We start from the raw sequence: 72089 nt of genomic DNA, 5'->3' as shown, positions 1-72089 counted from the left end.
TCAGCGAGGCTCTGGAGATAACCCATTACCCGCTGAGTCAAACGCTCCTGAGCGATAACGTACTGGGCCAGGTTGGCCAGTACCGGATCTCTCTCAATCCGTCCACCGAGAAAAGATGCAACTTCTCCGGGTGCTGCACGACTCAGAAAATAATAATATCCCCGCTCGCTGGCATAGGGCACCGCGAATCGAAGATGAGTGAGCGCCTCGTACGCAGCAGCTTCTATGGCCATATGCGGAGTCGTCATGGATTTCCCCACGAAGGAGACTTCCTTTGGGTCTTGGTTTGGGTAAGCGGGAGGGATGTGCACCACTGCCCAATATTTCGAGGTGGAAGGGGTGATCCTCGATTTGAGCAACTCGTACTGGGGTGGATGGGTGGCACTCATGGTGCTGCAGGTAAAGTCCCACATTAATCTAACAAAACTACCTGGGGTTGCATCTGGGGTTCTCAGATAAATACTGGGGGTCGGCATGACAAAGAAATGGCTGTGATAGTAGTGCACAAGGTGAGAGGTACTTGGCAAGGTCACGAGGTGGCCTTTATATAGCGTTGGGGCTGGGTTACCTACCATGGTGAAGGGTAACTGGTTGTCGATCCTGTTCTTGGGTCAATGCCACAGATATACATATCACATAAATGTGACGCATTACTGTGGGGGCCGACGGGGTTGGTTTTGGTAGCTGTGCCCGAAATTTAAAAATGCAACTGTACGCCAACGTACATATGCATAGCTGCCACTCAAAAAGAACAGGGGCGTACAAGCAGATAGCATTTAATAAGAGCGATACAAGATCACACCATTACAAGCGGAGGTAAACTAAGGCTTGGTACAACTCGAGCTACTTAGTCTACTTCGTTAATGTCTAAGTGGGCTGGCCTGGCGGATGCCGAGGTTTCTCCACGGGTTTCTCTGTCGGGATTTGCTGGTTGAGGTTGAGGGGCTGCAGGGTCGGGATAGTGGTGATGACCATCACGGGGGTTGCTGGCCACAATCCCGTTGGAATGGGTTCCCAAAAGGCGACGAAGCGCTTCTGGGGACACCAAAGTACTCTGGTTGATGGCTGGTGCAGACCTCAAGGGATCGATCGGGTGTCCGAACAGCACGACTGGGTTGTCGGCATCGGGCTCTGCTTCTGTTCTCGCCGGGGCTCGGCGAACCAGTTCTCCACGAGCTGCGATCAGATCGAGGGTGACCTGATCGAACAGTTGCTCTAGTGCGCTTACATAGCGCACCAGATGCAACAGTGCAGGATCTGTCTCGTGATCTCCGTTGGCAACCTGGGGCGGCCTACCATACCCGTCACGACTGGGGTAGTAGTAGAACGAGCGACAGTTAACTCTGGGCGATAAGTGCCGGAGTTGAACTATAGCTTCTCGAGCTGCTAGCTGGATGGCTTGTGGCTCAAAGAAAGTTGTCCTTCCAGTGAACCTGTAGGGGTGTTCTGGCGACAGACCCCTACCATAGATGTGCACAGTGGCCCAGTACTGACGGCTCTCACCGTACATGGGTCCTTGGTACACAACATATTCTGGGGGCTCTTCTAACGCATAGGCACGGCGGGTGAGGTTTGCGAGCACGGTCACAAAACCTCCAAGGTTGGTTGCTGTGGTCTCATTGTGAACAATGGGGCCAGGCATCGTGGCTTGGTTTTGGGAAAGGAGCTGTGCTGTGCTGTGTTGAGGCTAGCGCGCCCTTCTTATAGGAAAAGGGAGCGGAGTCTTCCTTCGCACGCTTGCGAACGAGACGGGTTGGGTGTCGGTCACTGGCGCGTGATCGACGGGCTAGGCTGATAGGTTGGGCACCGTCCGCCGAAAGGCGTCGGGTCACTGTGGGGCTATCTTACGCGGGAAGCTTGGCCGGGGTTAGGCTAAGGTCTGGTGGTTTGGTTAACCTAAGTTTATTGACCTGGCTAAGATAGGATTAGCCAATGGTCAGCCTGGCTCTGATACCAAGTCTTTCACGACCGGATTTTCGGGATATCAATTTCCCAGAAAATGGCCTTTGTGCTCACCAGCCCCAGGATTACTGTTAGCTGATGAGGCACCAACTTGATACAAGTATTCCAAGCAAAGTACAAAATATGTAGTACAAGACCATTGTGGCCTGGAAGTACATCATTTGGTTTCTAGGGGTCGATGGCGGAAGCGATTTGTGGTTCATCTGCGTCTATGGGACTCCATTTCCCACAAGAACAGCTGACCAGGATAACTCCTATCTTCGCGAGGCCGCTATCATCATAGCGTAGGTTCCCGGGCTGTCATCGCAAAGCTCTCCCCACGCAAGAAATCTGGCCAAGACAATAGCCAGGGACAAGCCAGTGAGCACGTCTGAATGTACTCGCAAACATTAAGAACACGGGTATAATATAACAAGGGATATTCATGCTCCGAAATATTCGTGATCATAACGCCTGCCATGAAGTAAACGAAAAATCTGTGATACACGCATGTAGGTAAAAATAGGAGTATGCAATACGGGAGTAGAAATAGAATGCGCCGATCGAGTGTCTGGACTGACTCCTCGAAAGGGTGCAAGTATATTAACAATGCCGCAGTCGGGCGTCTGAGAGACACCACATAAAGGGCTTATAAGGGATAAATAAATAACAAACATGCCACAGTCGGGCGTCTGAGCGACGCCACATAAAGGGCTTATAAGGGATAAATGAATAACAAACATGCCACAGTCGGGCGTCTGAGCGACACCACATAAAGGGCTTATAAGGGATAAATAAATAACAAACATGCCACAGTCGGGCGTCTGAGCGACACCACATAAAGGGCTTATAAGGGATAATCACAGTGAATATCCAGGAGGTAGAACCGTCCCAGGGATACTCACGCATTAAGTAATGTAAATGGTTAGTCCATGATAATAAATAACATAATCCTTATGACACAGGTCATAAACAATGTTCTGGTATATCCGTTGCTCCATCCGAAGACCGTCATTAGATTCTAGTTTAGCCGTCCTCCATCCGAATACCGCTACTATGATCCAGTTAGCCGTGTCTCCAACCGAAAACCGTTACTAGACTCATCTCAGACTGAAGTCCTTACCCAGAAACATGGCTATCCAAAAGGATATATCCTCTGCAGAGGGTGTACTATTTACCCACGAGTAACGGATTTATTTAGTCCATCGGGACTAATTCCGCCTACGGCCTTTTAATTGAAAACACGCCTGACCTGCACACACCAGCTTAACTTACCGGTGTCTGGAATCACCCACGACACCTGCCAAGCAAAACTCTAAGTGGGGAGGCTACAACCTCGACGTAGCATGAGATCAAATTTATATTCGCGCGCTCTAAGGGGTGCCCCCCTCTCGGTCCCAACCGGAAACACCCATGCCCCCTGACCAGATGGCATGCCTACCGGATGCACCCGGTATCTTCCACCATGGCCTCTCTGTACGGTGTGTGCTTTGGTAAGGGGTTGACAACTAACTGAACCATGCCCTACCCGCGGCAGGGACAAGTGGTAGTACAAAATAAGTAGGGGAAGTTACTGAACAAGACTCGAACTACGACCGACTCAGGTGGTCCAAGTATTCTCCGGATGATTATCGTAACCAACAAAGTTTCCAATAACAGATACACTCACCACTCATCAAGCCTCACCATGCCATACCGGACAGACTCGTCTCGACGAGGAACTAGGGACAAGCTCATGTCTACCCAAGACCACGACTTTCCCGGCTTCCTTCCGGTATGCATGAGAAGCTCACGGGGATGATCACTATCACCAGTATGACCATTACTTATCAGCAAAGAATCTCCATGGTGCAATCACGCGAAAGATTTTTACTGTCACATGAAAAATAAATAACGTATCCTCCATGGCAAGTGGTGTTGTAACCGTATCAAAACACCACACGAAAATATTATGCCAGAGTTCAGAATGCTTGCCTTCAAGAGTATGCAAAGGGTGCACTGTTTGGAAGCTTTCCCTTCTCTCCAAAAATCCTATTATGAGAAATATTCAAATAACAAAATACTTCAAACACAGTACAAAAAGTTGCCCCAAATATTTTTTAAATAAATCTTAAAATAAACTAGATGAAATTTGAGAGAGGTAGGAAAAGGAATCAACTCATTTGGAGTTTTATTTTAAAAGTTATAGCCAGTCAAAGATCAGTCAAACTTCTGTCTTTAAATAAAACCAGAAAAGAAAACGTTTCGGGAGAAATACGCTTTCGCAGCAGAGGAGACATACTCGGGACTTATGCGCCTTCACTTAACCAGAGAGGACGGCGCGCGGGTCACTGACAGTGGGTCCAGAGGGCCCACTGGTCAGGTTTGACCGTTCTTCCCTCTCCCTCCTCTTCTCTGCCCGACGGGAGCGGGACTCCGGCGATCGCCGTCGACGAACGGCAGCTCCTCGATGGCACCGGAGGGCAGGTATGGACCCGCCAGACCGAGGCGGTCCTCTCGGTGGTTGCTGGGTCGACGGTGATGGGAGGAGTCGCCGGCGGCGAGCTCCGCGGCGGAGGGGGCTACGGGGGTGAAGTGGTTTTTGGGCTCCGGTGGTCTCCGATCGAGGCTGAGGCGTTGGGCAGCTCTGCAAGGACAAGAGGAAGCGAGTGGTGGCGCTGGATGTGCGGGGGAGTGGTTGGTTGCGGGGAATGGCACCGGAAGGCAGCGGCGGCCGAACCGGCCGGAGTTGGGGAAGATGGCCTCTTCCGGTCAATCCACTGCTAGGGAAGCTCTAGGGGGAAGGTCTGAGGTCGCCTGAGGTCTTGAACGAGCTCGGGGATCCCTTAAATAGGCGCTCGGGGTTGGACCGCGGTGGCTGAGGATAAGATCGCCGGCGACAGCGGCGCTGTAGCTGCAGGGCGACGTGGCGGCGACGAGCGCTTGCCGGCGAGCTTCGGGATAAGCTTGAGCTGTTCACAGGGGCAGCTGGCGCGCTGGTGTGGTTTGGGCGGCGCCGACCATGGCAGGAGCTCGCTGCCGACGCCGGCGTGCCGCCAAAAGCTCTGACAGCGGCGCTGTAGGGCGCCAGGGGTGGCGTGGAGAGAGGGCGAGGTTGTGCGCGGTTCAGCAGGCGAGCAGGGGCCAGGGACGGGACGCGTCGAGTGCGGCAGTGCGACGTGGCGGCTCAGTGCGCGCGCGTGCAAAACGTGCGCTCTGGGCGCGCCCAGAGCACGCACGGAACCTGCTCGACGAAATGCCAGGGCGGCCTAGAGCGCGAGGGGGAGACTGGCAATTAACAGGACTGGGGTGGAGATAGCTAGGAGTTTAGTGGACAAGGTTGCTGGGTCATTGGAGCAAGATCATAGTGCAAACTAGGAAACATGCCCAAAACTGACTGTGCACACCAAGTGTTTGACAGAATGCCAAGTGCACTTAGGCAACTCTTGGAGTGGTCAAAGTCTCCAGATCAGGGTCTCTTTAGATGCAGAAGATGATGGTAAGGTCATTTGGGAAAAACCAGAAACTTGTTAGTGCAAGTTTTGCAAAACTCCAGTTTTGGACAGAAGGAAAATGGTCTCATTGTATGCACTTAAAATCCTCCAATGGGTCCATTCTCCTGGACTTAAGGGTTTGGCAGGGAGGGATACAAGCAGGAAAAAGCTCATGGGCACTAGTGCAAAATAAGATAGGGTTGCAGTACAAAATCACTAAGCTGGACCAGAATGAAAAAGAGGTTGATCCACTCAAATGTTTCAAAGAACAACAATGGGTTTTGGTATAAAGATGAATTGTATGCATCTACTGACATCTCCAAACACTTGCAAGAATTTTTAAAGAAATATTTAAATAGGTTGCAGTGCAAAAATGCCTACTGGACCAGATTGGAAAAGTTGGTGTAGAGCTCAAAATCTCCAATGGCCAAAAGATATTTTTGCATAAAAGTGATGTGGAGACATCACATGACATCCCCAAATTTTTGGTGGAAATTTTAAATGCATTTGTCAAATGGTTGTAGTGCAAAACAGGCTTCAAATCCAAAAGAAATCATTTTTAAAAGAATAAAGCTCTGGGGAAACAATCTTGCAATTAAATCCACTGATAAAGAATTGTTTTACAGAGAGAGCATATAAGTCCAATAATACTTTTGGCGAGTTTCCACTTTGAGGTAAAATTCCACAGTATCAAAAGGGTAAAACTTGACAAATGGAAAAGTTCAAATTCCTGGCAAAATTTTAATTAATAAAACAAGGTCAAAATTTTTGGGGTGTCACACTCTTGTATAAGGGTATCAGATAAAATTAATAGATAGGCCCTTCGCAGAGGGAAGTGGAGGTTGTCATGCGCTTTTATGGTTGGATGCACAAAATCTTAATGCAAAAGAACGTCACTTTATATTGCCTCTTGTGATAAACACCTTTATTATGCAGTCCGTCGCTTTTATTTCTTCCCTATCACAAGTTCGTATAAAACTTATTTTCTTTGCACTAATAGATCATACATATTTAGAGAGCAATTTTTATTGCATGCACCGATGACAACTTACTTCAAGTATCTTACTCAATCCATAGGTAGGTATGATGGACTCACAAGGCAAAACTGGGATAAGGAATGTTTGGAAGCACAAGTAGTATCTCTACTTGGTGCAAAGAATTTGGCTAGCATGAGAGGGAAAGGCAAGCTCAACATGTTGGATGATCCAAGACAATATAACGTTTCGGATATAGGAAAACATAACCCATTAAGTTGTCTTCCTTGTCCAACATCAACTTTTTAGCATGTCATATTTTAATGAGTGCTCACAATTACAAAAGATGTCCAAGAGAGTATATTTATATGTGAAATCTCTCTTCCTTCAATATTCTTTCATGAATTGTTCAAGTGACCAATACAATGTTTGCTAACCTTCAATAAATTTACCACCTCTACTTCTTATATGTGAAGTCATTACTCCCCATGGGATAAGCATATGAAACATATATAATTTCAGATTTATGATATTCAATTCATTCGACGATTTACTCATAGGATATACGTGAAGCAAGTGAGTAAATGACAAACTACTCCAAAAAGATATAAGTGAAGAACACTGAGTAGTCAAATAATTAACTAGCCATGGGAGGATTCTTTTTCATTCAAGATTTCAGATCAAATGATTTTATTCAAACAGCAAGTAAAATTGAAAATACACTCCAAGCAAAACACATATCATGTGGTAAATAAAAATATAGCTCCGAGTAAGGTATACCGATAGTTTTGAATACGAAAGAGGGGATGCCTTCCGGGGCATCCCCAAGCGGTGCTTGAGTCTTCCTTGAATATTACCTTGGGGTGCCTTGGGCATCCCCAATCTTAGGGTCTTTCCACTCCTTATTCTCCTTATATCGATATCTCACCCAAAGCTTGAAAACTTCTATCACACAAAACTTAACGGAACTTCGTGAGATAGGTTAGTATGATAAAGAGTAAACCATTCACTTTAGTACCACAAAAGACAAGGTTCATAATTGTTATCACACAATGCCTACTGTACCATACCATTTCTACAATTTATATTGAGAAATATAAGCCATAGAAACGAGAAAACAAGCAAACTATGCAATGAAAACGGAATCTGTCAGAAACAGAACAGTCTGTAATGATATGAACAGAAACCATACTTCTGCTACTCCAACAATTATGAAATAAATTGGTGGACGTGAGGAATGTTTCTATTAATCTTCTGCAAAAAGAATCAACTCAAAATCACTCTTCTGTAAAAAAATGGCAGCTAATCTCGTGAGCGCAAAGTTTCTGTTTTTTACAGCAAGATCACATTAACCTTCAGCCAAGTCTTCCCAAAGGTCTTACTTGGCACATTATTGAAACAAAAGCTATAAAACATGATTACTACAGTAGATTAATCATGTAAACACACAAAAACAGTAAGGGTAAATATTGGGTTGTGTCCCAACAAGCGCTTTTCTTTAGTGCCTTTTAGCTAGGCATGATGATTTCAATGATGCTCACATAAAAGAAAAGAATTGAAACATAAAGAGAGCATCATGAAGAATATTACTAGCACATTTGAACCTAACCCACTTCCTATGCCTAGGGATTTTGTGAGCACATAATTTATAGGAACAAGAATCAACTAGCATAGGAAGGCAAAACAAGTATAACTTCAAAACTTTAGGCACATAGAGAGGAAACTTGATATTATTGCAACTCTTAGAAGCATATATTCCTCCCTCATAATAATTTTCAGTAGCATCATGAATGAATTCAAAAATATAACCATCACATAAAGAATTCTTTTCATGATCTACAAGCATAGAAATTTCTCTACTCTCCACATAAGCAAAATTCTTCTCATTCGGAATAGTGGGAGCAAACTCAACAAAATAACTGTCATGTGAGGCATAATCCAATTGAAAATTAAAATCATGACAAGTTCCATGGTTAACATTATTCTTTATAGCATACGTGTCATCATAATAATCATCATAGATAGCAACTTCGTTCTCATAATCAATTGGAACCTCTTCCGAAATAGTGGAATCATTACTAACTAAAGTTGACACTCTTCCAAATCCACTTTCATAAATATCACACTAAGATTCAAAACCCCCCAAAATAGTGGGATCACTAATTCCTAAAGTTGACACTCTTCCAAACCCAATTTAGATGATAGTATTATTCATACTCCAAAAGATATAAGTGAAGTTCATGGAGCATTCTACAATTGATATAGACTAACCAATATCCAAGCTCAAAATATATAAGTGAAGCACAAAGAGCATTCTATAAGATCATACTCAAAATATATAAGTGAAGCACATGAATCATTCTATAAATTGATGAAGGGACATCTCATACTAGCATGGTTCTTAAAGAAAAAGAAAAACACAAAGGACACAAATCATGTGAACAAAACAAAAACCGAGGTATACTGATAATTGTTGAACAAGAAAGATGGGATGCCAACCGGGGCATCCCCAAGCTTAGATGCTTGAGTATCCTTGAAATATTTTACTTGGGGTGCCTTGGGCATCCCCAAGCTTGAACTCTTGCCTCTCTTTATTCTTCTCACATCGGTAACTCCTCGTTCTTCGAACACGTCATCCACACAAAACTTTAACAAAAACTTTGTGAGATCCGTTAGTATAATAAAGAAAATCACTACCTTTAGGTACTGCTGCAAACTTATTACAAATTAATATTAGAACTATATCTACTGTATTCCAACTTCACCATGGTTCATACCCCCCGATACTACCCATAGATTCATCAAAATAAGCAAACAACACACGAAAAACTGAATCTGTCCAAAACAGGACAGTCTGTAGTAATCTGGATGTTTAGTAAACTTATGTAACTCCAAAAAATTCTAAAAAATATGAAAATCAAAACAATTTGTACAGAAGTAATGTGCAAAAAGTTCCAGACCCATTTGACTTTCCAGTAAAAAATTTAAATTCACGCACTACAGCCAAAGTTTCTGTTTTTGTACTGCACATAGTAAACAAGCAATCTAATCATCCAAAAACCAATGCTTGGCACATTATTTTTATAATACAATGGATATATAAAATGAGATAATTATTTTCAGAGATGCTTCCATGAAGAATTTTACATTGTTTCCATGAGCATGAACACAAGTGCTCAAGGTTCTCCCTCTGGTCCTTGGCCTTCATGGCGATGATGGCCCCTCCGGGATCCTCCTCCATGGCCTCCGGTGATGATGGCCCACTCCGGCAGGGTGCCAGAGAGGGCCTAGATTGATTTCTTGTGGCTACAGAGGCTTGCGGCGGAGGAACTTCCGATCTAGGTTATTTTCTGGAGGTTTCTGTATTTATAGGAGAGAATGGCGTCGAGAACAAGTCAGGGGGCCCCACAGCGAGTCCACGAGGTAGGGGGCGCGCCCCAGGGGGGTGGGGGCGCCCTCCACCCTCGTGATGCCCACAGGACTCCCCTCCGGTAACTCTTCGTTCCAGTATTTTTTATATTTTCCAGAAAAATTCTCCGTTGATTTTCATCGCATTCCGAGAACTTTTATTTCTGCACAAAAACACCACCACGGTAGTTCTGCTAAAAATAGCGTCAGTCTGGGTTAGTTCTAATCAAATCATACCAAAATCATATAAAACTATTGTAAACATGGAATGAATACTTCATAAATTATAGATATGTTGGAGACGTATCAGAGATGTACACTGGCATGCTGTTGAAAGAATTATGCGTATCTAAAAGGTACTATGAACTATGGACTTCACTATACCGGATACCCGTCAGTACTTGAAGGGTATAGTGATGCGAATTGGATCTCCGATGCTGATGAGATGAAGGCCAAAACCAGGTATATGTTTACTCTTGGAGGTGGCGCTGTTTCCTGGAAGTCTTGCAAGCAAACGATCTTGACGAGATCAACAATGGAAGCAGAATTAACGGCATTAGACACATCTGGTGTCGAAGCAGGATGGCTTCGAGATCTTTTGATGGACTTGCCATTGGTTGATAAACTAGTCCCGGCTATCCTTATGAACTGTGACAATCAGACTGTCATCACAAAGGTGAAGAGTTCAAAGGACAACATGAAGTCCAACAAACACATAAGAATGAGATTAAAAGCTGTCAGAAAATTAAGAAACTCCGGAATGATAGCGTTGGAGTATGTCCATACGGCTAAGAATCTGGCAGATCACTTTACAAAAGGGCTATCACGTGTTGTGATAGATAATGCATCGAGGGAGATGGGTATGAGACCCACATGAGTTGCCATGGTGGTAACCCAACCTATGTGATCTGAGATCCCGTGAAGTAGGACCTGGGAAAACAAGCCAGTGGTGAACGGGGGAGAGTAACTATACTAACCCACTCAATTGGAGATGCAATACTCTCGATACTGTATGGTAGGATGACTACTGTCTTAATATGTTCCGAAGCTTATGTAAGCAAGATGCTATCCTACAGAGCGATCTTTGGAGGAACGCACCTATATGAGCCCGACTGCTGGTCACAGTCTATGAGATTTGGGTGATCTCTAGTAAGCTCATGAATAGGCCAGGAGTGTGACTTATATGCTCCACCCGAGGGGTCAGCCTTCGGCAACCTAGTAATAGTAAGACATGTGGTGAAAATTCTTTACGCCAAACGACAAGGCATAGTCCATTGTTCAGTTGTGAAGGAGTGTAGCTGCTTGCTCCAGGTGAAGTTCAACCGTAACAGGTCTTCACTGAAACACTGGTATATCGAAACAGTAATTAGAACAGAGGACACAATGGGCCCTCGAGATCTGGTGGGGGATTGCTGATATTTGGGATGGGCTTTATACCCATATAGCAATTTCTGAAAATCTCTCAGGGCCAATGTGGGTTTATTGGCACTAGGTGGAGGTGGGAAGTTTAGTCCCACCCCGGGAGTGGAAGAGGAGTTGGACCTCTTTATAAGGGATGTTCTTTCACATGCTATTGGAGCTTGAGAATAGAAGAGGCCCTCGCGCACTCCTCCGCCGCCGCCCGCCACGCCTCGTCACGACGCGCCGGGGGTTGCGGTATTGAGCCGAGTCGAGCTCACACCTACGCACTTATTTTTGCCAGTCGCTAACGGAGAGTTCTTTGACAGATGGGCCACAATCTGAGACGTCGGATCGTGGGTTGTTACGGACGTGGGTCGAGCCCACGTCTCTCCACACGGCTGTGCCTATATAAATGTGTGGTGTCCCCTAACCCTAGCCGCCATGATCAGATCATTTCTACTCCACGCGCACGCCCACCGTCGTTCCTCTGCTGCTGCTGCCGCCGGTGACTCCATCCCGTCCGCCGCTTACATGGTCGACGGGAGAGCAGGTCTCCGAAACCCCGCCCCTCCGGTTCCTATACGGGAGAGGGACGAATAGGTTTTTGGGAAGCGACTACGCGGCTGCTCGCTGTTTGTCTACTTCCTCAACGTCTGCACCATCTTCATCATCACCATGTCGTAGTCCGACGCCGACCGTCTTGCTGCCGAGAAAGTTGAAGCCGACAAGAAGGCCACCGAGGACGCCGCTGCTGCCACCACCGCCGCGGCCTCTGCATGGCCTACTGGAGGGTATAACTCGTTTATCCCACTCCTACTGTTTTCTGTTTTAGCCATGCTAACGTTATACGTAGATCTTTCTGCAATTAGCGTAGTATGTGCTTGCTTGACTGAATATCAGTATGCGTTTATTTGTGTCAATGCCATGCTAGTGTTTTACTCGTGGATTAATTTAATCAAAAAGTTGCCTATTTACTTAGCAACTGGGAGGAGACCATTGACCATTAAATGAAGAGATGAAGATGATTGAGAAGACGAAAGGGCAATTGGATCTGGATGGACGATTGATGCTCTGCAGATAGACCCTCCCCCTCCCCCCCCCCCCACCCCCCCCCCCCCCCCCCCACCCGGCGAGTGGACCATGTCTAAGATCAAGTGAGCATTTTCTGTTCCCTCCATGTACTGTTAGGAATCCTTCTAATGCCGGATCTCAACTCATGAAATTTTGACTGCTGGGATAGATGGTTAACATGCAATTGGAAAGGATATTATCGAGATCTTTTCTGTTTTGGTGCTCACCCTATCGCGGATGTTATTGGCAGGAGTACATCAAATCACATGCATCTTCCTTAGAGCATAGCAGACCCCGCATCCCGCCGGCCCGCAAAACGCGTTTGCAGTTCGCGCAAAACCGTTTTTGCGGGCCGGCGCGGACGGCCACATATGCAGACACCTCAAACAGACCCGCATAAAAGTATATTCGCGGAATATGCTTTTTTACGGATCGGCTTCTGCGGGTTCTGGTCGGGCAGCACCGCGACGACCCGCAAAACAGAAAAACTGCAAATCTCGCATTTGACATAGGGTTTCACAAACAAGTTCAAATTCAAACGACATAACACAGTTTCACGCGCAAATAAAAGCCAAGTTCATTACTGCAAACGCAAAAGAGGGCCCTGCAAAAGTTTGCGCCCATGTCCGGCATCATCTTGGTCGATCTTTACTCCGCGCCATCGAGTCCATCTTGAAGTTCATCGCCACCACCGAATCCACCTCATGCACTTGTTCCAACTCCCGCACCAAAATCATCAACATTGCCACCATATGGAGCGGAGAAGTACCCGTGCATACATCAAGAGACACCGTACTCCATGCTTTGATCAAAGCTTGATCTTCCAAGATTGTGTAGTTCTTCAATCTTATGCTTTTCCCAGTTTTTGTTTGCGATTGCTCATACGGTTCCGCTTCGATCTCCTCCAATTCGTCCTCACAACCATGATCATCCACGCCGCCCTCCGTTTCATTGTAGTCGAATGCGGCGAATGGGGCTTGATCAATGTCAACCGTGTTCGTGTCCAACAAGTTCACGAACTCGGTAGTTGCATTGTTTGAACCACCGCTATAGTGAACAATAACAAGTCACGAGCTACCGAGGATAATGACGAAAATGAAAAGAAATCGCCATGACCGAAGATGCATACCTTCCGGCCATTTCGTCGAACACCTCGCTTGCGGGGGGAGCGACACCGTTGAACGGCATAGCTGGAGCACCTCCTTGCGGGGGGATGGGGTGAGAGGATGAAGAAGGTGCCTTCTTTGTAGCCGGAATCTTCCTCCGCTTTACGCCCGCGCCCTTGCCGACCTTCTCCGCCGCCAGCCGGGATCGCGCTGCCGCGTTTGCACCCGGAGCGCGGGCCATCGCGGCGGGAGCAGCCGGATTCCCGCCCTGCACGACCACGTTGCCCTGCCGCTTGCGGGCAGGCACGGAGTTTGCTTGGGCGATGGTGGCGGGGCCAACATGGCCGGCGACGAGATCCGCCCGAGGGGAAGGAGCGTGCGCGACCTCCACGGTGACGGGGGACAGCATGGGGTCGTCCGTCGCGGCGAGGGACGGCCAGGGAGGAAGCACCGGAGCGTGCGGAGGCGGGGCAATGGTGGCGGAGGGTGAGGGGAGCGGGAACGGGCGCGCGGAAATGTCCCTCCCGCCAAATCTCGCTGCGGATAGGGGTTGAGCTCGGGTCGGCCTCCCAGCCCGTGAAGATAGAGGTTGGGGGAGAAGATTTGCCGCACCCCGCAAAAATATTTGCGGGCAGGGGCGGGATGCGGGGTCTAATCGGGCAGGTTTTCCCGCCCCGACCCTCAATTTGGCGGTTATTTTGCGGGCCGGGGCAGGATGCGGGGTCCGCTAGAGTTGCTCTTAAGTGTGGACCGTTTTGGAATCTCATATACCATGGATACTGTGGCTGGACCTGTCTCTCTCACCTACCGTCATTACTGTCCGGACCCCAGGCTCTGTTTGGTCTAGATCTAAATTGGTAGCCTTTAAAGGCGGATCCAAAGTCTGATGGTTTTCTTGCGCCTCGATATCCTACTTGGACAGTGCATGTTTTCTGAGCAGCTAGCAGGTGCATCCCTATGAATCGTCGAGGTTAGTGCTCCAGCTCGTTACCGTTACAGTCTGTATGCCTCCTTTTGATCGAATTTTATCTTGATACACTCAGATCTTGAGAAGTAGATGAAATATGCCCATGTTTATTTAGTAGTATTGATCAAGCCAAATGTACACAGAAGTAGCTACCTTATTTTCAACAGGATCATTACTAGGGGCTATTACATGGCCACATCGATCCGCTGAATCGTGGTGTTTTCTCAGAATTAACAAGGTTCCTGTTGTAGATGACTACTATTCTTTAGTAAATATCGAAGTCAACATGAAGTAGCTGGTTTGAGTTGTTGAGACGTAAATAACTCACATCATAGTATTTGTCTAAAAGGGTCTGCAGTTGTTGTTTCTTTCTTTCTAAAACGGTGTTTGTGTGATCAGAAATGGCTATCTTATACATGATGAACCGGAGAAGAAGCTACAAGATCCAAATGCAGCACCGATGTCTCTTCCTCTAGATTTTTTGAAAGCCATCACATGTGATTTTTCAACTGAATCAGAGCTTGGCAGAGGTGGATATGGAGTGGTTTACAAGGTATGACCATTTTATTTACTCCACTTTTCAAATATTCTTAATGGCAATGAATCAAAGACACATGTATATACAATGAAGAGAGGTTTACCTTACAAACACAGGGAGTTCTTAAGGGTGGGAAAATCATTGCCGTAAAGAAGCTTTTTGAAATACCTCTACTGGACGATATATCATTCCAGGATGAAGTCAGGTATCTTATAGAGATCAGGCACCCAAATTTAGTACAATTTATTGGTTACTGTGATGGATCAAATTGGGAATTGATAAGGCAACCAAGTGGGAGCTTTATCTATATGGAAATACCAAAAAGTGTGCTATGCTTTGAGTATGTATGCAATAAAAGCCTTGACAAGTATATTTCCGGTACGCTTACCAGATGTTATACATAGTTTTATATATTTTATTTTATTCTTTTGTGAAATTTACTCAGAACATGGCTCAAGCTACACACACACACACACACACACACACACACACACACACACACAAGGAAGGCTGTTATATACAGAGAGGAAATAACTGCATATGAGAAAATGCTTTTTAGAAAGTAAAAAGCCATGCGACTCGAAACTAAGTTGAATAGTACCAAAAGTGTAATCACAGAACGGGTAGACAATTTCCTCTGTTCTACCTAAAATCTTGTTATCAATTTATACAGATGAATCTTTGGACCTTGACTGGAATAAGAGATACGATATAATCAAGGGAATTTGCAGTGGTTTGTGTTTCCTTCATGAGGAATGTCATATCCTTCATCTGGACCTTAAACCAGAAAATATATTGATGGACTCTATGATGATGCCGAAAATCACGGATTTTGGTTTGTCGAGGCTCTTTGGTGAGCAGCAAACACGAATTTTCACTGATAATCCAGCAGGAATACAGTAAGCTATGGCTCTTACACCTCTGTGTTTTTCCTTATTCATGTACTTTGCATCTCTTTGTTTACATTTGTAGTGCTTCTTACTTTTTATTATGTTGCAGGGAATATAGCACCAGAATACTTACTTCAAGGTGTAGTCTCAAGCAAGGCAGATATCTTCAGTGTGGGTGTTATATCATGATTCTAGCTCACCGTTGCAAACACTACAGGTACTCAGAAGTTGGAGGAATAAATTCGTCGAAGTATGTGTCAGTAGAAAAATATAACCAGCAAGACTATGCATCAACATAGCCCTAGCATGTGTTGACCCTGCTATGGAGAAAAGACCAAGAGCAAACGGTATAGTCCAAGTGCTTAGCACAGCAGACCAGGTATGGTCGGCATTGTATATGATGTCATAACTTAATTATTATTACACGAATAATTTACACTACAACAGTCCTCGTATATCCTCATCAAATTGCCTTGTGTTCCTTTTCTTTCTTTTTATACGGTGTCCTAGATTCGTGAATAGCAAATCAACTGGAACTTCCAGATTCAGGAATATCAAATCAACAGGAACTTACTCATGTGATTCTTAATTTTATTTGTTGAGAAGTCTCATCAGTTGTGTCTATGCATAGATGGAAGCCCGAGAAGAGTTGCCTTTAGGAATGCAGTGCAAGGACAAATCGCTGGTTCTATACACTACTGTAAGCAAGGAACTCATACCGCACAGTATCAGTGAGGACATTTTCAGCAATGAGACAGATGGTAAAGTGGGGAATGTGAAGAAATTGCAGCAGGGTTTGTCACCAACGGCGCCCTTGTGGGAGTTAAGCACATGCAGTCAGAATCAACAAGAGGCAGCCAAGGAGTCCAGTGAGCCGGAACAAGCAATTTACAGAACCAGTGAGGTGAGCTAAGAATACTAACTTCCAGAGATTTTCGTATTTGATTAGTGGTCAGCCAAATGATCTTTGACTATAGTTGAGTGCCGGATAATTAATAAACATACTGATTGAGTTTGTTTTTCTAAATAATTTTAATGCCACAATATAATTTACATTGTACTAATCCTATTATATGTTGATCAGGCTGACTTATGCTTCTTTTCCTTTTTTTCCACGTATCAAATCATCAAGAAGAAACTTTACCCTGTGACTCTTCATTTTATTTGTTGACATGTCTCATCAGTTGTTTGTACGTACGTGTGTGTAGATGGAGGCCCACAAAGAGTTGCCATCAGATATGCAGTACACAGACAAGTTGCTGGTAGTAAACACTACTGCAAGCAAGGATCTCACACCCCCGAGTGTCACAGAAGACACGTTCGACACCGAGATAGACGGCGAAGTGGTGGATGGCACTGCATCTGAGAATTTTTCACCAAAAACTTTATTGGAGTTGAGCACGTATAGACCAAATTATCAAGAGGAATTGAAGAAATCCAGTGAGCCACAACTAGCTAGTGACACAACAGCTGAGGTGAGCTAGCTAATTAATTAATAGTACTAATTTGGCAAGGTTTCCACTTGATTTTGTGCGCCCTCAGTTATTTATGTACCTAGCAAATTTTGGTATTCATCGATGTATCCTGGTTTGCCTCAAGTGTAGGCCTGTTTAGGGCGGTCTACTCACGTGTTAGTGCGTGTGCGCCCGAGGTGAGGTCTTGTTGTGTGTGTGTGTGTGTGTGCGCGCGCGCGCGCGTGTGTGTGTCGTTGTGGTGTGTCTGTGCGTATGTGGATGTGGTGTGTGCACACATATACAGTTTTCTTGTAATCATAAAAGAAACAGCAACTTATAGTTCAACCAAATTAAGTATGCTACTTGTGAGTAAGAGCAATTCCCTCAAGAATTGAGCATGTATGAATAGGAACTTTATCGGATGCTAACCACACAAGTTCTATTGCAGGTAACTGCAAGCTCGAGCGAACTTCTTGATGCCCACCCACTCGAGCTCAGCTTCCCTGTCAAACCATATGCTGCTAGAGAAAGGTATTAATAATCAAGTCGTTTGTCAGTTCTTCATGCAATGGTGCCCTAGTGGGAACAAACTTTTTTTTGTTAGTGTTGAAAGTACAATTTGAAACGGATTACACAGCAGATACATGGATCTTGAGGTCCTGGAACATATACTGGATGGAAGAGAGAAGCCGACAAATCTATCGTTCACACTTTTGAAGAATATCACAGAAAATTTCTCAGACAATCGAGAAATCGGGAACGGTGGATTCGCAACAGTTTATAAGGTAAATTATTTTAACAGAAATCATGAATATGTCATCTAAAATCACACTTGGTATTGTTATATCAACTTGAGCAGTCATCCAGTTAGCCAAACTGTGTTAATATTTGGCGTTGCCAACTACTCTGAGATACTAGTATTGGTGGCATATCGTATAGTATATTGAAGTCAGTCAATCAGGCATATTCTTCGTGTGGTTAATTACGGAATTTAAATCCTAGGAGAGAAACAGAATGTATCATGTTTAGAGTACTGCATCAATTGGGAAAATTTGTGCGGCCTTAAGTTGGCCATGGGACCTCATCTTTTTCCTATCACGGGCAATTGTATTGGTGCTAGGTTGTGTGTTCCATAGCACCAAACTTTGTGTATTCCTTTATGTCACACCACTTTCAAACTCAGCTAGACATTCTTTAAATGCTTACAAGAAAAGTTAAACAGGGAAAGCTCCCAAATGGGAATGTTGCTGTAAAGAGGATAAGGAACAGCCATTCAATCAATGAGATGTTATTTTATCGAGAAGTTGACAGCCTGTTGAACGTTGAACATAAAAATGTTGTACGGTTTCTTGGCTTCTGTGCTAGCACCGACCAGACAGCCATACGGATTGAAGGATCGAAAGAGCATATTTACGCCGAGGTACGAGAAAGACTGCTCTGTTTTGAGTATATCAGTAATGGGAGCTTACAAAAATATATTACTGGTATGTTGTTGTTGTTGCATACGTTTTGTTTTATTTGTTTCAGTTCCTGTCGACACGTTTTATATACAATGAAGAATTGATGAACTGGAACTGAAGTATTGATGTCTTTTATGCAGATGAATTAAGGGGACTTGAGTGGAATACACGATATGAAATAATTAGAGGCATCTGTGAAGGTTTGCATCATCTGCACAAGGAAAAGCAGATATATCATATGGATTTGAAACCTGATAATATACTACTAGATAATGATATGGTGCCGAAAATCACAGATTTTGGTTTATCGAGACTTGATCAAAAGTCAAAAACCATGAGTGCAGACCGTTATGGATCATTGTAAGCTATGCATCAAAAGAACATGCTTTTTGTGTTAAAAAAAAGAACATGCTTTCTTAGCATATACTCATTTTTTATATGCTATAATGCATTAAAATACTGTCCTCTGCAGAGGATACTGTGCTCCAGAATACCTACATCAAGGAAAGATGTCATTCAAATCAGACATGTACAGTTTGGGTGTCATAATCATAGAATTAGTGACAGGAGAAAAGACAATCCCTAGTAATAACAATAACAATGTAAGATGGTTTTCTCTCACTATATATATAATCTGTTTTTTGAAATACCCTAACTTTCTCCCATACATACTTTTTGAAGTATTGGATGGCATATTAAGATACATCATACATATCTAAAGAAAAATATTAGCCGCATAACACAAGAGAAAGTAAATGTCTTGTCAAGTGATGATATTGAGGTTCCACACCACTCATATCAATGGCTTAGAAATTGATTGTGGTGGCCCAAAATATTTGAATTTCATCCAAGAGGAACCGAGTCATCGTGTCCCTTAATCCCATCCTCCTAGGCTACTCTCACTCGCTCCCTCGCATGTCCAACAATTTTTGCACTTGCACCCATTCTTCTAAAATCCAAATAAAGGAAAAACTTTGCAGCTCTGCATTGAAAGACTATACACAACTATATATGCACCAGCCTATATGGTTTCCATGTTTCAACCACCACTTGAAAAAACTTGAGCTTTTATAAACCAAAAATATGCAGAAGCACAAAGCCACAAACCAATACCCACACCTTCACTACTTGCTAATTTGCAAGCACCTTGTCTAACTTTGTGTAAAGGAGAGGGATGCGTCCAAGCTAGTCTTGTCGTACATGTCATTATCCCATTACTTGAGATTATTGGTTAAACATTTTGGCTTATTTTATATATTTCATCTTTTATGGAATGAAAGAGACTTAGGAGATGGAGGCACAGATGAAAAAAATTAGGGAAGGAAACACCATTGGTTTACCAACAAGTAGCAAAATGCATCGATATTGGGTTACTCTGCCAGGAAATTGACCCATCCCGGCGGCCTTTTATATGGGATATGATAAAAGATATCAGACAAATGGAAGGTGTTAATGGGAAGATCAGCAGTGCGTATGCTAATACATTTGAAGAGGTAAACTCGTATGCTCCATGGACCGTATTAGTTAGTTTTGTATTGCTTTTCCCATTTGTCTTCTTTCTAGCGTGCAATACATATATGCCCTTCTCTTGTTGCAGATAAGCCCTTACTCTGAGGACGATATGCTTGGATCTGAGCCTGTCGAACTACATTTTCATTTTGAGCTTAACAAACAGATGTCATGCTCACTTCAGCTAACCAATGAGACAGACTCTTCCATTGCCTTCAATGTTGAAAACATGAGCCCCCTACCATACTGCACACAGCCGCAGAAAGACATTTTGCCTCCACGATCCAAGTGTAAGGTCGAAATAACTCTGCAGCCGCAGGGCAAGGCACTGAGAGATATGTATCGTGCCAATGAATTTATTGTATGGAGCACCAAAGTGAATGATGACACTGCAATCGAGGATATAACTACAGACATGTTTATTAAAGAGGCAGACAATGTGGTTGATAAGGTGAATTTGGACGTGGTTTTTTACACCTGTGATCAACAAGAAGCAACTGAAAAAACCAGTGAGGTGAGTTGTCTAAGAATACTAACTTGCAAACTTAGACTGTTAGGCATCGCAAATGTCGATCACGTATGAATGGTGGCGCTGCTGCAGTCTGTTAAGCTTCATGCACTAGCCAATGCAGCTAAAAGTCGGAACTTTTGGTTGCGTTGGCTAGTGCATGAAGCTTAACATGATATCAGAGCCCAAGGTCTTAGCTGGGTGGATCAATAGCACGAGTTGCAACGTGCGGAAAATTGACCTAGCTTTGATACCAGGTTAAACTTCATGCACTAGCAAACGCAACCAAAAGTCTGAACTGATGGAAAGGGCTAGGGAATCCACACATACACTTCAACACAGTCAACTGCGAGCGGAGGGCTGCCTCGAGGTGGCGTTACCCATGGAGTTGATGATCTGAAGTGGCTGAGCCGAGCATAGAGCTTGCAGCGGGAGGTCGAGGCGGCGGCGAAATGGGAGGCGATGTGTAGAGCTATCGCGATGGCATGGGTGTGGCACCGTGGCAGGATAGCGGCCCACTATGACATCACGACGGACAAATGTTGCCGCGGGTGCAGTGCAACATCATGCGTCAGAAGGGGGCCGAGGCAGGATTGAGATTGGACGGGACGGTGAATCAAGGGGAATTTAGGTGAATCATGGGATTCATGGAGGGAAAACTTGGAGAGGGAAGGAATGGGTGAGTAGAAAAGAAAAGTGGGTTTTTTTCTTTCCGCGCTTGCAATGACATTGGGATGCCAAAAAAATTGGTGGGAGGGAGGAGTGGATGAAAGGGGAAGCGAAATACGGAACCTTACATGTTTTTTAAGTAGTAAGAAAAATACAATAGCGTGGCATAATAGTTTGATTTTGGGCAAGAAATTATTTTAGAGAAAAGAAAGAAAGATCATAGCGAAAGCTTGTTGTACCAAAGAGAAAGTCATTTCAAATTTTGCTATGCTAAATGAGCAAAGTCAATAACTATACCATGAGGATGTGAGATGATCATGATTAAACATTGCATTGTGGCATTGGAGTAAAGCTGCTTTAGTGACGACGTGAATTGCACTGATGATTCCTTTTGTCTCTTTTGTTTCATGCGTCGACGATGCAGCAGACACTCTCAATCCCATCTTTGATACAGGTATTGGTTTTGGGGTTGTTCTTTTCTTCTCTTTCCCATATCTCCCATCTTGGTGGTTGTTTCTCTAGTGTTGACAGGAATATTCTTTGGTCAGACCTTAGATGATGTAGCTGGGCGAATTTGTTCCATATATGTGAATCAGACAGAGCCACTGTAAGTGCATAGCATAAGATCGGCATTTGAATATTTAAACCTCTTTTTCAAGTGAGTGCACTGGATTCGATTATACTGTGGCTAATACCTTCTTATCATACAGGATTATAACAGGTCTCACTAGTGGGTATGTTCAGATATGGAACTATGACACACAGGCAAGTTACTGTATTGTTTTGGTAGTTAGACAAAGAAAGAACTCATGCCCTCTGCATGGAAAAGATCCACACAGCCCTAGCAGTTACTTCATAAGAACATATACAGTTTCTATTGAATGCCAAATACCAGCAAATACCCCTTTTTGGTGATGGTTGATATAGGATCCGTACCATAATGTTGAGTTTTTGCACACAGCTGAAAAAAATGCCACACTATATATCTCTTTTCTCTTGCTAATATTTCAATTCAAATACTGCGAGTAGATGTAAAAGGTCATCACCAGAAGTTGAATTTTCATTGTCTGATATACCCTTCTTTTGTTTTACATTGGACTAACAAATAGTCATTTATGTTTACTGGCAGAAAGTGGTCGGTTTGATTGAGGTCTCAAAGGAAGGAGGCAAGCTCTATGACTTCTTTGTAACATAATTTTGTCACCATATGTACACATATGCTAATAAGATGATCGTTCTCACTGCAGTATGCTGTGTTAAATATATTGCACGGAAGCGATGGTTTGTGGCTGTTTCATATTATTGTGTTGTCCATGTGTACAAGTATGAAAAGAAAGTGTGAAAGATCATGAGTTTTATAGCTCACAATCGTCCTAGGGCCATGTGTTCACTAGTCATTCATCCAACCCGGCCATATGTGTTGTCTGGATGTCATACGCAAATAAAGCTTTGGGACTGGGACCGGGGCTGGAATTGCATAAAAACATTTCAGGAACACTCAAGTAATGTTTGTTGCATCACATTTAATCCAGAAGACATCAACAGTTTTGCAAGTGCTTCGAATGATTGCACAGTAAAGGTTTTGCTTTCTCTCTCTTATTCCTTTGCTAAGCAAGATTTGAGATAATGAAGATGGAGTACGTTTCATTTCTACTATACCTTGACTGCAAGCTCTTATGACTGGTGTTCAGGTTTGGACTCTAGATTCTCCCAAATCTAAGTACACTTTGTCTGGGCATAAGAGTGGCACGAGTTGCCTCGATTTCTTCACACGTGATGGTCAGCAGTATTTGATCAGTAGCTCTTATGATAAGACTGCCAAGGTCTGCTATTTCGCTGACAAGTTCATAAATACAATATGCATATAACATTTCTAATATATTGCATGCCTTGTTTTTTTTTCTGAAAACAGATATGGGACATGCAGCAGCAGCAGTGCCTTCATACACTTGAAGATGTAGATATGTCTCAACTTACTTCCGTCGTTTCCCATCCCAGTCTTCCAGTTCTAATTATAGGTACAAGGGATGGTGATGTTCATGTGTGGAGCTCCACTAATTTCAGGTAATCACTAGAGTATGTCCTTACGAATCACGCACACACAGCCCTTCAGAACATGACACCTATACGTCACATTGCACATATATGCTGGCTAGCCTCTATATCTATATCTATATCTATACTTATACTTACTTATACTAATTCGTGACTCCCTAGAAATTCCCACGTTAATTAGATTTTGCGAGCCGTTAATCTTTAATTAGATTTTACGAGCTGTTAATCTGATGGGACCAAATTATTACGGTTTAGATCGACTCATAGGAAAAAAACTCAGATCGACTCATAGGAAAAAAACTCAGGTATCCGTATCTCTCCCATGACCCAACTCTCTCAAACCTCCCCATAAAAAAACTCTCTCAATCTCTCACGTCCCATTATGTCTCCAACTAGAAAAAAACTGACTTATCAACCTCCCGTAACCCAATCTCTCACGACTCCTCCTTCCTCCATCTCCCAATGTCTCACGTGTCTCCATCTCAAAAAAATTCTCACGTCTCTCTCCTCTCACGACTCCTTCCTTGCTCTTTGACCCAATATTTCACGTCTCTCCATGTCAAAAAAATAAATTCATGTCTCCTTCCTTCCTCTAGGTCAGCAGAAGGAAAGGAACTCCCGATCTCAGAACTCGAGCCTTCCCCGGCGGCGACCATGATCTCAGATCGAGCCCTACCCGGCGGCGACCGTGATCTCACATCGAGCCCTCCCCGGCAGCCCCGTTTCCCCTTTGTGAGCCACCCCTCCTCTTCTCTCGAAACATCTATATCTATGAACCACTTGTAGTGGTAGTTAGCAGGAGCTGAGACGAGGGGAAGGAAGAGACAGATGAGTCATTCTAAGAATATTCGCCTTCGGCAAGGCCCAATCTTGTTGGAAATATGAGCAATTTACCATATGATTTTATTAACGGAAATACTAGATAAAGCATGACTATAGTAGCAGAGATAAAGCAAGTCACGCGATCTGACAAAGAGAAGGTAGATAACATCTGCAAATATAAACTAGAACCGAACATCTCTAGAGTAGAGAGTAGACCAAGTAGCATATATGAAGTAGAACCTATCATGTGTAGGGCAAGGACTAGAACAAGGAACTGTGGCAGAACCTCTAACAGAAAAAACAATAACACGTACGGGACAACAGCTGCAACAGTAGCACTGGACTTGGGGTCGGTGTCCTCGGTAGCCATGTCGTGGAGGAGGTTGTCGACGTCGGGGAAGTAGTCGTCGGAGTCCGGGGTGTCCGTGACGAATAAGTCAGTAGTTGCACAGAGCGCTCCCCAAAAACCTTATCACCCTTCTCCCGTACAGGACTCAAAGAGGTGCGGTTTCGGAGGCCTACTGTCCCGACATGCGGTGCACGCCGCAAGCCGGGATGAGGAAGATCGTAGCAGCAGCGCAGTGTTCAGGAACCGGTGGCGAGAGGAAGAATGAGTTCTGATACGTCTCTCTGAGAGGAGCGACCTCCCTTTTATAGATGCAAGAGAAGGAGGGGAGAGGCTGCATCGGGAGCTGAAGGGAACGAGGGAGATGAAATGAACAGATAGCAGCCGAAGGGTGCAGCATTCGTATTCAATATCCACTAAAGCAAAAACTTTCCAGCTCCCGAGTGACCTTTCATATACCCGTAGTGCGTGGCAAAAATTTAGACATCGGCTCATTCGCGCGGCGCGGCGCGGCGCGGCGCGGCGCGGCGGACGGCGGAGGAGGAGCGCGCGTGGATGTCCCTCTTGTTCTCATGCTCATACATATGGGGAAAGAACCTCCCTTATAAAGAGGTCCAACTCCCTCTAAACTAGCAATGTGGGACTAAACTTTAGTAGTGTCCCTTGCCTTGCACGAATGGGCTAAGTGGGCCTCTAGGATTTATTAGGAATTTCTGAAATTGTTGTTGGGCTAGGCCCATAAATAGATAAAATTCCAGCAATCCCCCACCAGATCCTAGAGGCACATAGAATTTGCCTTTAGTTCCAAAACACTGTTTTATATACCGGTACTGCAGTGGAAACTGTTAAGTTGAACTTCCACCTAGAACTCTATGCTACACTAGTAAGCAACTTGAACGGTGGACTGGGCCTTGAACTGCAAGTTTTCTGCGAATCTAGCTTCACATAAAGCCTTGGCCGATACCTGGCTACAGTGGGTCTTCCCCGCGGGTGGAGCTTATGCATCATACTCCGAGACCTTTCATGAGTTTACTAGAGAGAACCCTACTCTCATAGATTGCGACGTTTAATAATCAGACTCATATAGGTGTGTTCTTCAAAAGATGTTCTGCAGGACAACATCTCTGCTTAAATGAGCCACTTAGAACACATTAAGATACACATCAACCTGCCATACAGTTTTAGGAGAGTATTGCATCTTCATGGAGTGGTATTGTTAATAGTAAGGATACTCTCCTCTCAGTTGATCAACAGCTTGTCTTCCACATCTAATTCACGGGATCTCCGATCACAAAGAATAGGTTACCACTGTGAACAACTCATATTGTGGGTCTCATACCCATCTCCCTCGATGCATTATCTATCACATTACGTGATAGACCCTTAGTAAAAGGATCTACCAGATTTTTAGACGTTTGGATATAATCCAATGCAATAACTCCAGAGTTTCTCATTTTCCTGACAGACTTTAACCTTCTCTGAACGTGTCTTGATGACTTCATGTTATCCTTTGAGCTGCTCACTTTCGTGATCACAGTTTGATTGTCGCAGTTCATAAGGATACCCGGTACAGCTTTCTCAACAACCGGCAAGTCATTCAAGAGCCTGCGAAGCCAATCTGTCTCGACCGTAGCTGTATCTAGTGTTGTGAGTTCTGCTTCCATTGTTGACCTCGTTAAGATGGTCTGCTTGCAAGACTTCCAAAAAACAGCGCCACCTCCATGAGTGAATACATAACCGCTCGTGGCCTTTATCTCATCAGCATCTGAGATCCAGTTTGAGTCACTATACCCTTCAAGCACCTTTGGGTGCCCAGTGTAGTGAATTCCATAATTCGCAGTGCCTTTCAAATAACGCAAAACTCTCTCTAGAGCTTTCCAATGCACATCTCCTGGTTTTGAGACAAACCGGCTCAGTTTGCTAACAGCAAAAGAGATGTCAGGTCTTGTAGCACTGGCTAAGTACATAAGCGAGCCAATAATCTGAGAATATTTCAATTGATCTCTAGCAATTCTTAGATTCTTTCGAAGTAACACACTCGCATCATATGGTGTTGGAGAGGGCCTGCAGTCACTATAGCCAAAGCGACTCAAGATCTTTTCCACATAGTGAGATTGAAGCAATGTAATCCCACCATCATCGTCTCTCAACAACTTGATGTTCAAAATGACATCAGCCACTCCTAAATCCTTCATCTCAAAACAACGAGATAGGAAATCCTTGACCTCCTTAATAACATTCATATTTGTTCCGAAAATCAGTATGTCAGCAACATACAAGCAAAGAATAACTCCTGCGCCCCCACCATGGCGATAGTACACACATTTATCAGCTTCGTTTACAACGAAGCCTGCAGCGGTTAAAGTTCTTTCAAACTTCTCATGCCACTGTTTGGGTGCTTGCTTGAGTCCATACAAAGACTTCAGCAACTTGCACACTTTTCCTTCCTGACCATCTAGTACAAACCCATCTGGTTGTTCCATATAAATTTCCTCGTCCAACTCTCCATTTAGGAAAGCAGTCTTAACATCCATTTGATGAACGAGAAGACCATGTGAGGCAGCTAGTGAAAGTAGAACTCGAATAGTGGTCAGTTGAGCCACAGGTGAGTAAGTATCAAAGAAGTCTTCACCTTCCTTTTGGGTATAACCCTTAGCCACGAGCCGAGCCTTGTACTTTTCAATAGTACCATCAGGCCTAAGCTTCTTCTTGAATACCCATTTGCATCCTATAGGTTTGCACCCATAAGGACGATCAGTTATCTCCCAAGTTTCATTCGCCAAGATGGAATCCATCTCGCTACGAACCGCTTCCTTCCAGTAGTCAGCATCTTCAGATGCATAGGCCTCTGAAATAGAACTGGGAGTGTCATCTATGAGATACACAAGAAAATCATCACCAAAGGACTTTGCAATCCTCTATCTCTTGCTCCTAGTAGGAACTTCATTGTTCTCCTCCACAGAATTTTCAAAGTGTTCCATCGAAATGGCAGGTTCGGTAATTGTAACTAGTTCCTGATTCGATGAACTAGGTATCTCCTGATTAGACGAGGTAGACATATCCTTCATGGGAAAGATATCTTCAAAGAAAGTCGCATCATTCGACTCCATGATCGTACCGACATGCATGTCAGGTACATCAGATTTTACAACCAAGAATCTATAGCCAATGCTATGAAAAGCATATCCCAGGAAAACACAATCCACAGTCTTTGGTCCAAGCTTCCGCTTCTTTGGAATTGGAACATTGACTTTCGCCAAACAACCCCATATTCATAGATAAGAGAGTTTTAACCTTGTCTTCTCCCATTCCTCGAATGGAGTTATCTCTTTGTTCTTTGTGGGGACTCGGTTGAGGACATGACATGCCGTCAATATCGCCTGCCCCCACCATGCCTTGGAGAGACCCGATGTATCTAACATGGCGTTAACCAAATCAGTTAGAGTACGGTTCTTTCTTTCGGCCACCCCATTTGACTAAGGTGATTAGGGAGGCGTCCTCTCATGGATTATACCATGTTTCGCACAAAAAGCATCAAATTCATTAGAAAAATACTCTCCAGCACGGTCGGACCAAAGCCTCTTGATTTTTCGATCAAGTTAGTTTTCCACTTCAGCTTTATAGATCTTGAAAAAGTTCAAAGCCTCATCCTTAGATTTCAGAAGATACACACAGCAGTATCTAGTGGAGTCGTCAATTAATGTCATGAAATATTTCTTTCCACCTTTTGTCAAAACACCATTCATTTCACATAGATCTGAATGTATGAGACTGACGAGGTTGCTTAGCGTGCACACACACTTGACACTTAGATCCCTTGACAGTGGTGAAACTAGGGATTAAGTTCAACTTAGCTAGTCGCGACATGCAACCAAAGTTAACATGACAAAGACGTGAATGCCACACATTTGATTCACTATAGTTGCAAATATGATTAACAACTTTATTGCAAACGTCTGATAAGGATAAACGAAACAGGCCTCCTGACTCATAGCCTTTACCAACGAAGGTTCCATACTTGGATATTACAAATTTATTCGACTCAAAGACAAGCTTGTAGACATCTCTACACAGAAGAGATCCGCTAACAAGATTTTTATTGACGGAGGGGACATAATGCACGTTCTTCAGCCGCACGATCTTCCCCGAAGTAAACTTCAGATCGACCGTGCCAACACCACGAACAGAAGCACTTGAACCGTTGCCCATCAGCACGGTTGAAGTCCCTGCGGTCTGATAAGACGAAAACATAGAAATATCACCACATACATGCACATTGGCACACGTGTCAATCAACCAATCAGGAGAATGACATACTGAAAGAATAGTGGGAAATATACCATACCCAGCATCCTTTATGTTAGTGTCTCCAATGACAACATTAGCGGTCTTGCCGCCTTTCCCAGGATGACGCTTGTCATAGCGATTAGGGCAACTAGGAGCCCAATGATCAGGATCCCCACACACATGACAAGCACCTTTCTTCTTGTCATTCTTCTTCTTGAAGTTCGTGTGTTGCACAGCCTTGTTCTTCCCATCAAACCTTGCTTTACCATCAAACTTGCCATTGTTCTTGAACTTGTGGGGCTGGAAGTTCTTCTTCTGTACCAGATTGGCACTAGATCCCCCCTCAATACCTCGAGCACGTGTGTCCTTTGCTCTCGCCTTTTCTTCCACATCAAGAGTGCCAATGAGATCCGGAACGGAAAACTCCTACGTCTTATGCTTCAGTAAGGTAGCAAAGTTCCTCCATGAAGGAGGTAGCTTATTGATGATACCTCCGGCAACAAACTTGTCCGGTAGCATACAACTGAAGGGCTCAAGTTCTCTAGCAAATGACTGTATCTCATGAGCTTGCTCAACCACGGAGCGCTCTTCAGTCATCCTGTAATCATAGAATTGCTCCATGATGTACAGCTCAGTGCCAGCATCCGAGACCCCAAACTTGGCCTTGAGTGCATCCCACATATCTTTTCCATTATCAATTGACGCATAAGCATCAACTATGTTCTCACCAAGAACACTCAAGAGAGCAGCCTTAAACAGAGTATCCATTTTCTGAAAAGCTTGTGCATGTTGAGCATCAAGCTCTCCTTCAGGTTTGCCAAGAATGGCGTCATAGCAACTCATGGTTTGAAACCATAAGACTGCTCTCAGGCACCACCTCTTATAGTGGATACCCTCAAACATAGGAGGTCTCATGGAAGCAGCAAAACCACTTGGTGTGAATTGCCTATAATAAGGTTTTTGGATTGTTGAAAATATGAGCAATTTACCATATGATTTTATTAACGGAAATACTAGATAAAGCATGACTAAAGTAGCAGAGATAAAGCAAGTCATGCGATCTGACAAAGAGATGGTAGATAACATTTGCAAATATAAACTAGAACCGAACATCTCTAGAGTAGACAGTAGACCAAGTAGCATATATGAAGTAGAACGTATCATGTGTAGGGCAAGGACTAGAACAAGGAACTGTGGCAGAACCTCTAACAGGAAAAACAAGAACACGTACGGGACAGCAGCTGCAACAGTAGCACTGGACTTGGGGTCGGTGTCCTCGGTAGCCATGTCGTGGAGGAGGTTGTCGACGTCGGGGAAGTAGTCGTCGGAGTCCGGGGTGTCCGTGACGAAGAAGTCAGTAGTCGCGCAGAGCGCTCCCCAAAAACCTTATCACCCTTCTCCCGTACAGGACTCAAAGAGGTGCGGTTTCGGAGGCCTACTTTTCCGACCTGCGGTGCACGCCGCAAACCGGGATGAGGAAGATCGTAGCAGCAGCGCAGTGTTCAGGAACCGGTGGCGAGAGGAAGAATGAGTTCTGGTACGTCTCTCTGAGAGGAGCGACCTCCCTTTTATAGGGGCAAGAGAAGGAGGCGAGAGGCTGCGTCGGGAGCTGAAGGGAACGAGGGAGATGAAACGAACAGATAGCAGCCGAAGGGTGCAGCATTAATATTCAATATCCACTACAACAAAAACTTTCTAGCTCCCGAGTGACCTTGGAGGTCTCATGGAAGCAGCAAAACCACTTGGTGTGAATTGCCTATAATAAGGTTTTTGGATTGTTGAAAATATGAGCAATTTACCATATGATTTTATTAACGGAAATACTAGATAAAGCATGACTAAAGTAGCAGAGATAAAGCAAGTCATGCGATCTGACAAAGAGATGGTAGATAACATTTGCAAATATAAACTAGAACCGAACATCTCTAGAGTAGACAGTAGACCAAGTAGCATATATGAAGTAGAACGTATCATGTGTAGGGCAAGGACTAGAACAAGGAACTGTGGCAGAACCTCTAACAGGAAAAACAAGAACACGTACGGGACAGCAGCTGCAACAGTAGCACTGGACTTGGGGTCGGTGTCCTCGGTAGCCATGTCGTGGAGGAGGTTGTCGACGTCGGGGAAGTAGTCGTCGGAGTCCGGGGTGTCCGTGACGAAGAAGTCAGTAGTCGCGCAGAGCGCTCCCCAAAAACCTTATCACCCTTCTCCCGTACAGGACTCAAAGAGGTGCGGTTTCGGAGGCCTACTTTTCCGACCTGCGGTGCACGCCGCAAACCGGGATGAGGAGGATCGTAGCAGCAGCGCAGTGTTCAGGAACCGGTGGCGAGAGGAAGAATGAGTTCTGGTACGTCTCTCTGAGAGGAGCGACCTCCCTTTTATAGGGGCAAGAGAAGGAGGCGAGAGGCTGCGTCGGGAGCTGAAGGGAACGAGGGAGATGAAACGAACAGATAGCAGCCGAAGGGTGCAGCATTAATATTCAATATCCACTACAACAAAAACTTTCTAGCTCCCGAGTGACCTTTCGTATACCCGCAACCCGCAACGGCTCATTCCCACAACCCGCGGCGCGTCCTGACGAGGCATGGGTGGCGAGGCGGGCGGCGAAGGAGGAGCGCGCGTGGATGTCCTTCTTGTTCTCATGCTCATACATATGGGGAAAGAACCTCCCTTATAAAGAGGTCCAACTCCCTCTAAACTAGCAATGTGGGACTAAACTTTAGTAGTGTCCCTTGCCTTGCACGAATGGGCTAAGTGGGCCTCTAGGATTTATTAGAAATTTCTGAAATTGTTATTGGGCTAGGCCCATAAATAGATAAAATTCCAGCAAATCCCTGCATCCCCTCCGATTCCTCCTCATGGTTAATCTCGCGCAATTCCATCTATAGAGGATCCGTGTGTGTTCCTCAATGTATTTTTTTTACCATTGCATTAACACTGATTTGAATTTGTTTGTCGATGTTGCTGGTTTTGATTTTCAGGGTCTATTGTTTTTACTAGCAAGAGATCATGTGCGGATGGTTATCGCACAGACTGATGCTGCTGCTTTTGATTTACATGTCCTGCTCACAAACAATAGGCATTTGTAGTGCTTTAACAACAAGGGAACCTACAGATTGTTGTCGACATGACGCTAACCAACGAGTACGTAATGGTACTGAGCACTGGAGTTTCAAAGTATTACCTAAACCTATGTGGATACTCTAGGACATGGGCTGCAAAGGCGAGCTGGTGAGAGCTGCTGAATTCAGCAGTTACAAGTTGTTTTCTCACAAGCTGGCGAGCTGGTGAGAGCGAGCTAGTGATATTTTCAGTTTCAGGTCACATCCACCGTATTCCTTATCTAGCCTAACGAAGGTCTCTCTGAACGTACGTGTTGGTTGATTGGTAACTTTATTCTAATGCTTGATGTGTTCTGCAGAAATAAAATCCACATCCATGATGGTCGTGAGGTCCTCAATCTCCTGGCCTCCAACTTGCACCAGCCGCCCTGGATGGAAGATTTGGAGCAGATGAGACCACTGCAAATGATAGCTAATGGTTTCGTATGTAATTTCGTTAAAATTCGTAGGCTCAGGTGAGTTCGATCAGGAGAAAATGTATTGGCTACTCACTCTTATGAGGCGTTCTGATTTCTTTCCAATGATTTGGCCCATGCATATTTACTTGAATCGTTCTGGCTCTCCTCCATCTCATGTTTAAAGCAGGTACGCATGCAAAGGGCTGCAGCTAATCATGTATAATATGGACCAATCTATCTTTGCTTATGTGGAAACAAAATTGATCAACCACAAGACTGAAGGGATTAGACACCATAGATCACCGGCGCTGAGTGTTCCCATCGAATGCCCCGCATGCAACAATGCTTCGGTGCAGTGCAAGTACGAACATGCCAGGAATGCCTCTCAGCGCAGGTACAAATAACACGCCTTCAAAAGAAATCTAATCTAATATTTTGATCTTGGAACGACTGTCTGCTTCTGACCATCATGTATGCCACAAGCCAGCATGCAAAACCATCTGCATCAGGTATATAATGAATGCAAATCTTCTTCAAATCCTTTCAATCCTCATGGTTTTTTCTTAATTAGGCATACCATGTCTGTGGTTGAGACAGAATAACTTAATAAAAGAAACAAGAACATTGCCCTTTGATCATGCAACAGTGGGACGATACCGCGTTGGGCTCTCGGACTATGTGTATGCCTGTAGGTACGTGTTGTTTAATTTAGGGTGCTTGCTTACAAATATATATGACGAAAATATGTGGTCGACTCGGGAAATATCTTAACATCTGATAGAGTAGAGTAGGTACGTGTTGGACCAGCTCCTTATTCTATTAATTAATCCATGAATGTCTCTCATATATAGAAGTCATGAATCCATGATTTTTGTAGGCCAGTATGTTAATATATGTTTTATAGGTAGATATGAATCATTTGTTTTTGTTCTTTTTGGTATTCTTTGCGTCTCTACTAATTTTTGGTTTGCATGGTTGATTATATCGGGCAATACTACTAAAAATATAAATTTATTTTATGGTACTATTTCATAGTAGTAGCATATATCACTTATTAATAATCTCATTAGCTCATGATGGTATATAGTTTTTTCTTTATGAGGGCACAAAAACATGCAAAATGTAAGAGGGCACAAAAACTCATTTTTATCTAAATCATGCAAAATGTAAGAGGGCACCAAAACTCATTTTGTCCCCTAAATTTGGCATATTTACCAAAAACAAGTTTGCTATGTGATACATGAGTCAGCACAGAAAAATCCTGCAGCTCGGACTGATAACATGTTGCAAAAGAAGTGGTAGAAAGAACATCACTATTCACTTAGGTGATGACATGTACGTGTCCATTGATATGGTTGACACCCACCTCACGTAACTTTCGCCTCCTTATTATATTTATGTACAATGAGCTTCTGTAGTTGTCTACAAATGAAGTTGGGATCAACTTATTTCATGCAGGCCTCATTGCCTTTACATTTTTCCAATATTATTGGCGTGTTTGACTTATTTTCTGAAAGATGGCAGCGTTATCACTCAGATCTTTCTCTTTCTCTCCACGATACTTAATGAGGTTACTAGCTTAAATAAAGGATTGGTAGGCATGAGTTGACTAAAAGTGAGACTCTTTCGCGTTATCATTTTGTGCATCGTACTTAGATCAATCTTTTGTAGACACAAGAAAACAATAAAGATGAAATGATACATATATGCATATATTAGTACAACTTTCGAATTGTTATTTGACCACGGCCAGTCCAAGTACTTCTCTTTGAAGATAACAAGTGATATATGGCTGAATTGCTGCTATGTGAGTAAAAATTGATGTGAATTTGTATTCCCTTTAATTCCCCGAGGAGTATATTAGCTGGGATATTCATTTGAATAGGCTTGGGATAAACATTCATCAGTGGTAGCAGTGTGAAAGAATTATATTTGAAAAGAACTACTCCCTTTTAGATGTCGTGGCAATTAAAATGATTTAGTTGACACTATTACGGACGACAGTTAGAAATCCAATAATATAATTGCTGGAGACAACTACATGTGATTTATGTGGGCTTTTACCGTCAATTTGACCAAATAGTATATGATCTAATAAATTTCGGTAAAAATAACTTCGTACCCCATAAATTACTTGCATTTGTAAAAAGACACTTATGTGTGTCCTAAAAGAAAATCTGAATAATTCTGGACATTCCATATATTTTAAGAATAAGATTTTTAGGAAATACGATATGCCAACATTGTTGTATTTTATCAATGAAGTGTTTGTTTTTATATTTAACTATGGTATATTTCCTAACCAACAGGAATTTATGTACGTGATGCAGCTATAATTAATAGACAATATGTAATTAAAAGTTCTTATGGTGTTCATGTCATATCACCCAATAGATATCCTGGTAGAAGTTTTCTTGCCGATGATTGGACTTCACGAATAACTACATGCAAACTCATATAGAGTAGAAGTGTTCACAAACCCATAATCGAGGCAACAAGGTACTCCTTGCTTGCTAACTTTGTATTTAAAACCAATTCAAACATATCAATAAAAGATTTGGAAATTATAAGGTGTTTGATGTATGTTGGAAACTAAACTAGAACCAAAAGCTACAAATTGTTTGAGTCTTTTCTATATGCATTATGAAATAAACTAGCCCGTGCAATGCACGGGTTGGCGACTAGTATGGTAAATTAGTGAGTGCTTCATATTTCCCAGGCTCAAGGCAACACTTAAGCTTGGGACCGGTGAATGGGTTAGTGGTTTCCCATGTATGATGGGGTCAGGAAGGTAACCAAAATTTTCAGTTCTTTATTGATTTTTGTACTACTCCTCCATTGCCTTCTTAGTTGTATTGATTTTGTAATTTCCTGAAATTCCTGACTAGTAAAGCGCGTGCTCTTTTATCTAATCAGGGTTGCAGTTGCACAAAAAAATGGAGTGTCGTTGATAAAATCCCTGATGAAGGAGAACAAGGTGGTAGCGAAACACAATGACGAGAGATCCATATCAGCTACAGATTAGGATTTCCAAAGCCGGTCGAGGACTGCTAGTACATACTTTTGGTATAGCACCTAGGTACATGGTACATAATGTAGCATGTTTACGCTGTTAACTTATATGAGTGCCAACGCCAGCACGATTGTGTATGCCAACACCAGCACAATGAATTCCTTGATGAGGAGTGTTGCTGGAAGCACAACCAGCTAACTCGCTCACAAAGATGAACAAATATTGAAATATATCATTTGGCCACGAGGAAGCAGGTGGCAACACTTGTGTGCTGAAAGTATTATGGCGAAGATTAGTTGTTGTTGCTTGAGAGCTGAAGAGGCATATATAATTGCTGGAAATCGAGCTGCTCGATCTTGCTCGACAGTCCAAAGAATTGGACGTCCTGAGTTAGATGAGATCGCTCGCAAAATCAGATCGGACGACCGAAGATCCTATAACTGCGAGAACCTTAGATTTCCCACAAGCCACAACCCTCTTGGCCTGACAGTCGATCGGAGGTAGGGCTAGCACGATTCAAGGGGTATGCGGCACATAGAATGGCACCATACGAATCATGTTAATCTCTCATTTGACGCAAGTCCTCCCCTAAAACCCCTTCATTGTCTTTGATTGCTTAGGTGCGTGTTTCAAAACCGAGTAAGTTCCGAGGAGCAATCTGCCAAGTGCTCTACACGAGAATGTGACCATATTGCTCTCGGATTGGTGGAATGTGCGAAACAAAGCTAATTCTGAGGGAAAGAAAAGCCAAGCTGAGATGGTGTGTTGAAGGATAAACAACAACCTTCTGGATTTCAAGGCTAGCAAAGACAAGGTCCAGGGTGAAGTATTTTGGGAAGGAATGAGGTACCTCTATCAACTTGGCGCACGTACGTCGATTGTGACCATCTGCCTCATGACAATAGCTACATCTACCCTGTGATCTTGTCTTCTTCATCTTTGCCTGTAGCCTTTTCTTCAGAGCACCACGGCCTGGCACATGCATGGGATCCAAAACCTTATCGAAACCTTCACCATCAAGGTTAGCCGATTGTGGCATCAACGGGCCAAACCTAATGATGTTACCCTGAGCATTAGTTGATCCTGCTATCAGCTTGTTCACTTGTTGATCTCTTGCAAACATCTTGTCCTTCCAAAACCCTTTTTAGATGCTGAAACGCCTCATCAGAGTGGCATGGCTTGAAACATGCTGCGTGACTAAAATTCTTTAACTTACAGTACATTTGTAGGGTTGTAGAGTATTCGTACATCTCGCTCTTTCTGGTCGGTGCAAATGCACATTTTGCACTCATTGTCCACCTAGTGGGAACACAACACCTGGGCACTGTTTCTTCTTGTAAAATTCCCAAAATGTAAAATATGTGGAACATGGTGTGCCTGCGCATTCCAATTTGCGGTAACAACTGATACTGCGAAGCAGACCTTCCTTCGAGTCCGTGCGCACTTCGATCTTTTTATCCATTCTTTCCTTCTTAGACACAATGTATGTGGTAACTTCTGCTGCATCAAGTACCTCTTTGATCTCACATTTTCTTACAACATTTATGCTTCATAAGACCAACTTAAACACAGCAGGAGTGAAAACTTTTGTGGCGTCTTTCTTAAGAATTGAAGCATTTTCCTCTGTGAACAGAATGGACTGCAGGGCTTCGATGTCTTGGAGAGGCTCGTTCAAGCGTCACGATGCAAGGCAACGTTCATAGTGCTCTAGCATTTGAAACAACGTCATCTTAGCCTCAAGATGCGTATGTAGCACCGAGTTTAAACTCTCACTCCGCTGATTGCTGCTCAATCCTAGAAAACAATGCCCTCAAGATATGGAGCACACCACAGTTTTCTCATCTTATACATCTGATGTAGCCAGGAGTCCTCACTTGTTACTTTATTCTATTGTAAGAACTATAACCATTTTCTCTCATGCACTTAAATGGAAGATGTATCATATATGTAAGATCTGAATTCCTCCTTTATCGCGTCATCATGCAGATGACGTACAATGTTCTGCTAAATGTGCCATATACAGAGCCTATGGTTTGAGTCAGGCCACACCACCCTGATTGCTCTCTGCATTGCAAGGTCCCCATCCATGATCACAGATATAGGATGCTTCTGTCCCATAGCATCAGAAAAGGTCCGTAACATCCACTCGTATGCCTGGCTTGTTTCATGTGAAATGATACCACATGCAAAAATAACAGTGTTGCGGTGGTGATTCAACCCGACAAACGGCACAAATGACAGATTGTACTTATTGGTTCTATATGTGCTATCAAAAACAATAAAAAAGTCGCTTCAGATGGCCAGCTTCATCAACCAATTACCTGAAGAAAAAATCTGAATCTCGCTCTTGCCTCGCCACCATGTGATTGATCACCGTTTGAGCATCCCCGGAAGCAATTGTTTCCTACTTGTTAGCATGGAAAAAATTGTAAATGTCCCTCATAATGCATCCAACCTCATCATATCCACCTATTGCATGCACATAATATCCATAATATGGTGTTTTCTGATCCCAGATTTTTCCATGTCTGCAATGTTTGCTTTCTGCTCATCGCTAATTCTTCTGTGTGAATGCAAAAGACACGATAGATCCCGTGGGGCTAGAGGATGGTTGTGTTCATCGATGAAATCCTCACAAACCACTGACATGTTTCCTCCTGTCTTGCAATCACCAATTTAGTTTTACACCCTACACGAGTTATACTCCGTCGCCTCCTCTTTCTATCTTCCATCTTCCTCTTCATGTGCTTCTCTTCACGAACCCCTTCATGACTACACACAAATTTCCTTTAAATTATATGGCAGTTGGATCCATCCCACTTGACATAGCTTCTCCGGACACTAAAACCTTTCTCAAGACCATATTTGTTATAGAATCTATAACCTTCATCCTCACTATTAAACATCTTGTTGGCAATATGATAAGACTCCATCATTGACTCATGACTTACATCCGCCATGTCTTCCTGCCTCACAATTCAGACGAATAAAAATCTGAAAGGACAAACAAAAATGCATGTAAAACCCAGTACGAAATCTTGCGTGGAATTTTAAACTTTGCTCCTTGTACATGTTATGGCAAGCGATCATAAACGTCCATAAACTGGGTCTCCCATAAACTAGTGAATTGACCATGGATGATGAAAAGTTCTAAATTGAATTGCATGCACTAGGGAAACCTAAATCGATGATGACTAAACAAATCTAAGTTGGAAGTGCAGGCTATGAATCAAAGTAAGTTTATGGCGATATCTCCCGCGGGCATTATATCTCCTGCAACATCAAGAAAAACAAGCCTACTTTCAGAACAAGCATTGATATCTCCCGGCGGCCTAACCGAGGGGCCAACCGCAGAGTATAGATCCTCATGTCGTGGTCCATGGCGATGAACTGACTGTTGAACTGCATGATCTTATATATCCATCTATGAGGAAGTTGGAGTTCCTGCCAAGAGTCACTTTCAACGGGCCAATCAAACAGGAAAAAGTTGAGATTTGCGTGATTCATACCATAGGATGCAAGCCCAGAAGCGATGGGATCGGCGGGGGGCGAATTCCTATAGCGCCGCCGCCGTCGCCACCGACACTGCCGCCGCAGATGTCGCGCCTTAATCTTCTTCCTACCGCCGGGCACGTCGTTTATAGTGAAAGGGACGAGGAGGAGGACGAGGACGACGCAAACGACTGTGTTGGTTCCTCTCGCCGGGCTCATCGGACAGAAGAAAGAGGACGAGAACGAGGACTGGATCTAGACGTTGTGGACGTGATCGGTTGAAAACAGAATATTTTACCCTGGACCATTATGCCCTTCTCTGATTAAACTAATTATGTTTATTCATTTTTAATCCCCCACCAGATCAGACGGCTAATAAAAAACGGAGGGGTAAGTACTCGAAAGTACTCCCAGTACTGCCCCAATCACCGTAAAGGAAAGGAGCTCCAGGCAGAAACCACCGGAATATTTTGATGCAGCTTTCATCCAGCAGGCGGGAGTAGGAGCACGGGGTTTCATCATTCGGCCGGATCAGGGATATTTCATTGCGGGAGGAACAGGCAAAATTCAGACGCCAAGTCACAAATGCGTTTCTATGCGCGTTGTGTTCTAGCTTACTTATTTTTTCATTTGATTTTTTTTCTATGTGTGGGTTTTATTTTCGGTATTCTTTTATGGATTTTTTCTCCCTTTTTATTGTTATTTGTCCTTTTTCTCCTTTTCAGATTTATTTCTTCTTCTGTTTTTCTAATATACACTGAACTTTTTTAGCAATTATGTGAACATTTTCAAATACACACTGAACATTTTTATATATGCGATGAACATGTTTTAATATAAGCTGAAAAAATTAATTATAGAATGAACCTTTTTAAATAAACACAGAATATTTTTTAACATACGGTGAAATTTTTATATATATACAGTAAACTTTTTATATTAACATACTAAACAATTATCTGATTTTTAAATTTTTTTACTAGTTTTTCAAATATTTGGCTCCATAAAAAACAACAGCCGGTTTTGTTTGGAGAAAACCGACCAAAAATGAACGTGAAAATAAATGAAATTTTTTTGCGTTACTCGGGCGGCCCATATGCCTAGGCTTTCAGGTCGTAGTCTTGCCTGTTTGACACAAACGAATGTCATACATTTTTCTCAAAAAAAGGGAGTGTCACACATGAGGTCTCCACAAATACAACCATTTCACTTCCCATCAGGGCAGGCATTTTCCAGCAAGGACACAATCCAAACACACCCTTTGTCTCTGTTATGGATGCTAGTTATGCCTATGTTTTAATGGAGGAAGCCTTATTTCCTAGCTAAAAATGGTATCCTTTTCATTCAAGATTTTTATTTCAACAATAATAATAATTTAACACAGTACAACGCAGATGCCTATTTACATGTACATATACTCAACCGTATGAACGTACGCATGCACACCCTAATTCTATGAGCACCATCGAGATAACACAGTATCTTAAGATTGACAAAGTCACGACAAATGTCCTCGTGGACGACCGAAACATTTCCTTTTATTGAACAACATGAAATAAATCTAGAAAAAATGCGAGCACCAATGCCATTAAACCCTGGTGGGTTGAATACACCACATGAAATCTTACCATCTGAGATAAACATAGTTCAAATTTTATACATGCTATATATGCGGCGACTGTTGGGGAACGTAGTAATTTCAAAAAAATTCCTACGCACACGCAAGATCATGGTGATGCATAGCAACGAGAGGGGAGAGTGTTGTCCACGTACCCTCGTAGACCGAAAGCGGAAGCGTTAGCACAACGCGGTTGATGTAGTCGTACGTCTTCACGATCCGACCGATCAAGTACCGAACGCACGGCACCTCCGAGTTCAGCACACGTTCAGCCCGATGACGTCCCTCGAACTCCAATCCAGCCGAGTGTTGAGGGAGAGTTTCGTCAGCACGACGGCGTGGTGACGATGATGATGTTCTACCGACGCAGGGCTTCACCTAAGCACCACTATAGTATTATCGAGGTGGACTATGGTGGAGGGGGGCACCGCACACGGCTAAAAGATCAAGCGATCAATTGTTGTGTCTCTAGGGTGCCCCCTGCCCCCGTATATAAAGTGTTGGAAATATGCCCTAGAGGCAATAATAAATGGTTATTATTATATTTCTTTGTTCATGGTAATTGTCTGTTATTCATGCTATAATTGTATTGTCCGGAAATCGTAATACATGTGTGAATACATAGACCACAACGTGTCCCTAGTAAGCCTCTAGTTGACTAGCTCGTTGATCAACTGATAGTCATGATTTCCTGACTATGGACATTGGATGTCATTGATAACGGGATCACATCATTAGGAGAATGATGTGATGGACAAGACCCAATCCTAAGCATAGCATAAAAGATCGTGTAGTTTCGTTTGCTAGAGCTTTTCCAATGTCAAGTATCTTTTCCTTAGACCATGAGATCGTGCAACTCCCGGATATCGTAGGAGTGCTTTGGGTGTGCCAAACGTCACAACGTAACTGGGTGACTATAAAGGTGCACTACGGGTATCTCCGAAAGTGTCTGTTGGGTTGGCACGGATCGAGACTGGGATTTGTCACTCCGTGTGACGGAGAGGTATCTCTGGGCCCACTCGGTAATGCATCATCATAATGAGCTCTATGTGACTAAGGCGTTAGTCACGGGATCATGCATTGCGGTACGAGTAAAGAGACTTGCCGGTAACGAGATTGAACAAGGTATTGGGATACCGACGATCGAATCTCGGGCAAGTAACATACCGATTGACAAAGGGAATTGTATACGGGATTGATTGAATCCTCGACACCGTGGTTCATCCGATGAGATCATCGTGGAACATGTGGGAGCCAACATGGGTATCCAGATCCCGCTGTTGGTTATTGACCGGAGAGGCGTCTCGGTCATGTCTGCATGTCTCCCGAACCCGTAGGGTCTACACACTTAAGGTTCGGTGACGCTAGGGTTGTAGAGATATGTGTATGCGGACACCCGAAAGTTGTTCGGAGTCCCGGATGAGATCCCGGACGTCACGAGAGGTTCCGGAATGGTCCGGAGGTGAAGAATTATATATAGGAAGTCAAGTTTCGGCCAACGGGAAAGTTTCGGGGGTTACCGGTATTGTACCGGGACCACCAGAAGGGTCCCGGGGGTCCACCGGGTGGGACCACCTATCCCGGAGGGCCCCGTGGGCTGAAGTGGGAAGGGAGCCAGCCCCTAGTGGGCTGGGCGCCCCCCCATGGGCCTTTCCCCCTGCGCCTAGGGTTGCAAACCCTAGGGTGGGGGGTTTCCCACTTGCCTTGGGGGGCAAGGCACCCCCTTCCCCCCTTTGGCCGCCGCCCCCCACCCTAGATGGGATCTGGCCGGCGCCCCCCCCCCCCCCCCTCCCAGGGGGCCTATATAAAGCGGGGGAGGAGGGAGGGCAGCAACCTACAGCCTTGGGCGCCTCCCTCTCCCCCTGCTACACCTCTCCGTCTCACAGAAGCTCGGCGAAGCCCTGCCGAGACCCGCTACATCCACCACCACGCCGTCGTGCTGCTGGATCTCCATCAACCTCTCCTTCCCCCTTGCTGGATCAAGAAGGAGGAGACGTCGCTGCACCGTACGTGTGTTCAATGCGGAGGTGCCGTCCGTTCGACACTCGGTCATCGGTGATTTGGATCACGGCGAGTACGACTCCGTCATCCACGTTCATTGGAACGCTTCCGCTCGCGATCTACAAGGGTATGTAGATGCACTCTTTTCCCCTCGTTGCTAGTAGACTCCATAGATGCATCTTGGTGAGCGTAGGAAAATTTTAAAATTATGCTACGATTCCCAACAGTGGCATCATGAGCCAGGCCTATGCGTAGTTACTATGCACGAGTAGAACACAAAGAAGTTGTGGGCGTTGATGTTGCCAATTCTTCTTGCCGCTACTAGTCGTTTCTTGTTTCGGCGGCATTGTAGAATGAAGCGGCCCGGACCGACCTTACACGTACGCTTACGTGAGACAGGTTCCACCGACTGACATGCACTAGATGCATAAGGTGGCTAGCGGGTGTCTGTCTCTCCTACTTTAGTCGGAACGGATTCGATGAAAAGGGTCCTTATGAAGGGTAAATAGAAATTGGCAAATCACGTTGTGGTCATACGTAGGTAAGAAAACGTTCTTGCTAGAAACCTACAAACCACGTAAAAACTTGCAACAACAATTAGAGGACGTCTAACTTGTTTTTGCAGCAAGTGCTATGTGATGTGATATGGCCAGAAGATGTGATGAATGATATATGTGATGTATGAGATTGATCATATTCTTGTAATAGGAATCACGACTTGCATGTCGATGAGTATGACAACCGGCAGGAGCCATAGGAGTTGTCTTTATTATTTTGCATGACCTGCGTGTCATTGAATAACGCCATGTAAATTACTTTACTTTGTTGCTAAACGCGTTAGCCATAGAAGTAGAAGTAATCGTTGGCGTGACGACTTCATGAAGACACAATGATGGAGATCGTGATGATGGAGATCATGGTGTCATGCCGGTGACGAAGATGATCATGGTGCCCCGAAGATGGAGATCAAAGGAGTATGATGATATTGGCCATATCATGTCACTATTTGATTGCATGTGATGTTTATCATGTTTTTGCATCTTATTTGCTTAGAACGACGGTAGTAAGTAAGATGATCCCTTATAATAATTTCAAGAAAGTGTTCACCCTAACTGTGCACCGTTGCGAAGGTTCGTTGTTTCGAAGCACCACGTGATGATCGGGTGTGATAGATTCTAACGTTCGAATACAACGGGTGTTGACGAGCCTAGCATGTACAGACATGGCCTCGGAACACACGCAATACACTTAGGTTGACTTGACGAGCCTAGCATGTACAGACATGGCCTCGGAACACGGAGGACCGAAAGGTCGAGCATGAGTCGTATAGAAGATACGATCAACATGGAGATGTTCACCGATCTTGACTAGTCCGTCTCACGTGATGATCGGACACGGCCTAGTTAAACTCGGATCATCTTTCACTTAGATGACTAGAGGGATGTCTATCTGAGTGGGAGTTCATTAAATAATTTGATTATATGAACTCAATTATCATGAACTTAGTCTAAAATCTTTACACTATGTCTTGTAGATCAAATGGCCAACGTTGTCCTCAATTTCAACGCGTTCCTAGAGAAAACCAAGCTGAAAGATGATGGCAGCAACTATACGGACTGGGTCCGGAACCTGAGGCTCATCCTCGTAGTAGCCAAGAAAGATTATGTCTTAGAAGCACCGCTAGGTGATGCACCAATCCCACAGAACCAAGACGTTATGAACGCTTGGCAATCACGTGCTGATGATTACTCCCTTGTTCAGTGCGGCATGCTTTACAGCCTAGAACCGGGTCTCCAAAAGCGTTTTGAGAAACATGGAGCATATGAGATGTTCGAGGAGCTGAAATTAGTTTTTCAAGCTCATGCCCGGGTCGAGAGATATGATGTCTCTGACAAGTTCTTCAGCTGTAAAATGGAGGAGAGCAGTTCTGTTAGTGAGCACATACTCAGAATGTCTGGGTTGCACAACCGCTTGTCTCAGCTGGGAGTTAATCTCCCGGATGACGCGGTCATTGACAGAATCCTCCAGTCGCTTCCACCAAGCTACAAGAGCTTTGTAATGAACTACAATATGCAGGGGATGGAAAAGACCATTCCTGAGGTATATTCAATGCTGAAATCAGCGAAAGGGGAGATCAGAAAAGAACATCAAGTGTTGATGGTGAATAAAACCACTAAGTTCAAGAAGGGCAAGGGTAAGAAGAACTTCAACAAGGACGGCAAGGGAGTTGCCGCGCCCGGTAAACCAGTTACTGGGAAGAAGTCAAAGTATGGACCCAAGCCCGAGACTGAGTGCTTTTATTGCAAGGGAAGTGGTCACTGGAAGCGGAACTGCCCCAAATACTTAGCGGACAAGAAGAAGGCCGGCAACACCAAAGGTATATGTGATATACATGTAATTGATGTGTACCTTACCAGTACTCGTAGTAGCTCCTGGGTATTTGATACCGGTGCGGTTGCTCATATTTGTAACTCAAAACAGGAAGTACGGAATAAACGGAGACTGGCGAAGGACGAGGTGACGATGCGCGTCGGGAATGGTTCCAAGGTCGATGTGATCGCCGTCGGCACGCTACCTCTGCATCTACCCACGGGATTAGTTTTAAACCTCAATAATTGTTATTTAGTGCCAGCTTTGAGCATGAACATTGTATCTGGATCTCGTTTAATTCGAGATGGCTACTCATTTAAATCCGAGAATAATGGTTGTTCTATTTATTTGAGAGATATGTTTTATGGTCATGCCCCGCTGGTCAATGGTTTATTTTTGATGAATCTCGAACGTGATGTTACACATGTTCATAGTGTGAATACCAAAAGATGTAAAGTTGATAACGATAGTCCCACATACTTGTGGCACTGCCGCCTTGGTCACATTGGTGTCAAGCGCATGAAGAAGCTCCATGCAGATGGACTTTTGGAGTCTCTTGATTACGAATCATTTGACACGTGCGAACCATGCCTCATGGGTAAGATGACCAAGACTCCGTTCTCCGGAACAATGGAGCGAGCAACCAACTTATTGGAAATCATACATACCGATGTGTGCGGTCCAATGAGTGTTGAGGCTCGCGGAGGATATCGTTATGTTCTCACTCTCACTGATGACTTAAGTAGATATGGGTATGTCTACCTAATGAAACGCAAGTCTGAAACCTTTGAAAAGTTCAAGGAATTTCAGAGTGGGGTTGAGAATCAACGTGACAGGAGAATAAAATTCTTACGATCAGATCATGGTGGAGAATATTTAAGTCACGAGTTTGGTGCACACTTAAGGAAATGTGGAATAGTTTCACAACTCATGCTGCCTGGAACACCTCAGAGAAATGGTGTGTCCGAACGTCGTAATCGCACTCTATTGGATATGGTGCGATCTATGATGTCTCTTACCGATTTACCGCTCTCATTTTGGGGTTATGCTTTAGAGACTGCCGCATTCACTTTTAATAGGGCTCCGTCGAAATCCGTTGAGACGACACCGTATGAATTATGGTTTGGGAAGAAACCTAAGCTGTCATTTCTAAAAGTTTGGGGATGCGATGCTTATGTCAAGAAACTTCAACCTGAAAAGCTCGAACCCAAATCGGAAAAAATGCGTCTTCATAGGATACCCTAAGGAAACCATTGGGTATACCTTCTACCTCAGATCCGAAGGCAAGATCTTCGTTGCCAAGAACGGGTCCTTTCTGGAGAAGGAGTTTCTCTCGAAAGAATTGAGTGGGAGGAAAGTGGAACTTGATGAGGTGATAGTCACCCCTTCCGAACCGGAAAGTAGCGCAGCGCGGGAAAATGTTCCTGTGGTGCCTACACCGACTGGGGAGGAAGTTAATGATGATGATCATGAAGCTTCGGATCAAGTTACTGAACTTCGTAGGTCCACAAGGACACGTTCCGCACCAGAGTGGTACGGCAACCCTGTCCTGGAAATCATGTTGTTAGACAACGGTGAACCTTCGAACTATGAAGAAGCGATGGCGGGCCCGGATTCCGACAAATGGCTAGAAGCCATGAAATCCGAGATAGGATCCATGTATGAAAACAAAGTATGGTCTTTGGCTGACTTGCCCGATGATCGGCGAGCCATAGAAAACAAATGGATCTTTAAGAAGAAGACGGACGCGGATGGTAATGTGACCATCTACAAAGCTCGACTTGTCGCTAAGGGTTATCGACAAGTTCAAGGGGTTGACTACGATGAGACTTTCTCACCCGTAGCGAAGCTGAAGTCCGTCCGAATCATGTTAGCAATTGCCGCATACTATGATTATGAGATATGGCAGATGGACGTCAAAACGGCATTCCTTAACGGCTTCCTTAAGGAAGAGTTGTATATGATGCAGCCGGAAGGTTTTGTCGATCCTAAGAATGCTAACAAAGTATGCAAGCTCCAGCGCTCAATCTATGGGCTGGTGCAAGCATCTCGGAGTTGGAACATTCGCTTTGATGAGATGATCAAAGCGTTTGGGTTTACACAGACTTATGGAGAAGCCTGTGTTTACAAGAAAGTGAGTGGGAGCTCTGTAGCATTTCTCATATTATATGTGGATGACATACTATTGATGGGAAATGATATAGAATTCTTGGAGAGTATAAAGGCCTATTTGAATAAGTGTTTTTCAATGAAGGACCTTGGAGAAGCTGCTTATATATTAGGCATCAAGATCTATAGAGATAGATCAAGACGCCTCATTGGTCTTTCACAGAGTACATACCTTGACAAGATATTGGAGAAGTTCAGTATGGATCAGTCCAAGAAGGGGTTCTTGCCTGTATTGCAAGGTGTGCAATTGAGCACGGCTCAATGCCCGACCACGGCAGAAGATATAGAAAAGATGAGTGTCATCCCCTATGCCTCGGCCATAGGGTCTATTATGTATGCCATGCTGTGTACCAGACCTGATGTAAACCTTGCCGTAAGTTTGGGAGGAAGGTACCAAAGTAATCCCGGCATGGAACACTGGACAGCGGTCAAGAATATCCTGAAGTACCTGAAGAGGACTAAGGATATGTTTCTCGTTTATGGAGGTGACGAAGAGCTCGTCGTAAAGGGTTACGTCGACGCTAGCTTCGACACAGATCTGGATGACTCGAAGTCACAAACCGGATACGTGTATATTTTGAATGGAGGAGCAGTAAGCTGGTGCAGTTGCAAGCAAAGCGTCGTGGCGGGATCTACATGTGAAGCGGAGTACATGGCAGCCTCGGAGGCAGCACAGGAAGCAGTCTGGATGAAGGAGTTCATTACCGACCTAGGGGTGATTCCCAATGCGTCGGGCCCGATGACTCTCTTTTGTGACAACACTGGAGCTATTGCCCTTGCGAAGGAGCCCAGGTTTCACAGGAAGACCAGGCATATCAAGCGTCGCTTCAACTCCATTCGTGAAAGTGTTCAAAATGGAGACATAGATATTTGTAAAGTACATACGGACCTGAATGTAGCAGATCCGTTGACTAAACCTCTCCCTAGGGCAAAACATGATCAACACCAGGACGCAATGGGTGTTCGATTCATCACAATGTAACTAGATTATTGACTCTAGTGCAAGTGGGAGACTGTTGGAAATATGCCCTAGAGGCAATAATAAATGGTTATTATTATATTTCTTTGTTCATGGTAATTGTCTGTTATTCATGCTATAATTGTATTGTCCGGAAATCGTAATACATGTGTGAATACATAGACCACAACGTGTCCCTAGCAAGCCTCTAGTTGACTAGCTCGTTAATCAACTGATAGTTATGGTTTCCTGACTATGGACATTGGATGTCATTGATAACGGGATCACATCATTAGGAGAATGATGTGATGGACAAGACCCAATCCTAAGCATAGCATAAAAGATCGTGTAGTTTCGTTTGCTAGAGCTTTTCCAATGTCAAGTATCTTTTCCTTAGACCATGAGATCGTGCAACTCCCGGATATCGTAGGAGTGCTTTGGGTGTGCCAAATGTCACAACGTAACTGGGTGACTATAAAGGTGCACTACGGGTATCTCCGAAAGTGTCTGTTGGGTTGGCACGGATCGAGACTGGGATTTGTCACTCCGTGTGACGGAGAGGTATCTCTGGGCCCACTCGGTAATGCATCATCACAATGAGCTCTATGTGACTAAGGCGTTAGTCACGGGATCATGCATTGCGGTACGAGTAAAGAGACTTGCCGGTAACGAGATTGAACAAGGTATTGGGATACCGACGATCGAATCTCGGGCAAGTAACATACCGATTGACAAAGGGAATTGTATACGGGATTGATTGAATCCTCGACACCGTGGTTCATCCGATGAGATCATCGTGGAACATGTGGGAGCCAACATGGGTATCCAGATCCCGCTGTTGGTTATTGAACGGAGAGGCGTCTCGGTCATGTCTGCATGTCTCCCGAACCCGTAGGGTCTACACACTCAAGGTTCGGTGACGCTAGGGTTGTAGAGATATGTGTATGCGGAAACCCGAAAGTTGTTCGGAGTCCCGGATGAGATCCCGGACGTCACGAGAGGTTCCGGAATGGTCCGGAGGTGAAGAATTATATATAGGAAGTCAAGTTTCGGCCAACGGGAAAGTTTCGGGGGTTACCGGTATTGTACCGGGACCACCGGAAGGGTCCCGGGGGTCCACCGGGTGGGGCCACCTATCCCGGAGGGCCCCGTGGGCTGAAGTGGGAAGGGAGCCAGCCCCTAGTGGGCTGGGCGCCCCCCCCATGGGCCTTTCCCCCTGCGCCTAGGGTTGCAAACCCTAGGGTGGGGGGGTTTCCCACTTGCCTTGGGGGGCAAGGCACCCCCTTCCCCCCTTTGGCCGCCGCCCCCCACCCTAGATGGGATCTGGCCGGCGCCCCCGCCCCCCCTCCCAGGGGGCCTATATAAAGGGGGGAGGAGGGAGGGCAGCAACCTACAGCCTTGGGCGCCTCCCTCTCCCCCTGCTACACCTCTCCGTCTCGCAGAAGCTCGGCGAAGCCCTGCCGAGACCCGCTACATCCACCACCACGCCGTCGTGCTGCTGGATCTCCATCAACCTCTCCTTCCCCCTTGCTGGATCAAGAAGGAGGAGACGTCGCTGCACCGTACGTGTGTTGAACGCGGAGGTGCCGTCCGTTCGGCACTCGGTCATCGGTGATTTGGATCACGACGAGTACGACCACCTCATCCACGTTCATTGGAACGCTTCCGCTCGCGATCTACAAGGGTATGTAGATGCACTCCTTTCCCCTCGTTGCTAGTAGACTCCATAGATGCATCTTGGTGAGCGTAGGAAAATTTTAAAATTATGCTACGATTCCCAACATAAAGGAGCAAGGGGGGAGGTGCGGCCGGCCAGGAGGGGCATGCCAGGTGGAGTCCTACTCCCACCGGGAGTAGGACTCCCTCCCTTTTCCTAGTTGGATTAGGAGTGGAGGGGGAAAGAGGAGGGAGAGAGGAAGGAAAGGGGGGCGCCGCCCCCCTCTCCTTGTCCTATTCGGACTAAGGGGGGAGGGGCGCGCGGCCCTACCCTGGCCTCCTCTCCTCTTCTCCACAAAGGCCCACTATGGCCCATTAAGCCCCCGGGGGGTTCCGGTAACCCCTCGGTACTCCGGTAAAATCCCGATTTCACCCGAAACACTTCCGATATCCAAATATAGGCTTCCAATATATCAATCTTCATGTCTCGACCATTCGAGACTCCTCGTCATGTCCGTGATCACATCCGGGACTCCGAACAACCACATCAAAACACATAAACTCATAATAGAACCGTCATCGAACTTTAAGCGTGCGGACCCTACGGGTTCGAGAACAATGTAGACATGACCGAGACACGTCTCCGGTCAATAACCAATAGCGGAACCTGGATGCTCATATTGGCTCCCGCATACGTTGTTCCCTTTGTCATCGGTATGTTACTTGCCCGAGATTCGATCGTCGGTATCTCAATACCTAGTTCAATCTTGTTACCGGCAAGTCTCTTTACTCGTTCCGTAATACATCATCCCGCAACTAACTCATTAGTTACAATGCTTGCAAGGCTTATAGTGATGTGCATTACTGAGTGGGCCCAGAGATACCTTTCCGACAATCGGAGTGACAAATCCTAATCTCGAAATACGCCAACCCAACAAGTACCTTTGGACACACCTGTAGAGCACATTTATAATCACCCAGTTACGTTGTGACGTTTGGTAGCACACAAAGTGTTCCTCCGGTAAACGGGAGTTGCATAATCTCATAGTCATAGGAACATGTATAAGTCATGAAGAAAGCAATAGCAACATACTAAACGATCGAGTGCTAAGCTAACGGAATGGGTCAAGTCAATCACATCATTCTCCTAATGATGTGATCCCGTTAATCAAATGACAACTCATGTCTATGGCTAGGAAACATAACCATCTTTGATCAACGAGCTAGTCAAGTAGAGGCATACTAGTGACACTCTGTTTGTCTATGTATTCACACAAGTATTATGTTTCCGGTTAATACAATTCTAGCATGAATAATAAACATTTATCATGAAATAAGGAAATAAATAATAACTTTATTATTGCCTCTAGGGCATATTTCCTTCAGTGACTATATCTCACCTTACGGGGACCCAGAAGCTAGTCCTGTCTCAAAGGTTTTCCCCTTCTATACATTGGGCCGACTTGTTTCCTTTTTCATATTATGCCTCGCTGGCTATTGGGGTTCGTTCGCCTTGACTTTTCTTTTCTGTTTATTCGTTGGTCGGTCTCGTTTTCATTGTTTCGTTTTTCTTTCCTTTTTTGTTGTTTTCTTTGTTTATTCTCAGATTTTTTGGCTTTCTCGGTTTTTTCTTTGGTTTTCTTTGTTTCTTTATTGGTCTTTATCTTTTTTTTCTTTTTCTTTATTTTTCTTTCGTGTTTCTTTGTTTTTCTTTATTCACTGGGTTTTTTATATTTATTTATTCATTGGGTTTGTATCTTTCTCGGTTTACTTTGGTTTTTCTTGTTTGTTTGTTTTGTTTTGTTTTCCTTTTTTTTGCTTTTCTTGATTTCACTACATATTCAACACTTTCCATATCCATCATAAACATTTTTTATCTACACATTCAACACTTTCCATATCCATGAGTACCATTTTTTTAAAACTTGTATTTTTTAGTCTACATTTTCCATACATATTGTATATTTTTGGTATATATCTAACATGTTTTTCTATTACACGTTTAACATTATTCAAAAACAAGTTTAACATTTTTCTAATACATTATCAACTTTATTTACACATTTAAGATTTTTTAATGCTTGATTAATATCTTTATAATAAATTACATTTTTAAATACATGATCAATATATTTTCTATACACATTTAAGCTTTTTTTGAATGCTTTATTAACATATTTCATATTTTTTAATATCTTGTCAATATTTTTTCTATACACATTTAACATTTGCAAATGCCTGATTAACATGTTTCAAATACAAGATAAACAATTGTTTAATATAATTTTTGAATACATGGTCAAAAAAAATTTATATATAGTAAAGATTTTTTTCAAATGCTTGATTAACATTTTTCAAATACAAGATTACATTTGCCGAATTCATGGTCAACATTCTTTCTATACAGATTTAACATTTTTCAGAAGCTTGATTAACATTTTCAATACAAGATTAACTGTTTTTGAATACATGGTCAATTTATTGTCTACACAAATTTAACATTTTCAAATGCTTGACTAACATTTTTAATACAAGATTAACTGTTTTTGAATACATGGTCAGTTTGTTTTCTATAAACAGCTAAGATATTTTTTCAAATGGTTGAGGCTCGGTTTTATTTCCACGAGAGACACAGATTTGCTTTCGCGAGCGACACGGTCGTACCTCTTGAAAATGAGAAAAAATACATTTTTCTTTTTTTATTTTCGTTTTGCCAAAGGCACGGTTTTGCTTGCTGAGAGGTACGGATTTGCTTCCGTGACCATGCCTCCCGAAAACGGAAAACAACGCATTCTTATTCTTTTACCTCCCGCGAGAGGCACGGATTTGCTTCCGTGAGAGGCATGATTTTGCTTTCGTGAGACACACGGATTTGTTTCTGCGAGAGGCACGGCTGTGCATCTCGGAAACGAAAAAATGCGTCTTCTTTTTTTACATCCGCGAGAGGAACGATTTTCCTTCCGCGAGAGGCACGGACGTGCCTCTGGGAAACGGAAAAAAACACATTTTTTTCCTTCTGCGAGAAGTACGGATTTGCTTCCGCAATAGGCACGGCTATGCTTCTCGAAAACAAAAAAACACGTTTTCTTTTTCTTTTTCTTCCACGAGAGGCACGGTTTTTATTCCGAGTTTTTTTGTCCGGTTTTTTGGTAAAAACATAGTTCATGAAAACCTATCAACATGGGATTTAGTTTTGAAAGTCTCAACTTGAGGAATCCAACGGTAAAATGGTTCGAGATTTGGACGCACGGTTTAAGAGATAAAGCGTTTTGAATAAACGGATCTAGAAAAAAGATAAAACTTCTAGGTTGCGACAAATGGCGCACATGCGGTGTGCCACTTGCCGCAACCCCGGAGGTCAGAGTGACCTTCAAAAGGAGTAGTCCTTAATTGGGAGCTCTTGTTCGGGCGCTTAAAGCAGGCGCCCACGCGGATCACCTCATGGGCCGGCCCAGGACCGCGGATCACAAGGAACCTATAAAAGCGGGAAAAACAGCAAAAATCTCATAACATCACCACGACTCGACAAACCACTACACCTACTCGAGTGTTGTGACAGATAATTGATCTAACCTTACAAGAACAATTTGGCCATGCTATTTATTGCACAGTTCCATCTACTATATCACTTAGTTCTTTTGACTTATTTGAATAAAAATGCGAATTTGAAAACATTCATCAGTTTTGAGGAAAAAGTTCACAAACTTGAAAAAAGTTCATTGGTTTTTTTAAAAGTTAATGACAAAAGGAAAAAAGTCATAGATTTTTTAAGAAAGTTCATCAAATTAAAAAAGTTCAACATATTTGATAAAAAATGTTCATGGATTTTGAAAAAAGTTCATCGAATTTGAAAATAAGTACAACGAATATTTAAAAATGTCATCAAATTTGCAAAAAAATCATTTAATTTGAAAAATGTTCAACAATTTTGATAAAACAAGTCATCAATTTGGAAAAATCATCGATTTTCAAAAAAAATCATCTGTTTTGAAAAAAAATTAAATTTGAACAAAAAGGCACTCATTTAGAGGAAACAAATGAACAAAACCATTCGAAGAAAAAATAAAAATAAAATACCGAACGAAGCTATTCCAAGAAAAAAGAAAAAATATAGAAGAAACGAGAAACAGGAAAAGTAATAAAAAGCTAGAAGTATCACGAATGGGTGGTAGATGAGTTGGTTACTGCAGAGTTCTTGTACCTAGGAGGCTGCGGGTCGAATCAAGCCCAAGCATTCATTTATGTTTGGTTTTATGCGCTTTAATGTAAAACAGGAAGAAAAAAGAACGACCGAGCCCAGTTAATGCGGCTATAGGCGCCGGTTTGTAGAAACAGTAATAACTGGCGCGTGCAGCGCCAAATAGGGGTTGCCTCCTGAATTAGTCAAATAGGGATTGCCTCCTCAATTAGTGATTTCGGCGTTCAAGCGGCTGGCTTTTTCTTCACATGGGACAACAATATGCTACATGTTACTTTGGGCCTGAGGGCTGCTACCGGGGCCGACAGTATGCTACATGTTACTTTGGGCATGAGGGCTGCTACCAGACTTTAAGATTTTCTGCAGGATGACTTGCCGTGCTGAAGCCGTAATGTGAATCTCCGCGTTTCTTCGGGTGTGTTTGGTAGCATGTATGGAACAGGCCTAGTTCTCCTCTCATACATGCTGAGTGTAGACATGCTAAATCCATGCATTTGCTGTTGTTTGGCAGCGGTGTATGCGCTGAGACATGCTAAGCAGATACTTTGTTTGGCAGCCTACATGTTGAACAATTTCGAATTCCGAATAATTATTTTAAATAGTGAACAAAGTTGACAAAACATGAAAAAATAAACATATTTTGAAATTCTGAACTTTTATTGAGAATATAAACAAAATTTGAAATTCTAATCACTTTTTGATAATTTAAATAAAATTTAAAATACTGAAAATATTTTGAAAGTCTGAACTTTTTTGAAAATTTCAAAAAATAAATGAATTTTGGTTTTTCTTTACAAAAAATAAACCAAATCTGAAATTCTTTTTTTGAAATTAAAACAATTTTTAAAATTCTAAACTTTTTTGAAATGAAATTTGAAATTCGATTTTTTTTGAAAATTTAAACAAACTTTGAAATTCTGAATTTGAAAACTTCAACTATTTTGAAATTTTGAACATTTTCCAATTTTTTTGAAATTATGTACTTTTTCGAAAATTTAAACAAAATTTGAAATTCTTAATATTTTTGAAAATTTAAATTTTTTTGAAATTATTAACAGTTTTTAAAAATCTAAACATATCTGGACGTGGTCTGGTGGGTGAGGACGAGGGTTGGTGCCAGCATGGTTGCGTCCATGCACCCTCTCTGGAGTGCATGAGATGAGCATAGCTGAGTGCCTTTTTTGCTTCAGTCGAGCATAGGTCATGTGAGCCCTTGCACCCTACCAAACAAGCAAAGTTTGGTCGGATTGGGAACTTTTATCCTCATGCACCCTTCATGCATCCTACCAAACATATCCTTCAGCATAGGACACTAGCGCTACTGGTGCGTCGTCCGTCATGGTCTCACGGATCGTCGCAGATCGATCGGGGCATCGCCACATCGGGCGAGCTCGCCGGGCCCTCCTCCTCCTCGGCACATCCGGCCAACTACCGACCGCAGCAGCTAATCGGCCACAGGGCAACGACACACGGGAACCGTGGGTTCGTGACAGTATGCATCGTGACTTCGTGAGTCTTTTCTTGAACTTTTCTTCCTTTTTACCCCAGAGTGTCAACTGTGGTTATCTTTTTCTTCTTTATTTGTTGACTGATCTATTATTGCATCATTCAGTCGGATCTGAGCAAGAAATTGCATTGGTTCGCTAGAAAAATCGGCAGCGGTAGCGAACTTATATGTAGAAGCGCCCGTTCCCAAACCAGTCTATCTTGAAGAAATAATTATAAGTATCTAGCAAAATATGAAAAATAAAAATATCCGGAAAAGAAATCTAGATCATATAGATGAGAAAATGTCAACAACCTCAAAGGATTTCCGACATTCGTTAGATGAGTGACGGACATCCCGTAAAATAGTGGCGGACCTAAGAACTAAGTACTGGGGGTCCCAAATACCAAAACATTGGCTTAAACATCATCATATATTATGCAACAAATACTCGAAAAAATAGCATTTGGCTATTGCAGAATTAGTGCCAAGTATACCATATACATTGGCACCCACCTAGATCCTCCTCTGCGGTAAAACAATCTACCTGTTGTTCCAAATGGCAAACATTTCGATTTTACAACCACCAGTTCAATGAAACACGGAGATACTATATAAGGTTTCCAACAGCACTACCTACCATGATACTTACATCACATGAAGTTGGAGTAATTGCAGAGAACATCAACATTGAAGGTTAGGGTTGCAGAAATCACACTTCTTCAGTTTTTTGCCAAAAAACTCTAATCTTGAGGTCAAAAAATGCCATGTAGGCGTGTTGACTAGTCTCCCTTTCTTCTCCAAAACACTCTCTCTCTCTCTCTAAAAATCACACCCCCGCCACTCGGGATACAGCTCCACTGCTTCTCCCCTTCCTACCTCTACTCTCTATCCCTGTCAGCGAGGGTGTCGGCCGCGCACCGGAGCAAGCAGCAACCGCGCCGGCCGTGCACGGGCTCGAGCAGCAGCCAGCCACGAAGTCCCGCCACCGTGCTGCCCCTCCACCCTCGTCGACTGGAGCCAGGAGTCAGCGCTGCAAATCCATTCCCCTTTGCGCCCAAAGCAGCCGCCCCCAAGCCTCCTCGCGTCGAACCGCACCTTATCCGGTGGGATCTGCTCGGGAATCGAGCCGCTGCTGCTCGTCATTGGAGCCGATGTTTGGGGGTGCTAGTGAGGTAGCGTGACGGCACACCACTCCTATTCCCTTCCACACCAGCGGCCGCGCCCGCTCGCAACCACTTCACAGCCTCCGTCGGACTGACCCTGGGAGGCCTCGACGCCAACGCGGTGCCCATTGTAGAGAGAGAGAGAGGAAGAAGGAGGGGGGGGGGGTGTGAAGGGGATTGACCAGTCAAAATGCCCATGTGGCAAAAATGTTTGCCACATCACCCTATCTAGCAGAACCCACTTGTCATAATCGTCATCAAAACCGCCAATGCCGTCAACTAGTATTTTCTGCAAAAAAGATAGCCTCAGAATTAGTTGTTTTTGGCACAAAACTATAGAAGTATGGTTTCTGCAACCCTAGCCTTCAATGTTGATATTTTTCTTCATGAAGTTGACACATACCTTCTATAGCTTGACTTTGTACATACCTACATGTAACTTTAGGCTGTGTTCAAGCCACAAAGAGTTGATTTTAGATCCTTCCACGGCCCATGTGCATGCCTGGGTCGTTGTTCTCTCTTTCATGTAGACTGTCTGGAGCTGCACAACCTTTTCAGTTTGCTTGATTTGCTTGTTAAGTCTGGTGCTTATTCGAAGGGCATAGCACTATGCAGTAAAACTAATTTTGGAAAAGGGAGTAATTTCGATAACACCAATGTATTGTTTCTAGTGCGTAGACACAGCTGAACTGATAAATAAAGTAAATGGGACTGTCTGTTTTTACATTCGACTGAAGTCAAATTCGCTTTCAGTAAGAATTTTCAGCCACAAAGTTTCACAAGTGTCACATGTCCCTGTTTTGTTCTTGTCCTCTGAATGTCGCTGCACTTGTCCCACCTGCCCCTCTGTCCTATTAATGGGCCCAATTGCAAACAAAAAGGGACCCTAAAAAGAAACTAAATGCTTCCGCCCTTGTTTCCAACCCAAAAAGAAACAAAAGACAGAAGAGCATAAGGCTTCTCTGAACAATCGTCAGGAACAAAAGCAGGACCAACGATTAAAAGCAAGAACTAACCTGCGACATTTTGAAGGAATCAGCAAAATCGTCAGGGGCAAAAGTCTTCTCTAAAGAATCTACACTGTAATAAGGAGAAATATCATGGGGTTCCTGCCCACAACCATTCCGCAGTCTGCCCGTCTGTATCACTAACCTTAGGGCCTGTTCGATAGTCCTCCCCAGCCTCAAACTCCTCGACTCCTCAGCCTATAACCAGCTGCTAGCTTCCCGTAAAAATCCTGGAGTTCGAAAACGGTTCACGACAGTAGCTTCTCAATCATTAGCGCTCGCATGGGCTGCCAGCCCATAAGGCTTGGATGTAACCAGGCTTGGTCTGAGGAGAGATGGTCTTGCAGCCCAATTGGCTCGTTTTCTCCTCTTCATCCCAGCAAGAAGAGAAGAGGGGATGGCGTACGAGTCAGGAGGGAGAGAGAGAATATCATGAGTTGCTCGCGGAACCGGTGCGCAATGTCACTTGGCGATGGCACAAGCATGTAATTCTTTTCAAATCCCGCTTCCCAGTTTCTGCGGAGCCACGTTTTCCCAATTCCACGACTCCTTCGATTTTGCACACAGTTTTTAACCAGCTTCTCGCTCCAAAAGCCAGGAGTTGACCCGTTCGGCTAGACTCCATGCTGGAGATGAGAATTTGACAAGCCAGAGGGCTCCCGAACACGCCCTTAGTAAACAATGATTATGAAGAAGCAAGGATGGAGGCTGAATGAACACCCTACAAATTTAATTCACTGAAAGTACATAGGGATTTACTGTGTAAATACACGGACAATCCAATATAATTACATGGTAAAAAATACAAATATAAACACTACTATTACAAATGTAATTCACTGAAATTACACAAGGATTTACAATGTAAGTACACTGACATTCTAGTGTAATTACATAGTAAGAAATCCAAATGAAAATAGCAATGTGAATTTACAGTGTAATTACATTGCAATTTAGACTGGGAATTTCAGTCCATAGTATCGTAAGTTACAGGGTTAGTGTATTAATTTAGACTGTAAGTAGACTGATATTCAATTTAATGTGTTTTGCTAGAATAGTGGAAAATACAGAGTAAATCAATGTAAGTTACACATTACTGACGTTACAAAAGTTACAACATTGTATATTACAGTTGAACAAAGAATTATATATTACAGCAAGTATACAAGTAATTACTGTATAGCACTGTAGGTATATGACAGTCCATCTCAGTGTGAATTACTACATGTTACAGTAGAGTCATAGTGTAAGCAAAGATGAGGATTACAGTGTAAACTACTGCATGATAGTGTAATTTATAGAATTACAGTCTAATTTTTGAACATACACTAGTAGAAAAGGGGGCTTTTGTCCCGGTTTTTGAACCGGGACTAAAGGGTCGTTACTAATGCCTCCCCCCCTTAGTCCCGGTTCTTACACGAACCGGGACACTAAAGGCCGCGGCCACGTGGAGCTCCACCTTTAGTCTGGGTTGGTGTTACCAACCGGGACTAAAGTAAATTTTATGACTTTTTTTTGAATTTTTTTTAAATTTTTTTTTTTGATTTTCAAATTTCTAAATTATTTTAACCCTCTAATCTCTAATCACCACCCCTCATCACTGCTCAATTTATTCTCTAATCTCTAATCATCCCTCATCATTCCAAATCATCTAACTTCCCGGACGGTCACCCATCCTCTCACTACTCCAGCCTAAGCACGCTTAACTACCGGGTTCTATTCTCCCTCGTTTCCAAGTCTGCACTTGTTGTTTTCCTGACAATAGTAAGATGTCAATTCTATTAACCCTCAGGAATTTAGCTTAAGCATGAAGTGACACATTTCACTGTTTGAGTTTGAAACTATTGTTTTAAAAAACAATAATGATTTAGTAACACTAATATTTCTGGAATAATTAGTTTGACTATTGTTTGACCACAGTTTGACCAGATTTGACCAAAATTCAAAAAAATGAAATAATTATTTAGTAACACTAATATTCTAGAATAATTAGTTTGACCATTGTTTGACCACAATTTGAATTTTTTTGAATTTTTTTGCCTCTCCAGATCTTAAAAGCCCCGTAACTTTTTTCTGTTAGGTTTTTGAGGATTTTGAAAATGTTTAACGGGGTTCCCCCAGTTAAATTCAGATGTAACTTTTCGAGTAGATGATTTTTCATATAAAAAACTTTTTCATCCGAGTTCGTATGCAAAAGTTATGCCCATTTTAAGAAATTCCAGAGAGATTTTGCAAATAAAGTCGAAATTCATATTTGTTAATTTTCCCAACAACTAGACCACATATCACATGGGAAACTTATTTTATTTTATTTTTTTGACATTTCCATCATTTTCTTTTGTTTTTTCTAAAACTGAAATGGCGGTCCACGGGAGGGGGAGGGGGGGTAGAGTTTGAAAATGGGCCCTTTAGTACCGGTTCGTGCCATGAACCGGTACTAATGCCTCAAAGCCCATTAATACCGGTTGGTGGCACCAACCGGGATTAAAGGTCTAACCTTTAGTCCCGGTTGGTGCCACCAACCGGTACTAATGGGCATCGCACCCTTTAGTCCCGGTTCGTGGCACCAACCGGGACTAAAGGGCCCAGGTGAACCAGGACTAATGCCTTAGCCGCACGAACCGGGACCAATGCTCACATTAGTCCCGGTTCGTGACTGAACCGGGACTAATATGAATATTGCCCTGTGACGAAAGCCCTGTTTTGTACTAGTGATATACAATAGAATTAGAGTAATTTACATCATGGATGAGTTCAATTGTTCAACAAGAACTATAAAAAAATTAACATTCAAGTAATTGCTGGAAATTACATAAGTAGTCTATAATATAGTTTGGCGTCTCCTGGTCTACAGTGGATGATGCAAATAATGATTATGATGTACTCAACTATAAGTCTTTACCTAATAATAAAGGGAGGAGGCTTTCATAGTTCTTCATCCGTCACCTCTTAATATCCGTTAGTTTCATGTTAATAATAAAGATTGACGGCTGAGATTAAAAATTAGATCTACACACATGTAACGGAAAACCGAACGATGCACCGGCGTCCATCGTACGATATACAGTCCAGCGAGGTCGAGCACGGAGGACTCCTCGCCGATGCGGCAAGGAGATGGCGAGGCTAAGTGCGTGGAAGCAGGCTGGGTCCCCGATGCGGCAAGGATTTTTTTTCTCCTCTCTCGCTGCACCTTCTCCTTCCCTCTCTCTGTACAATGAAAGGAACGAGGGAGGCACCACGTGACACATGTGGTAAGCAATCCAAACTATTTAAAAAAAAAGGAACGAGGGAGGCGGGCCGGCATCGACCGCGACATAAATGGAGCGCAACAGATAGTGCTCGCGACAACTGGCCAGAGGAGGCATGCGGCAGCCAACCAGAGGAAGCGTGCGACAGACTAAGGCTCAAGATGATGTTTACGGTCCGGTGCATGCATCGGCGACAACTAGGGCGTGCCGTGGCGAAGCCAGCTAGGACGTACCTGGGCGGAGCGGACTAGCTCGCGCGTGGCTGCGTAGGCGTGTTGTGGGTGCGTCATGTTGGCTGCGGTGTTGTGCGTGTGTGTGTGATGTCATCCGCCTGATGTGCTTGAGTGTTGCTGCGAGAGGATGCTCAGCCGACCGGCGTGCGTGGCGTGCGGCTGCTGGCAGGTTGTGCGTGCATGTTGGCTGCCGGGGTGCTCTTTGGCTTCTGTTTGAAACCTCGTGGAATCAAGTTTTGGGAGTAGACCATGAGTTTAACATCAGTGTTTTGTTACCTTTTAAAGCTGCGCAACATGTGTTTGAGGTAATGTCTGATAAAAGCAACTATGGTAGGGCAATGTCTTTTGATCAGATTATGGACATTCACGATTGATATAGGAATAAAACAATATATATCTAATAGCATATTTTTTTTGAAAGGTCTAATAGCATATATATCATTCAAGGCGAACATAAAGTTCATGAATTAGAAAATAAGATGCATTACATTATATATTCACCAAGAAGAAAGAATACTTGTGTGTAGTTTATTTCCTTCTAAAAAGCTACTCCCTCCGTAAACTAATGTAAGAGCATTTAGATCACTACTTTAGTGTTCTAAACGCTCTTATATTAGTTTACAGAGGGAGTACTATTTTATTAATCTTATTGCTACAATGGTTCATATATATTATGACAAAGTGTATTTAGAGTTTTCTCTCCCGTTTATCTTTCATTAGGGGAATATGTACACATGTTGGGTTGCATATTCAAAATTGATGAATCTAATGCAGCAACACCCCTATTAAACCTGATTGATTATTGTCTTTGCTATTGTCGATATCCCTTATGATATATTTTATAGAAATAAACAAAGTATATATGAACTGTAAAATCAAGTTTTTTTTCTTTTACAATGTTGCAACACATGGGGCCATAAGCTAGAGACATGGAAGAGTTTTTTTTTTCCTCCCGTTGCAACGCACATGCATGTCTTAGCGACAAAATCTGCATTTATTGACTGTGTATAATATTACGTCTTATATGCAAGAGCTGGAATAGATCATCCAGATTAGAGTTGTCGGGGGACAATGAATAATGGATTGTGGATGCCTCCTCAATGAAAGTATGGTACTTCGCTTTTCCCCCCTTTTGTTGGTTTTACAAGTGACTTTGTAGATTTGTTTAGTCAATATTATGCTAACACTTGATGATATTCCCAGGAGTTGAACCAAGTTATCCCATGATGATGCTTCATCTGAAGAAGTCAATGATTTGATGATGAGTGGTTTTTATCCATCGCAAACATTTGAGTATCTATGGTGTATTAAGACAGTTGCTCCATCAACGGTAGTGGTGAACTTTGATTTGGGAGGTCGAGGAAGAAGAAGAGGGAATTAGCATTCTTCCCGGAAGATAAAGAGATTGACTTAGTCGTACAAAAGCCAAGTACCTTTCATAAAGAAATGCCTCCTGGTGTGCATGTGGATTCTAAAGTTCTATGTTTAACACAATTGATGTCGAGTCAATGCACGGCGATGAGTGCGGTAAATCAACAGAAGAGGTCGGCTAGCAGTGAGTACCAACATACTAATGGGAAAAGCAGTGCCGGGGAGGAGTTGGGATGGTGCGAGCGTGACAGCCGAACCTCTGGTGCACAAGCTGGAGCTGGACCATATTTTGCAGAGGAACGGGGGGGGGGGGGGGGGGCATATGCCCCCTATCCATGTTGATTTTTTTGTTCTACAAATCAATTTTTTTGTAATTTATTTAAGTATGTAGATATATTGGACCCTTATTTACGAAAAAGAGTTTTCCCTCACTTTATAAATAAAGCAACCGCCAAAACATCCGACAACAACAAAGTTCAAGGTCCAAGAATGTGAGAACGAGTAGTCAAAAGAAAACTAAATAAGTTCCGCTGGGGGGCACACAGAATAACACACCCCAACAAGAAGAAAAGCTAGAAGCTAACCAGGCTCCGGTGGCGGCGGAGGGGTCGGTGGAGCAAGCGAACTGGCGGTGGAGCGAAGACCGGGAATGATCATGTCGATGTTCTCCCGATCGGGCCGCTTGCTAAAAGGTCTCCAGAGCTGCTAGAAGCGACACATTTTGTAAATGTCATTAGTCGCACGGTTAGGGATCACGTGCTCGATCACTAATTTGTTTCGCACATTCCAAAGAGCCCATGCTAGGGTCCCCATAGCGACCCATATGGACGGCCACATCCTAGTGGGGAAGCTAAGAATCTCCCAAAACATGCCCGAGAGATTATCATGACACCACTGTCCTCCCACAACCTCCCGGAAGCAACTCCAAAGGAAAATCGCTGTGGGGCACCGGAAGAAAATGTGGTTGGAGTCTTCCGGAACCCCACACAGCAGGCAAAGCCCATTGCTAGGGCCATTACGCTTTTGCACCTCAGTACCCGAAGGTACGTGACCACGCACCCATTGCCACAGGAAGATCCTAATATTGGCAACTTAATCTCCCAAAGAAGAGTAAGTTCTGTCGGCCGTGGGAGAGAAAAATGGCTTGATATAAGGACTTGGTCGAGAATTGGCCACTTGGCTCTAGATGCCAAGAGACGATGTCCTGATCGAGGGTGTGGGAGTGCAGTGCAATACACTGCAGTAGCTCCTTCCACTGGTCGCGCTCGAGAGGCCTGAAGGTCCGTCGAAAGGCAATACGGCCAAGGTCATCCAAGGCCACCCCCACAGTGATATGTGGCTGGGAGCAAATGGAAAAAAGCGCCTGGAATTGCTCCGCAAATGGTCGGAAACCTGACCATCTATCTAACCAGAATAAAGTGTTAGTGCCAGACCCGATAGTGATGGAGGTCCCGATTCGAAGAACATGCCCTCGACTGCGGCACCTGTTGCCGTGGCCTAGGGCCGGACGAAGGATGAGGGGAACGAATCTAGCGACACAGAGAAAGCACCATGGCGTCACCTTCGCATCTCCCTCTTGAGAGAGAGAGACGAATCAAAGAACATCGCATGCTTGGGGAGAAGCAAGCAGGGGGGAGAACTGGATGCCTCGCCACCAAAACGCCTCAAGATATCAGCGAGTGAGAGCTCCAATCAAAATCTCCATGCCTCTCTCTCTCCAATCTCTCGCCGTTGGAAATGGGGAAGGAACAGACAATGGCAGCTATAGAGGCAGAGAAAAAATCAAAATAGATGGGACCCAAACCAGTAGATGGGAGTCGCAAAATTAACGGGTCTCTCGGCGACACTTTGCCCGCCCGATAAGAACCAAACAATGCTAGAGCTGGAAAAAAACCCAGTCCTGCACGAATCTCAACACAGGGATCAAACGGACAAAAAAGAATGAAGGCGAATTCATTTCATCCGACCGAAAATTATCAAAACCGTAAATAAAATGAGAAATATAGGATGTGTAGTAGTCTAGTAGGATACTTTGTACAAGAAAATCTCATCTATAGAAAATAAATATAAAATACACATAAGAATTTCTACTGTAGTTCTTGAGTGGAAACTGCAAACAGTTGAATGTTGATTAATAAAATCCTGCTCCGCCACTGCAGTCGATGCACATGGGCTGATGGCATTCGCACGATTAGCCTCGTTAATCTTGGTGTCAACGACTCAATCTGCACGCAAAGCTAGCCAGCTCGATAGCTCTGACTCCATACACAAACAAATCATGCATGACTGAAGCTGTAGTAGTAGTTCGCTAGATGCAAGGTAATTTAATTGGTTAGCTCGGTCGACAACCCTCACATGCATGCATGTAAGCACGTTTGCTTAGTTAGAGCTTGAGATCCATCCTTGGGTTTAGCTAGCCGGCCATGTTCTCGATCTACTCCACCGTGAAAATTTAAGTTAGCTGCACAACAGCTAGGTAATTAATATGCCTTGAACAAGTGTATCGGCATCATCGATGCCAAATTGCCAATCTCGATCTTCATAATATACTGATGACGTGTTTTTTTTACTTCACACATTGTACTACTTTCAGTTTGTAAAGCCAGATCTACGTAATATAATGATGACGTGTTTTCTTACTACACATTCTTTTTTTTCTACTTCACATTTATAATGATGAAGTGTTTTTTTCTAATGTTCTGACAGACATTGTTAACTGGAGTTAGGCAGATTACTGGCCAGACTTATAGCTCAGAGAAGACTTGAGGGATCGATCGAAGTCCTGCTAATTAAGATCGATGGAGACTTGCCAGACCTAGGTAAGTATGACGAGACTAGCTTGGGAGGTTCAACCAAGGTCATCATTAAGAAACTCAGCTGATTTGGTTAGTTAACCTAACCAAACGAATCTGCAGCTAGCTAGTGGTAGTTAGCTATATTAACTCAATCAACGTTAAATGTCATCTGCATGTAGAGCCAATTCAGGAACTGAGCAAAATGGCCCCACTTCTAACTACAAAGGAGACAGGTACACAAAGATCGATATATACATGAAAATCGAATATAGACATCCTTTTGAAAGGAAAAAGCAAGATGGATCTAATTTATAGTTTTTTGTACCGTTAACGCCAACCAGCTCTTTTATGCTAGTATCAGTATGCTCCCTCTTTAACAGTCACACATCGTAAGCAAGGCAATTAAGCAGGAAGAAGAGAGTACAAAGGGTAATAAATAGAGCCCTTTACATCAACTAAACACATATCACAATGATGCCAATGTAGAAGAAAAGTACGTATATTACATGAACAAATCAAGACGTAGTGGATATCGAGCTAGTATGGTAAAAACACAAAGGGTAATAAACTGCTACTATTGGTGACCCATCAGGACGAAGGTGATGGTAGCTCCAGCTCCACGACAGGCTTCTTTTCTTTCGGGTGCTCGTCGGCAAGCTGCTGATCGAGTTGTTGCTTCAGTGCTTGGGCGTTGGAGCCCTTAACTAGCACGACTTCCTTGAGTTCTTCTAGGTTTTCCAGGCCACTGAACTCGTAAGGCGGCGACCCACCGTAGCAGTCAACCTTGAGCACCTCAAGTTTTTTCATTGTCCATGATCCAAAACTCACACGTAAGCCGCTGGAGCAGGAAATCTCGAGGATCTTAACCTTCTTATAGGATTCATCCTCGAATCCATTCACCATGACACAGAAGTTGAGGTGACGATCTTGATGCTGCTTAACACGAAGAATACATAGTTCTGGAAGCCCGCCAACAAACCTTATGACATCTTCTGGTAAAGAGGCCATGTCCAGCTCCAGCTTTGTGAGCTTTCCAAACTTTACAGGCTGCTCCCCCTCCCATTTCGGCAACTTATCTTCAAGCCCATACAGTTTAAGGCTCCGAAGGTTTTTACAAGGCAGGGAGACCTTGTCCTCCCAGCAACCTTGACTGTTGCTGTCCTTTGTGATGAAGCAACAACCGCGCGTGGTGTCCTTGTCAAGTGAAACTGACAAGGACTCCAGATGGGCATGATCTTTGATTGCAGATAAAAACATGCCGCTGTTCTTTCGGTTGATGCCAGACACTCCGAGCTTGCGCAGCTGGGTGAGCTTCTTGAGCTCTTTCACAGTTTTCTTTGCGCCTGAAGCAGTGATGTTGATAACACCAAGTGTGTGCAACTCAATCAGTTCACCAATCTCTGTGGGCACCTCAACACTGATTGTAGGACGATGACATCTGCAGAACTCAGGCAACAAGCTGCAGCAGCCGGGTGAAACTGGTGGTTTCAAGCCCGTGGACTCAATCACTTCAGCAATCTCTGTGAGCACCTCAACACTGATTGTAGGACGATGACATCTGTAGAACTGAGGCAACCAGCTGCAGCAGCCGGATGAAACTGGTGGTTTCAAGCCCGTGGACTCAATCACTTCATCAATCTCTGTGGGCACCTCAACACTGATTGTAGGACGACGACATCTGCATAACTCAGGCAACCAGCTGCAGCAGCCGGATGAAACTGGTGGTTTCAAGTCCGTGGACTCAATCAACTCACCAATCTGTGTGGGCACCTCAACACTGATTGTAGGACGATGACATCTGCATAACTCAGGCAACCAGCTACAGCAGCCGGATGAAACTGGTGGTTTCAAGCCCGTGGACTCAATCACTTCACCAATCGGTGTGGGCACCTCAACACTGATTGTAGGACGATGAAATCTGCAGAACTCAGGCAACCAGCTGGAGCAGCCAGATGAAACTGGTGATTTCAAGCCCATGGTCCCCGCACGAATGTACTGCAGTTTTTGTAACTTGGTGATCTTCCGTGGCAGGGTGGTTATTGAGGTGCCTCTCACATCGAGTGTCTGGAGCTGCCTCAGATGATGTAATGAACCTGGTAAATGTTTGATCTCACTGTGACCTCGCAACGAGAGGAACTTGAGGCGACGCAACCACTCCAGTATCTTGTCAAGATCACCATCATTTAAAGCCTCTGAATTCTCTAGATCAAGCACCCGAAGCATCTTCATACTTTCACAGATGAAGAATGACTTCCACACTCCAAACACTGTTAGTGACCGTAGCCTAGAGAAATCCATGGTCGCGAACACAATGCCATCTCTTTCCCAGTTATCCAATATGACAAGGTGACGCCCGGTGCGTTGGGTGGTTAGAGCACATTTGCCACCCAGTTCAAACACCAGATTCTCTTCCAAACGCCGTGACACGACGTACTCTCGGATGAAACCATTCACCTGGCACATAACCATCCTAACGATGTCCACACTGAATGCAGAGCTGTTGACTGATGATGACGACGATCTCTGCTGGATTATGCTCAGTTCAAGGAGTTCAGAGAATTGCTTCTCCCCATTCTCCTCGGCAGATTCATTCTGGCTATCCCTGGAGTAGCCCTCTGCAATCCACCGCCTTACCAGTCGCCTCCGCCGAATGATTTGATCTTGAGGAAAAATGGACAAGTAGAAGATACATGGCTTGAGTGCATCGGGACAAGTACGGAAGTAAGATTGCATCCAGGAAAATAGATCTTGTAGATTGTCATACTCAGGATCGGTCTCCAGATGATGCATAAATCTTTCATTCAAAGAATGTATAGTTTCCTTCCTTTTGTTTGTCTTCGTGGCCAGTAACACAGCTATAGCAGATATTACTTTGGGAAGACCGCCACACTTTGAAATAAGATATTTTACACGCGCCTCTGGATCCTTCAAAGGGTATGGTGAACTCTTCTTAAGTACCTACACATATTGTTCAAACTATTAATTAGCTAGATTAAGTGCGTAGTTAACATTAGGTGCAGACAGTTAGCATCAGGAGTACATAAAAGTGTGAGCCCTCTGCAAATACTCATGCTTCTACTCCAGATACTGTTGAGTACACATATAGTTATTCAATATCATGTATCAATGCCCAACTTAAAAATGCTAAAATTCCAGTTAAACAAATAAACCAGTAAAACAAGGAAAACTATCATCACTTAACTACTACAAGGACCATTCATATGATAGCAAACAGCTAACATTACCAAGAATATCATATGAGACAAGACTTTCAACATCCGTGTGCCCCTACACCCTCTATGAGCAGTAAATATAAAAAGAAATAAAAATACAAAAAAATCTGAAACTTTCGAACATCAAACATAATGAAACACTCGACATTATTGCAATGTTTCAGCCTCAAATATCATTCGAGGAGCCCTCACCTAAAAAAACAAAATCAGTGTTCAAAGTTTATGTGCACTTCCGAGGAGTAATTTTATTTGTGAGGGCTGCTCGAGTGCTATTTGTGGCTGAAATTTGCAAGAACATCAAAAGTTCTATCATCTTTGATTCCACAAAGTTTCAGAGTTTTTTATTTTGTTTCATTTTTTAATTTACTGTTCATGAGGGTGTAGGGGCTCCTGGGAGCTGTCACACCTTTCTCATATCATATGCATGGCTTGTGCTCTTCACACCATCTCCAAAACACAAATGACTGAACACTACAGCTACAATTCTTTAAAATCAATAAAACAACATCAATTTTGTGAATATATCATGAAGGGAACATTCTCTGGAGGCTTGATTTATCCGCAAATTAAAAGCAAACTATGGGAGACATATTTAATAAGGCTGACATATGCAATTAAAAGTAGATGGTAACACACACAGACATCAAAACACCGTACCTGGTTTTTGAAGAGATGAAAGGCGGCATCAACTTCTAGAGCCTTGACATTAAACACGAGATCTTTATTATTTGTGCAATATTCGGCGATGGTTCGATCAGTTGTAATGACAATGACAACGCTCTTAAGATGTTTGGATACCAAGGCAGCTTGTATCATGTCCCAATCCTTTGTGGACCGGAGATCGTCAATAACAATGAGGCACCAACCTTTCTTCAGAAGACGGTGACACTCTTCAGTAGGGTCTTTGTCAGAATGAAAATCTGAAAGTAAGGTCAGATACAAGTCCCTCATATTAAATGGATGGGATATATCCACCCAATAATAATCGTCATACTTGCCACCCTGAAGCTGAAGCACTGTCTCATAGAACAATTTCTTGACAAGGGCTGATTTCCCAACTTGAGCTATCCCCCATACGGACATAACTGGACGAGAGTTGACACGTGCCTCAGTTAAACATTTAACGAGTTCAGTCATTTGTGACTCGCGTCCAACAAGGCCATCATTCTTGTCCTTCCATTCCTTTGCTTCCTCCTGAAGTGACGTGATTTTCTTGCCTTTATCTTCACCCCCATCAAAACCCTGTATACATGTGTAGAATGATATAAGGTGCCTTGGTATCCAAACATGCAGGAGCAATAGAGAGCCAGGAAAGGGCACAGTGAAAGGTTGGAGTAATTTTCTTGCTAGCTTACCATTGGGTTCTTGTCTTTATCACCATCCCCTTGAGAAGCCTGCGTGTTGGGTGAGAGAGATTAGCACGCAAATACTTTAGAGAAGCAAAGGGAATGTTAACAAAATTTTGTAGGTCATAAAGGGTGTGTGCAATGGGGGCATCTATCGCTTGGAGTATTTTTTAGCTAACTTAAGGGAGGTTTTTTTAGGGGTAGGGTAAGGGAGTCTTTAAAAAAAATTGTAAGTCATAAAGATCGTGTGCAATGAGGTGAAGTCACCTTTTTAAGGTTGTCACGTATATAGGATAACTAATGACTAGTAAGAGAGAAAAATAAAGAAAGATATATAAGTTCTCTCAAATAAGAGATGATCTTGTGAATTCAACCTGTGGTTGGATAGTTAGGAGGACAGTGGCATCCCCAGCCCACCAGAGTTTAAATTCTAAACTTGACATTGGTGCTCGCATTTTCTTGGATTTATTCCAGTGCTTTCGGCGATGTGCCTTCAACGGAAGAATACGTTCTCATTGACTGCCAAGACGTCTGTGGCGACTTCGTCAATCTCAAGATGATGTCTTAGTTCGGTCACTCGAAGGTGCTCATAGGGGTAAGGTGTACATGTGTGCGTCCATAAGGGTGAGTGTATGCTCGTGTTTATGAGTGACTTTGATCGTACCGTGTTAAAAAACTAAATAAGAGATGATCTCACGTTGCTTAAGATAAGACGTTTTTTCCCTCAAAAAAAGATAAGGCGTTTTTGTCCATTATACGTGATAGTACTGATTTTCCTAAGGAGTTTTGTAAATTGATGATAGTACTAGTTTTCGATAGCATAAGATAGTCATCCGAACAATGCACTTCTCCCCCGCTGCTGCCATGTAATTCTCCCAAGTATTATTCCTCAGGAATTTTGTAAGTTGATAATAATACCGTTTGCGTCCTCCCTCTCGCTAAGCTTTTCCCCTCTCCCTCCTGCGGCGCTCCCGTGAGTGCCCGGGGGAAACCCTAGCCGCCCCCTCCTCCCCCTCAAGTCTTGTCCCTAGCAGCCATGGAGGCGCTGCTGGACAAAGGCCGGCGGGCGTTGGCGGCGGCAGGGCCTCCCTTCCCCTTCACCTACTCTTCTGCGGCTGGCGCAGGACAACCCGACTGGTGGAGGCGCTGCTCGATGGTGCGGCGGCGTGTGTCTCCTATGGCAGCGCGAGGGTGACTAGGGCGCTCGCGTGCAGCCCGGCGGCGTGTGTCTCGAATGGCGGCACGACGGTGACTAGGGCGCTAGCATGCAGCCCGGCGGCTACGACTGGCCACCACTCGAGCGGTGGCATGTGTGCTGGTCTGGGGTCAGATCCGCCCGGATCTCGCCATGATCGGCGGACACTTATTTTGGGGCGGAAGAAGTACCGCTAGCTAGTTATGATTTGTTTAGATATAGTTATTGCAGATAAAAGGTATTGGTTTTCTTTACTTGAATATGTATCTAGCGCAGTTCAGGTGTGATTACTCCTACTTGAAAAGGTATAAACACATAAGATTTGCAGCAAGTAATTAAGATTGTGTTTGTGGCTTAATTACCTTGTAGAGGGCACAAACAGAGTGCTTGTCCGAGAACTTTCGGAGCTCCACCACCTGGTATGAGTGACCAATGCACAAGGTTGCTATTTCGGATTGCTGAGTTGACACGATGATCCAGCTGCCATTTGTCATCTCAGGAAGGAATGCTCTGATAGCATCCCAATATGCCATGTGTGACAGGCCTTCCAAGACGATGAGGTACCTCTTATCTCTGATTAGCTCCTCGAACTCACTGAAGAGATCTTCCTGAGCGGCCTCCATCTTCTTAAAGACATCCTTGCCTATGGTTGCTCTTTGTTCCATGCAAGAGGTTGCATGAAACTGAGCCATCATGTTGCGCATGAATTGGTGGGGACTGAAAGGATGCATCATTTTCACCCAGGAGCGGCATGGGAAGTCTTGGCATATATCTGGGTGGTTGTAGGCCTTCCTGATGATGGATGTCGTCCCATGGTCGCCGGCTGCACCCCGAACCGATATCACATGGAGTCCATTGTTGTCCTGCTTCTTGGTGATCAGCCGGGTGAGATCACTGACTCTTTGCTGCCTCTTGGTGGCGCCCCTTGCCTCGGCGAGCATGTCAGCCGCGGTCGCAGCGGCGGCGGATGCCACCGGCCGGCTCCTGCTGCACGTTGAAGGGTTTGGAGCCCGTGTCGCTGATGAGGCTGTAGCGCGTGTTCCTGGTGCTCACGTCCTCCACCCTCGCCTTGAGCTGCTCGATCTCGCTTGCCGCCTCGTCAAGCGGCAGTGGCAGCGCCATGCACCAGGACGGC

At 43.9% G+C, this 72089-nt stretch overlaps 2 pseudogenes; one reads left to right on the top strand and one right to left on the bottom strand.

Moving 5' to 3' along the window:
* The first annotated feature begins 17867 nt into the window (after positions 1 to 17867).
* On the top strand, positions 17868 to 35424 carry LOC141027564 (uncharacterized; annotated as a pseudogene).
* Positions 35425 to 65031: 29607 nt separating this feature from the next.
* Positions 65032 to 72089, bottom strand: part of LOC109754328 (disease resistance protein PIK6-NP-like) — a 7522-nt pseudogene continuing 464 nt past the window's right edge.

This window comes from Aegilops tauschii, chromosome 7 (genome assembly GCF_002575655.3).
Source record: "Aegilops tauschii subsp. strangulata cultivar AL8/78 chromosome 7, Aet v6.0, whole genome shotgun sequence".
In the NCBI taxonomy this organism is placed as follows: domain Eukaryota; kingdom Viridiplantae; phylum Streptophyta; class Magnoliopsida; order Poales; family Poaceae; genus Aegilops; species Aegilops tauschii.
This window is presented reverse-complemented; position numbering and strand designations above follow the sequence as displayed.